This window comes from Mercenaria mercenaria, chromosome 19 (genome assembly GCF_021730395.1).
Source record: "Mercenaria mercenaria strain notata chromosome 19, MADL_Memer_1, whole genome shotgun sequence".
NCBI classification, from domain to species: domain Eukaryota; kingdom Metazoa; phylum Mollusca; class Bivalvia; order Venerida; family Veneridae; genus Mercenaria; species Mercenaria mercenaria.
The window spans coordinates 25,037,703-25,099,998 of NC_069379.1; the positions used below are offsets into that span (position 1 = coordinate 25,037,703).

General features: G+C 36.5%; 2 protein-coding genes across 2 annotated transcripts; one reads left to right on the top strand and one right to left on the bottom strand.

Moving 5' to 3' along the window:
• Positions 1–8,109: 8,109 nt before the first annotated feature.
• Positions 8,110–49,265, top strand: LOC123542115 (secretory phospholipase A2 receptor-like). The gene is made up of 13 exons (XM_045327769.2): positions 8,110–8,211; positions 11,988–12,085; positions 15,093–15,164; positions 15,937–16,054; positions 22,566–22,666; positions 22,851–22,919; positions 25,392–25,486; positions 25,607–25,779; positions 27,387–27,581; positions 38,378–38,620; positions 39,042–39,254; positions 39,743–39,991; positions 49,176–49,265. The coding sequence occupies exons 1-13, from the start codon at positions 8,160–8,162 to the stop codon at positions 49,190–49,192; spliced, it is 1,695 nt and encodes a 564-aa protein (XP_045183704.2). The 5' UTR covers positions 8,110–8,159; the 3' UTR covers positions 49,193–49,265.
• An 844-nt stretch (positions 49,266–50,109) lies between these two features.
• LOC123542116 (uncharacterized) lies at positions 50,110–54,712 on the bottom strand. Its single transcript, XM_045327771.2, has 3 exons — positions 53,587–54,712; positions 53,041–53,165; positions 50,110–51,625 (listed from the first exon to the last, which is right to left on the bottom strand). Exons 1-3 carry the CDS (start codon positions 54,606–54,608, stop codon positions 51,504–51,506), a joined length of 1,269 nt encoding a protein of 422 aa, XP_045183706.2. The 5' UTR covers positions 54,609–54,712; the 3' UTR covers positions 50,110–51,503.
• Positions 54,713–62,296: the final 7,584 nt, after the last annotated feature.

Here is a 62,296-nt window from a genome sequence, read left to right on the forward strand (position 1 = left end):
AGAAGCACATGTTACCGCACTCTATAAAAAAAGGCGATGCCTCCCTACCAAATTTCACTCCTAAATACCATTGAAAAGATCTTTGAACGCCTTATTTTCAAACACGTCGGAATCATTGATTTCAACTCATTTAGATTTCAAGATTGAATACCAAGTCTGCAATTTTCACTGTTTGCCTTGTTCTCGGTGCTTCCGAGGGATCTACTTTCCAGATTTTATTTACTTCACAGCAGTGGGTGCTGTGTGGCGGCCGTAAAAAGTCGCCCCGACTTCATCTCAGCGTGGTTATATTTTCTGATCCTTCGGGATCATTGATTTCAACTCATTTAGATTTGAAGATTGAGTACTGCTTGAGCCGGTGCTAGGGGGCGTGGGCAGTGTTGCATTTTCCACTACTGTTTATGAACAGACTCAATCAATCCGAGTCTGCAATTTTCACTGTTTGCCTTGTTCTCGGTGCTTCCGAGGCATCTTCTTTCCAGATTTTATTTAACCGTTTTCATGACTCGCGTTTCTTTACTCCTGTCCAGTCTGGCTTCATTCCGGGTGACTCTACAGTTAATCAACTTGTTTACATATACGACACCCTCTGTAGGGCGCTTGACAATGGCCTAGAAGTGCGAGTTGTCTTTTTCTATATCAGCAAGGCATTTGACAAAGTCTGGCACAAAAGTCTACTTTCTAAACTGAAATACTGTGGAATAGCCGGGTCTCTTTTCAACTGGTTTCAACATTACGTTTTGTTCTTCCGGGAGCTAAATCTTCATGGGCTCTCTTACTGACTGGTTACTTACTGACCCGGGGATCAATCCTTGGTCCCTTACTTTTCTTGTCTTTTTAAATGACATCGTCGAAGAAATCAGATCTTGTATTAATCTGTTTGCGGACAACACAAGTCTATGTAATTGTTGAGCAGCCCGACACAGCGGCATATCTTCTACAGTCTGACATTCAAACAATTTCTTCATGGGCTGAACAGTGGCTAGTGACTTTCAGTCCCTTCAAATCCGAATATCTGCTAGTCTCAAGAAAAAAACTGCCAACCTTAGCCTCCCCTCCAAATGTTCAATCGGTTAAGCCTTAGGTACTCTTGGCATCTTCCTGTCAAATGACTGCTGTTGGCACTGTCATAATGGTTTTATTGTAGAAGAAGCATGGAAGAGGGTTAATATCATGCGCAAACTAAATTTTTCTTTGGACCGTAGATCTCTTAAAACAATAAATACCTCCTTTAAAAGACCTGTCCTCGAATATGCTAACGTCGTATGGTGTAATTGTACAAAATGAATATGCACGCATCGTCTCAGGTACTAACATACTGTTTCCTTTGAAAATTTATACCGAGAATTAGCTTGGGAAACCCTCTCAGTCAGACGATACAAACAAAGACTTATGTTCTTTAAAATGAAGTCTAGTCTTACACCAGCTTACCAATCTTCTCTGGTCCCTGAGCAGGGTGGTTCACGTTACAATTTAAGAAATTCTGAACCTATTCATATCGTTCGAGCTTGATCAATCCTTTCAAACCGCTGTTCGAGAGTGGAACCTACTGACACCTGCAATACGCAACTCCAAAACGTTATAATCTTTTAAAAAGCAACCTAAATAAAAATAGTATGTACTCCGTCATATTTTTACTATGGCGGCAGGACCATTCAAGACTGCGTTATAAATGTAGTTCACTTAATTATCACCTGTTCCTAAAAAAGATTTCTCCTGCTCCAGTGTGCCGATGTGGAAGTCTCGTACTTCTTTGAGTGTTCACTTCTTTCTGCCTGTGGTAACCATCTTTTAAATTGTCTGCAGGGATTTGACATTGACTTGAACACGTGTATGTGTTACTAGGAATAAACTATGTTTAAACTAATTGTGTCACAGTGTGAGAAAAAATGTGCAGCCAGACCGGGGCTCGAACCTAGGGTCTCGGAATACCGTTCCGATGCTCTACCGACTGAGCTACCTGGCCGCCTACACTTTTCCCCAGTTTTGATATTCAAATTCTATACCGTGACATATTTCTCCATCACTTTGAAATTTGTCCTCGAATTTCAACGGGTACCTAATATATATAAGATTACAGGCGCCGGAGGCTAACCAGTGTAATACGGTCACGGCCTCACGTTGGGCGCCAAATGTCACAGGGTGGGAAAAATGTGCAGCCAGACCGGAACTCGAACCCGCGGCCTCGCAATACTGTACCGTTCAGTATTCTGGAAGGGTGATTGAATATGGTGCTCCGGAATGGGTGACTGAGCACAGTGTTCCAGAAGGTTGACTGAGCATAATGTTTCGGAAAGATGACTGAGTATGGTGTTCTTGAAGGTTGACTGAGCCTATACTGACTTGTTCCGGAAAGGGCGACCGAGCATAGTATTCCTGGCCCCGTGTTCACAAAACATTTTCAGTCTCAGCTGAGTTTGATAACGAAACTTTATTTGTTATTTATATCTAAATTGCAAGTTTAAAACTGAATTTGAAGTTATTAATTATTTCCAAGTGACTATACAGTATTGATGGTCAGTCTCAGTATGAATTTAACCTTGCTGTTTTAGTAATATTGATATCAAAATTTCAAACTCAAACCTAGCCGAGACCGAAAAATGTTTTGTGAACACGGGACCAGATGTGATGACTGAGCACAGAGTTCCGGACGTGGTTCCTTAGCACAGTGTTCCGGACCTGGTGACTGAGCATACTATTCCGGACAGGGTTGCTAAGCATAGTGTTCTAGAAAGGATAACTGAGCATAGTGTTCTGGAAAGCGTGACTAGGCACAGTTTTCCGGAAAGGTGACTGAGTATGGTGTTCTGAAAGTGTGACTGATCAAGTGTTCCTGGAAAGGGTGACTGAGCATAATGTTCCGGGCAGGGTGACTTAGCACGGTGTTTCAGAATAGTGACTGTGCATAATGCTCCAGAAGAGTGACTGGGCATGAATCTCACTGGTCAAATGAAGAGAGTATCATATGATAAGATACGTAGTGATTTTACCGTACGTGAACAGTGTGTCGTAGTGTGATCACGTGACCATTTGTATCTTCGAAATGTACAAAGCTCATACTTCGGAGGATTTTATAGAATTGATAAGTACAACATCGCACAGCAACTTCAGTCCTTGGATTTATCCGTGAACAAATAAAACTGTATAAAGACATTTTAATAAAAAAATTTATGGCTGGTATAAGAAATAAGTTCTTGAACGGTTGGATTCTGAAACTATTGAGAACACATGTGTTGACACTAGGACAACTGTGCTAAAACCCGTTCATGCAAAGTGGTCGACAGCAACTCGCCCTAACCTGGAACTTGAGGCTATGTTTTCATGTTCTTAAATGTTTTCCGCAAGTAATTTACAACTTCTCTACATTTAGTTTTATATACAAACGTATTCAATTATTTGTATATATGTCTTTCATTGATAAAATTGGAAAATAGATCTTAGTTTTGCATGCTTTGTCGGCAAATAAAACACTGTTTTGAGTTAAGATACGTAGTAATCCAATCACGAAGGCCGAAGGCATACGAACGAAAAAAACGTGTTATGCCAACAAAGCACGCAACACTAAAATCTATTTCCGTTCTAACACGTTTGAATTACACCAGGAAGGGATACTAATCTGGAATAAAATGCTGAGTAAACTGGAATAGACAAAAGTAAGTCATTTTGTGAAACGTGTTCTAATCGACAAGACAATACATGGTAAAATCCTTCTTTGTTTGAATAAAAGAAAATCTTAAAAGTGTTAGAATGATAAAAATAATTCGTATTATTTATAAGGGAATGACTGACACTAGCGTAAGTATTTGAAGTGTTCATAGCAACGTATTACAAAGATACAAGATAAAAGAGAATCTATTTAACGTCGGATAAGTACAACATATACGTTAGCTTAAAGCTATTTTCTCACAAACACAAGCTCAACATAAGTAAAACAGCTGTAAACGATTGCAGCACATTTAAAGCAACATAAAACATAGCTGACACTAAGGATATAAGAAGAAATCACATACATGTTAAAGCACATTAAAACACATTGAAGCAACATAAAACAAGGCTGACACTAAGAATATAAGAAAAAAATCACATACATGTTAAAGCACCTTGAAACAACTTATAACAGACACTAAGAAAATAAGAAAACACTAGCATTACCAGCATACAGCAGACTATATCTAGAGCTTAAAAAAAGAGAACAACTTAGGATTACACATACTGAAATAAAAATAAGTACATTTAAAAGCACTGGCATTACAACGTCAGAGGAAGCAAGGCACAGAAGAAACTGTAAACAATAAAATAAGAAACACATGAGCAGTAACTAAAACAGAAACTATAAACACATGGCACGTTTACATTTTGGGACCAGACCACAAGTCTGACAGATCAATGATCCTAATATTATTTGGCAGACTGTTCCACACCCTGACAGCCTCAAACCTAAATGAATTGATGCCATATCTGACATTCACCCTGAGTACTCCTAACGTATGTAAAACATATCTGAAGTTGTAAGAAGAGTCTTTAACTTAAGTTAGAGATCTTAAATTTTCTGGTGACCTTATTATGAGCTTTTTGAGCAATCCTAAGTGCTCTAAATTGATTTTTTTTTTCTGTATTACTTATGCTATCTGTCAAAAAGTGCCAAATTAAAGAGACAATAATTAAAGTTGGATTTAATATAAGTTTTAAAATACATGTAATTAATCTAGTATCAAAAGTTAAGAATTTACTTAATCTTTGCAAGACATATATTATTAATAGTTGTTTTGCTGTCTTTTGACCTAAATTAGTAGCCTGGCTGTCAAAATTTAACAGGTAATCAAGATTAACTCCTACATATGATCTCACTTTGGTCAATATGAAACGATTTTACCTTATTTGTTTTGCTTCCTATACATATAGACTGATTTTTATTCTCAAGGAATACCGTTAAGTAAAAAGTAAAACACTCTTTCTTCTTCACTCTTTTTCCCTCTCCTACACCCTACTACATTTTTCCCTCTCCTACACCCTACTACATTTGGATATTATCATTTATCATCCTAACCTCTTACGCCCAAACCCGATTCATGATGCGGGTCTTTATTAAGGACAGCGCAGGAAGTAGACTGTTAAGGAATCCTGGCTCTATCTAAGGACTGCGCAGGATGTAGACTGTTATGGAATCCTGGCTCTGTCTAAGGACTGCGTAGGGTGTAGACTGTTATGGAATCCTTGCTCTATCTAAGGACTGCGCAGGATGTAGACTGTTATGGAATCCTGGCTCTATCTAAGGACTGCGCAGTATGTAGACTGTTATGGAATCCTGGCTCTATCTAAGGACTGTTATGGCTCTATCTAAGGACTGCGCAGTATGTAGACTGTTATGGAATCCTGGCTCTATCTAAGGACAGCGCAGGATGTAGACTGTTATGGGATCCTGGCTCTATCTAAGGACAGCGCAGGATGTAGACTGTTATGGAATCCTGGCTCTATCTAAGGACTGCGCAGTATGTAGACTGTTATGGAATCCTGGCTCTATCTAAGGACAGCGCAGGATGTAGACTGTTATGGAATCCTGGCTCTATCTAAGGACAGCGCAGGATGTAGACTGTTATGGAATCCTGGCTCTATCTAAGGACTGCGCAGGATGTAGACTGTTAAGGAATCCTGGCTCTATCTAAGGACTGTGCAGGATGTAGACTGTTATGGAATCCTGGCTCTATCTAAGGACTGCGCAGGATGTAGACTGTTATGGAATCCTGGCTCTATCTAAGGACTGCGCAGGATGTAGACTGTTAAGGAATCCTGGCTCTATCTAAGGACTGCGCAGGATGTACTGTTAAGGAATCCTGGCTCTATCTAAGGACAGCGCAGGATGTAGACTGTTATGGAATCCTGGCTCTATCTAAGGACTGTGCAGGATGTAGACTGTTATGGAATCCTGGCTCTATCTAAGGACTGCGCAGGATGTAGACTGTTATGGAATCCTGGCTCTATCTAAGGACTGCGCAGGATGTAGACTGTTGAGGAATCCTGGCTCTATCTAAGGACTGCGCAGGATGTAGACTGTTATGAAATCCTGGCTCTATCTAAGGACAGCGCAGGATGTAGACTGTAATGGAATCCTTGCTCTATCTAAGGACTGCGCAGGATGTAGACTGTTAAGGAATCCTGGCTCTATTTAAGGACTGCGCAGGATGTAGACTGTTATGGAATCCTGGCTCTATCTAAGGACAGCGCAGGATGTAGACTGTTATGGAATCCTGGCTCTATCAAGTCAGCGTGATCTACTTTAGATTAATCCAGGAAAACGGAGGAAGACAAACATAATGTATATATTTAAACTTGTTAGTCATCTCAAAACAAACCTCGTCGTTGCATGTTAAGGCTGTGAAAAACAATAGTCAAACAGATACATAAAAACAAGAGTTTGTATTTTAGTCAGCAATGGGACCTGTTTCGTGTTCTTGGGCGCTTTATGGTATCATACATGTATTTAATGGATATTATCTCAGAACCTAACGACTCGTTAACATTGACCTGTTCTAGTAATTAATGTCTTTCTTAGGTATTTCAAATGCTTCGTATTGGAATGTGAAGCATACAGACATGGACACCTTTTCTTAGCGGGACTGCGACTTTCTTCAGCCTTGCAAGGATTAAATCTGGATATAATTGGCATTCCAATATAAAATTATATTAATCTTCTAATACACCACATATTAAACATTTTCTTTCACTGATTGGAGTACTATAATAAGTTTTGTCCATCTGCCTGTTTCAATACGCAATCGATGAGAAGAAACTCTCAATTTAGTAAACTCACTACAATGCCTTTTAATAGTAATATATTTAAGATATGGCTGAAATTTAAATTCTAATAAATGTCTAGAAATACATATATTCAGTTACATAATGTAATATTTTTCACATATTTTAATGCCTTCCCTTCAATTTTCTTTATCATTGGTTATAAATGTACCTAAATATATTAGATCGTACATAATGAATTTAAAGAGCTACAGCTTTCCCTAATATGTTATAACGTTATGTCAATTTCTGTCTTTGATGTAGCCCAGCTCAGTAAAATTAAAAGAAAATTAAAATCTTTATGCAAATTACAGCGTGGTGTTTTGCTATAATAATGTGCATTCAGATAAGTTTAGAAAGACTTATCATGGTGTTAAAAGATGATTTTTTATACAAGCAAAAATGTTTGAATGTCTAGAATTTTACGGATTCATCGGACATTTTAAACATCAAGAACTGATATACTTCAACGAATCGGAATTTTGTACAAAAAATCAAAATATATTGAGTATAAAAGGCATATTTATCTTTATGCAGGTACCTACAACGCAGAAATTTAAAAAGTGGTTTTTGAATACTAACCTATATTTTCGAGCGAAAACATAAGATAACGACCGTAAACATGCTAGTAGATAATTGCTTTGCCATGAACCATAGTTTTGGACGTGAACATATGTTTACGAGCGTGAACCTATATTTACGACCGTGAACTTTGGTTTACAAGGGTAGTTCGTTAAACTAAGTTTCTCGAGCAAAACTATGATTTTCGGTCGTTATCCTATGTTCACGAGCGTGAACCTATGTTTACGGTCGTAAACCCATATTCACGGTCGTAAACCCAAGTCACAGTTACGGTTGTTAACATAGGTTCGCGTTTGTAAACTATGGTTTACACTCGTGAACCCAGGTTTACTCCCGTAAACATAGGTTCACGCTCGTGGACTTAGAATAACGACCAAAATTCATAGTTCAGTCGAGAAACCTAGTTTAACGAACGTAAACCTGGGTTCACGAGTGTAAACTATGGTTTACGCCCGTTATCTTATGTTTTCGCACGAAAAAATAGGTTAGTATTCGAAAAACCTGGTTTTACGTTCGAAAACCCTAGTTTATCGATTGTTAATTCTAATTTTTTGACCATGAACCTAGGTTCACGTAATAACTTGACAGTTGGCGTGTCATAAACGTCGGTTAGATAATTACTTCTTTATCTAAAACGTTTATATACCTACACAAAAAAAATCCTCTCAGTTTTTTTTTTTTTTATCGTGTCTTGACCTAAATTCTTCGTATGATAACAATAGCCTGCGTCAGAGATAAGTTATCAGTCCTATTTATCACAGTCTGATGTTATTGTGAAACAAAATATGAAATGTGTAAATACAGTTATATTTATGAGCTTTCTTCTGCAATCGACAGGTATGTTATATATCATAATACATTGTATTTAATTTTAACATACGAAGAACACTCATTACACTGTCTTATACATAATTTCCCTTCTTTGCATTTGTTTCAAAGACACACCATTTGCATGTACAAGAGATGCAGGTGACATTTTTTTTATATTTCAAGAGCATTGTTTACTTTCTCCCACACGGCTGATAGTCGCGCAATTCGGGCACAATCAATGCTTCAACGGAATTCCGGCACGATTTGCGCAAAAAAGTAGACAATTTTACAGGAAGTGGTTTCTTCTTTTTTGCGTTATTCTATTTTTGAAATAGGATATCCAAAATCGGGCTCCGTAGTCCGACCTGTCTAAAAATATTGATTTTTCTTGGAAAACACCATCACCATCTTAGAGTGGAGTAATGATAATTCGTCAGGCATTTTAGCAAGAGGCACGATGTTGCACGTTACTTTTTCTTACTTACATATTCATTCCAAAAGAAGATATAGCAAACTAAAAATCATATTTTGTATTATCATACTTCGCGTAATGTTTAATTTTACTTGAAGAGCGAAGACGTTGCCAAAATGGACCAAAATATAGCTGGTGCTCAAATTGCGGCACCGGAGATAGAAATGCGCTAATAGTTTTACATGTGTTACTAAACTGTATTCGACTTTGCCTATTTCCGTTTAAATTTATGTATGATAGATGTAATAATTACATCGCACTTACCATCATTGCCTCGCCAGAACATGCGAAGAATTTATGGGGTCAAAAAGAAGAAGACATACTGGAGTGTTGTCCTGTGTAAAGCCTTTACCGAAGAGTTGTTGACCCGGTTCGGTGAGACAAGTACAGAACAGTGATGTCTTTCTAATTCTTAATTCGATACCCGCAAGACTTTGAGGTCCCACTGATGGCGATTGTTTGAAGTTTATTAAAAGGCATGTTCATGTTATCGGTACCCTCCGTGTGCGGACTGGCAATAAAGTCACTTATACACCACAATGAAAATTCTCAAAGCTTATTGAGATGTCGCGTTTTGATAGATATAGTTTTAGTACAGTATATATTATATTATTTCAAAGGGAGTATAGTAAGAACCTGAAGAAACGCCAGTATCATAAAAGGAGCGAACATAAATTAGTTATAATGAAGACTTATAAAAGTTTGAAGGCGAATCAGGAATGAAAAAAAACAACAACAAAATTTGTATCAGATAATACATATTGTAACATTTGACAAATAAACCCGTAAAGCAAGACATATGTCCCTATTATGATATTATTATTTCTTTTATGTGTATATATACATGGTGTATAACGGATAGATCGCTGACCTAATTTCTCCCACAGGCATGAGTATCAGACCTAGGACAAAAAATAATGCCTGGTGAGATAAAAACCGTTGTTTTCATATTAACTGAGTCCAAATGGAAAAAATATGTAGTGAAATACGAGCCCCCATCAAAAGATACATACTCGGACAAAAAAATGCCCAGAGTGAAAACCGTTGTTTTCATCCTGAATGAGTCCAAAATGAAAAAAATATGTAGTGAAATGTGAGCCCCCTTCAAAAGATACATATGTCTGCTGAAGGCCAAAATCTCGAGGTAAGGCTAGAGGCTTAGACTCGATCTCATTTTGTAATAAAATACAAACGTGAAATAGTGATAGATAGTTTGTTTTTCTTGAGAATTTATTTCACAGCGGTCTTGGAAGTGAACCCATTGCTCGAAGGCTCGAATCTCCAGATTTGTGCCTTCAGTAGACATATTTCACTACACATTTTTCATTTTGGACTCAGTTAGGATAAAAAAAGGTTTTTATCAGTCCGGGCATTTTTTGTCCGAGGTCTGATATTCGTGTCTGTGATTTCTCCTATGACGGAGGCAAAATAAACTGTGATAAAGGTAGACAAGATGATGTCATTGAATGTTACATGGCGTGTTCGATTAGGCGTATTAAGCCTAACATTGTCTTTATTTATTTATTTATTTATTTATTTATGATGTGATTGTACAATAAATGATGATATTAAAATTAATAATGATTGCTTTTAATACAGACTTTTAAATTTATGACTCAAGTCTAAATATCCCGTAAAATGGTGACACAACAACATTGTCAGAATAATTTGTATAATTGATGTATTGTTAACGTAACATATAAGCACGGATAGTGCTCGACTCCCTTTTCATGCTATCTTTGTTATAATTATTGTTGAATTGCTGTTAATAATAGACTTTGGGTCATTTGTGGCTGATCTGGGTTCATTATGTCGATAGCTGGATCCCAGCATCACACATTGAGTCATATATAATAGTTAAAGGGAACCGGACATTTAATAGAGCAGGTACTCGTTGTAAGACGTTATGTTTAAATTTGGACCAATCAGAAACAATTTCCAAAAATAGCACGTCTGCTGGGGTATAAATAGATGGATGACGGAGAGCTCATTTGGTATCCTCCAGCGGTCGAAGAAGACACATCGAGGATTCAACTAATAATTTATCCCAGTACCTTGATAAGGAGACTATTGCAGTTACCCTGTCGGGGCGGATAAATTATTAAAAAAGACTTTGGAAGTTCTTAGACTGAAGAAGAGTAGCAGAATTTCGATAAGGTTTCGAGCTATAGGGCCAGTGCATAGGAGTTTTACCTTAAAGGTAATTGAATGCTATAAACGATAGCATATATATGCTGAGCATCCGGAAGCTGAGACAGAGACCCAGAGTTTGGTATTCTACTGAGATAGTAAGAGAGTTCCAGCTTATAGACGGTTCAGCATTACTGGCGAAGTACAGCTAAGGCATCGGGGATATACCTATATGATAGTTGAATGCTACATATGATAGCATATAGGCGCTGAGCATCCAGTAGCCAGGGCAATCATATAAAGTTTGAGAGGACAGATGCCGAGCATCTATGCGATAGGACTCATATGTTGTTGATTCAAAGACATTGTCTGACGGGAACTTCAACAAAAAGACCAGTCAAGTATAGAGTCTCCAGCCTATAGGAGTTTGAGCTAATTAAAAATTGTTAGTTTGAAACATTTTAGTGATTTGCCTGATCCCTGAAATTGTCTAGCTCATAATTAAAATCATTTACGAATCATTGGTACACGAATCATTTTGGCAAGGTAGCCAAAGGAATATTCAATATATAAGATATTTGGTCTCACCAGCTCTACGTTTTGACAAAGGACATTCTACATCTTTTGTCAGCTAGTCTTAGACATAGTCACCTTAGCGATTGGACCCAAACCATTGTTCAAGATACTAAAGGCGTAGGCACTTCCCTGGGTCATATAACCAGTATCCTGACAAACATCACTGTTAACATTGTGATTAATGGGTATGTTTACGAATAAGAAAGCCCTGATTGTTAGCTAACACAAGACAGGTAACGCAGGACAGGTAATACCGGAGTCAAATGTTCCAACAAAGGTAATGCGCTTTTTAAACGCGTTGCTTAAATTCTTTCATAATATGCATTCTGCGTCCATGTTTGCTTCAATAGCCGAAAACTTGGAATTCTTCTTTCAAACGGATGATTTAGCTTTCAATTTATTGTCCTGTATATTACGTATGTCTATATAATATCTTTGAGGAGATTTTACGGATAATGAAGCCAGGTTTACGTTTACTGACATGTCATGAGACAGTTAATATTCGCCGTTGCACGGCTGCACAGTATCAGTTTTACGGATTGGGAAAATCTGCAAGTGTATGTGATAAAATGTTATAAAATATTTATTGAAAACAAATTAATTTTATAAGTAATTACGTTTTAAGATTATGCACGTGCAGCAACAGGACCACGATGTTTTGAGTGTACAAGGATTCCATTTGCCCGTGACTGCGACCATGTGCGAGTGTGTGGTGAACACGAGGTACTTTATATAATCTTATATTTGTTATTGTAACTTGTCAAGACATTATTCTGATAAAGATACGTCATTTCACAGTGAATGTAATAAACACTAAGCGAAAAGGCGTTTCATCAAGGGCAGTCTATGTTCAGCTTAAAAGTTACTTGGACATACTTTAAGTCACACCAATGCATGTTTCCTGGAAACAAAAGAGGCAGAATGGTTACAAATATTGTGTCTATCTGACACATGTCCTCGAACTGTATTAAGCGGTTGGCCGCTGAAACAATAGATTACATCCCTTGATGATATTTAGTAGTAAAAATGACATGCCAGAAAAATATAGTAGGATTAGGACAACAAACACTTTATTTCTTTACTGAGGAATAAGATAAGAACAAGCACATATTTTTGGTAATAAGACAATAACAAACACGTGATTGAACAATTAGACAATAGTAAACACATTATAGAAGAATAAGACAATAGCAAACACGTTATTGAACAATTAGACTAAAGAAACCCCGTATTAGCAATAACAAAAGACCAAATCTAACACGCGTAATTCTGCTAAAGACAACAGCAAACTGAGTTATACGAGCTGGACAAGAAACTAACAAACACATTATTAAACAGGTAAGGTAGACCTTCCCGAGGCAGAGAGCACAAAGTGATAGGGAAAGCCACGTTCCAACATAGAATCCACGTAGACCAGTTAAACACGTTATTTTGCAATGATACGACATTAAACACTTTTAAAGATGTACCAAATACATTGTAGTGCAATTAGACAATCAAACTAGGCAATATCAAATACGTAACTGAGTAATAAAACAATAAGTAACATGTTATTTAGTAACAATGTAATAAAGAAGTGTAACAATCCTTAGTATGGACGTGTAAAGGTAAAGGTAAGCTTTATTTAACGTTGCATATGATCAACAGGCAACATGAGTTACAAAGCTCTTGTGCAACAAACATGGTATCAAGTAATAGGAACTAACCTCCCTGGTACAACCCTATATCATTGAGCTATTGAGACGGTTATGTGTATGGTGTGATAAAGAAAAACTTTATCCATTTTGAACCAACAACGTAATAAAGAATGAAAAATTAAGGATCCCCCTTTTTGTAATAATATCTGCAGAATCCCGAGTGATTGGTTGGTCACCGAGTCTGCCACCAATGCGAAGGCATCAACGTATCCCGAGGGATTTTGTATATGCTATAATACGAAACAAACATTCTAACATAAATACTTAATTATATGAGTATTATGTAAATAAGCGTTAATCTCCTTTCAAACATGCTTTTGGTGTAATTATACCTTAGATTGAGCCTATTTTTTTATGTTATACTTTATATGACCTGGTACTTTGTCACTAATATTAGAGCCTTTCTCAGCGGTGAATGGTTTTATTTACATTGTCTTGTCTAACGTGTTGAAAATAGGATAAGTAAGAGGTTGGAATGCCCTGAACGCGTTTAAACCCCCAGTTTCCTTTTTATAGGTTGACGGTTCCAAGGCTGTGCCCCTATTTTTAACTTGTTTTCAGTCCGTCTCGTACTTTGTGTTGTTTGTTGTTAGCGCTTCTTTCCTCTTTCTCCTCACTACTCCCATCGCCCCATCCCATCCCTTTCCCTTACATTTGCTACCTCTCTCCTTTTACCAAGGGTAAGTTCTCGTGTCTACCATTATTTTGACCGCTGGTCGTCCTAAAGCGGTGCCCTGCTGTTGTTTTCCTGCTTATGTGTGTATGTATATGTATTTGTGCGTGTTTGTTATGGACGTTGTTGTTTTTTGTTGTTTTTTCTTACTTTTCTGTTTGCTTATCTGTGTATGTTAGGTGCGTATGTGCGTGCGTGTGTGTGTATGTTTTTGTTCGTTCGTATCTGCGACGTTGTAGGAATATTACGTTTAAGGAACGTGGCTTTCCCTGTTGCTCTACCTTCCCCCTACATCCGATTCTTTTGTCTACCCCTTACTACCCCACTCCCATTTTTCTGTATTTTGCATGTATAATTTGCATTTATAATGTACATATTGCTGGATTTTTGAAGCAACCTGTCTGCAATATTTTTTCGTTTTAGCTTCTTTTTCTTGTGGGCCTACTTTGCGATGCATGGCTCTATGGCTGTGTTTGGGCTGATTTGTGCTTCCGGGAGATCTACCCATACATTTTATCTTTTATTGTGCCTTGTACCGCAGAAATATGCTTGCATGAAAATTAAAATAAAAAATCTGTGAGATATGAATTTCCTATGGATTTAAAATAACTGACTGCATCATAAATTATAGCAGCTGTTTTATTTAGCTGTGAATGTTTTTGAATTAGGTTTAATCTCAAACGTTTTGCAATTAATTACTGTCTTACATTTTCATTAGCATTACAGTGGAGTATAACATGTTCCTCGTTGTCAACAACTGGGCAACTTCTATTTCCCATAATTGCCAGTTACTAGTGTGATTTGGGCCACCCCGTATCTAAATTTAGGAAACCATCATGTCTTTTAGAGGACTGCACATTACTTTTAATCAATCCTTAACTTGTTTCCTTTACTACCGTTTAAAACTACTTTTATTCGTATTCGTATAGGTTATGCCATTCAAATCTATACATTAACATGAACCTTTTTTATGCTTTGATTGTATTGTTCAATTAATCCAAACTTGTCTAAACATTTGGTAAACTTAAAAACATGCGTTATCAATACATAATACATATTTCATTTTTATAAACATATTTACAGATTTTATTACCTATTCATATAAATTATATTAATCGTTTTATATCTTTACAGACCTTATTACATGTCTTTTATTTTATAACGTTTTATAGAATGTATAACATTTCTAAAATTCACTATATATTTTTGAATTGTAAACCATCTTTACAGATATGTCACAAAATATAGAAAGTTTTAGGGTGTATAAAAGTTATAATGTAATGATATTTGGAAGAAGTTCTAGGGTGTATGCATGTAATAAGGTAATGACATTTGAAAGAAGTTTATTGCATATTTACAGGTTTGCTTTACAAAACAAATTGTTTCTGATAGTGGTCACGTGTTATACGACACCGGATGTGTAGATAAACAGGTAATCAATAATGATATTCTTCCTTTAAACAAACTGGTAATCAGTTACGATATAGTTTCCGCAAGACAAACTGGTAATCAATAATGATCATATTGTTTCCGCAAGACAAACTGGTAATCAATAACGATATTGTTTCCGCAAGACAAACTGGTAATCAATAATGTTCATATTGTTTCCGCAAGACAAACTGGTAATCAATAACGATCATATTGTTTCCGCAAGACAAACTGGTAAACAATAACGATATTGTTACTGCAAGACAAACTTGGAATCAATAATGATATTGTTTCTGCAAGACAAACTGGTAATCAATAACGATATTGTTTCCACAAGACAAACTGGTAAACAATAACGATATTGTTTCTGCAAGACAAACTGGGAATCAATAATGATTTTGTTTCTGTTCTACACCAGAACTTTAGAAATGAATCAAATTTTTGTTCTTTATCTGTTGAAACAAGTCTTGAATTTTATCATAAAGTGTAAAAGCAAACATAATGAACTGTTAAAACTTAAGTCATTTAGATATTTTGCTATCACTGATGCCGCTAAAACGAGTAAAATGAATTCTAATACCAGGAAGGATGTTGTTTAAAACTGTACTTAGGTCTTTAGACACCCGAATAAAATCGGTTATCTGGTCTGTATCTTGTGGTGTATTGCAACCTAGAAATCTTACCTTGAGTACCTCTCATGTATTATAAGATAACAGGTGTCTTATTGTGTCTCTCGATATGTCATGTTGTCTAGAGTACTATCATGTTTTTAACAGAATTGCAAGTCGAAACGGTCTCTTGATGCCGTACAAGATGACGAAACCGGAGACCTGATCACGTGCCTACATTGTTGTCATGGTGAATTCTGTAACTCTCAAGGCTGTGGATCCCAAGGTATGGAACAGTGTATTATTATTATTATTATACCACATTTATATAGCACTCTTCTCATATAAAAATATGTTCGAAAGTGCTATACATAAAAGCATCTATATAATGTTCAATAAAGTATAGTATTTGAACTATTATAGAAATAATTGACTTTTTACATTACGGTAATAAGATACATAGCGTTTTAGATTAGAGGCAAGCAGATTAAACTCCTAATTAAAACAACAACAACAAAATAGTTAAATCCCAACCTAAGCGGTCCCGAGAACATCCATGATACATCTCACAGAAAAAGATAATGTGTATATTATTTTGTCACTCTAGAGTTCTTGACTGGCCGGCCAAGTATCTGCATTATTAGTGAAATTAGTTCCCAAATAGTTGTACGAAATTATGCGTCTTTTGCGCTTTTTTGAACCTTTGCAAGGTCTTGCAGTCTCTTATGCCACATTGGAGGGCATTTCGTAACTTCGCAGCTGTTGTCTGAAAGCTCCTGTCACCAAATTGCACTGTCCGACATATTAGGCACCACTAGTGTGTAATTATTATGGAACGCCTAGACTGCCTTGGCATGATAATTATTAGTTCGTCATGTGCATTTTCCAATATATTCCGTACAAATCATAATTTTTTATGTAGATAAAGCAGTTTGTTATGTACATTAACTAGTTTGTTGTGTAATACATTCGCTAATTTGTGCTGTACAATTAATAGTTAGTTATGTGCTTTTTCCAATATGTTAGGTACAAATCATAATTATGTAGATAAAGCAGTTTGTTATGTACATTTACTAGTTTGTGCTGTCCAGTTAATATTTCGTCATGTGCACTTTCCAATATATTCGGTACAAATCATAATTAGTCATGCAGATAAAGCTGTTTGTTATGTACATTCACCAGCTTGTGCTGCACATTTCATAGTTTATGCTGTGCATTCCCCAGATTATTCTGTACAATTGATAGTTTGCCATGTGCCATTTCCAATATATTACTGTCCAATTAATAGTTCGTCATGTGCATTTTCCAATATATTCGGTACAAATTATGATTTGTTATGTAGATAAAGCAGTTTGTTATGTACATTTACCAGTTTGTCTTGCACATTTCTTAGTTTGTGCTGTGCATTCGCTAGATTATACTGTCATGTGCATTTTCCAATATATTCGGTACAAATCATAATTTGTTATGTAGATAAAGCAGTTTTGTGTGTATATTTACTAGTTTGTGCTGTACATTCACTAGTTTGTGCTGTACAATTAATAGTTCGTCATGTGCATTTTCCAATATATTTGGTACAAAGCAAAATTTGTAATGTAGACATGTAGCGTAATGGCCTCTAAAAGCCACATGGCTCCAGTGTTACCAGACTTGTAAAACCTGTTGTAGAACTTTCACACGCATATATAAGATTGAAGACACAATAGTTCGTTTCTGATGTTTATTTAATTTCAGGTAGTTAAAGAAAGTTTTTTAGTACAGTTGTCTCAATGTCCATCTTTCAAATAATATTTAGCTACTATAAAATGTTAAGAATTAATTATTTATATCCTGAAGTTGTCTTTCATGAAATCTACATAACATATTTGGAAATTAACCTAACGAGGCATAATAGTATTTTTGACTTACGTTGGCAGAACCACGGTTGGTGGCTCTGCCGCCTCGCTCCCCTGAATGTCTAGTACATAGACTATATGCACTGCCAGACTGTTGATTACAAATTAAGATGTAGTTTTCTGGTGTTATGTCTTAACTTCCCAAGAGCTACGAAACTTGTCAGTTTTATATTTCAACAATTTTAAAGGTAAAGAGTTTCGTGAACGCCTTTAACTAATTTTGAATGAGTATATATTATCCAAGACATTGAATAATTTAGTCTTTTAAAACAATAGCCTAGCACCCTTTTTGAAATTACATTACAGACAAAGCAGTTTGTTATGTACATTTACTAGTTTGCCCGGTACATATATTAGTCTGTGCTGTGTATTTCATAGTTTGTTTTTTAAAATTAATAGTTCGTCATGTGGATTTACCAATATATTCGGTACAAATCATAATTTGTTATGTAGATAAAGTCGTTTGTTATGTACATTTACTAGTTCGTCTGGAAGAACTATTAATTGTACAGAACAAACTAGTGAATGCACAGCACAAACTAAAATATGTACAGGACAAACTAGTAAATATAAATAACAAACTGCTTTATCTACATAACAAATTATGATTTGTACCGAATATATTGGAAAATGCACATGACGAACTATTAATTGTACAGCACAAACTAGTGAATGCACAGCACAAAATAAAATATGTACAGGACAAACTAGCAAATGTACATAACAAACTGCTTTATCTACATAATAAATTATGATTTGTACAGAATATATTGGAATGGCACATGACGAACTAATAAGTATCACGTATAGGCAGTTTAGGCGTTCCATACATTATTGTTCAAAACATACGCTGGTAATTGATCATCGAGTGCCTTATATGTATGTGTTAGAATTGTGCATTCTACCCTGTACTGTACAGGAAGCCAATGGAGTTCACGAAGCATCGTTTCTGGATGTTCTGGTACGATTCTAGCTGCCGTATTTTGGACAAATTGAATGTTTTGGAACCCCATATAAAAAGAATTACAATGGTCCAAGCGTGATGTTACAAAATAGTTTATTAGATATTTGATTGCGTTTGTGGTAATATATTGTCTAATGTGACTATTTTGCCACAACTCTGCATAGGAATTCCTACACACACTATTCACATGTTGCTCCATCCTCATGTTCGAGTCCAGGAAAGAACCGAGGTTCCTGACACTGCCTGATTGTTTGATTACTCGTTGTAGCCACGAGTTCGCTAATGCACGCTTTGTCAACAGAACTACCGAGCCATGTTTCAGTTATGGCACAAATGTCAAATTCAGTTGTAAGAATGAAGTCACAGATGGAGAGTGTTATTTTATTTTCACTGGTCGTGTATTGATTGAACAAATCTTGATGTTTTTCTGCCCCTTAACTAATTATTCTAATGTACAATTACCAGGTTTTATCCGTATCAAGTTGTTACCATTTACCCCATTGTTAGTGTCCCATGCTCGTCTAACCTCTAATCCCTATATGTTGCATTAATCGGAACTCTTTCAATGTTTTGATAATAATGATAATAATGGGATCAGACCTCTTTTGTGCATTTGCTAATTGTCCAATATTGTGCAACTCTGATCTTTTATAAATAATCCTCGGTGACATTCGCTCACTGAAACACATTATTGCTACAGGCTATGCTGATATACGAAAGTTTTGAAATAATATATTATCATTTGAAACTTGAAACTGTTTTATTTGATTAAACGCCTATTTTTACGTATAACATATTCAATGGCGTTTTAAAAACACATAAAACATTTACGTCTAAAAATTAAGACATTTGAAAGATGTAAGAAATAGTTGAGCATAAATATCATTGTGAATAAACTATTTAGTAAGTATTGAACAAAAGATCAGGCATCAGGTAAGATTAATAAAATATTAGAATATTAAGATACAGTAAGATAGCTGTTTTGTTTGTAAGTAAGTAAAAGTGAGTTATTGTGACATGTCCATAAGTTATTACAAACAACTATACTTTTGTATTAAACAGTGATAAAGAGTGCAAAGTATTTTCTAAAATAATGAGTTTTCAACTTCTTTTTGAAAACATCTAATGTGTCTGAGTTCCTTATTTCGAGAGGCAATTTGTTCCAGAGTTTAGGTCCAACAGTACTAAAACCTTAGTCACTGAACGTTTTGCGCTTGTTGAAAGGAACAACGAAGCACCCAGTAACGGAATTTCCCTGTCTGAGTTTGTTTTATGAGAAGTTCTGAAAGATTTTCCGACTGGACAATTATACATATACATGTAGGTGAGCATCTTGAATGTAATTCTGGCTTTGACGGGTAGCTAGTGAAGATCATAGGGCGATTGTTTGGAACTGTCATAATTTATTTTCTTCGATTTAGGACATGTTTTGCACAGATATTTTGAATTAGTTGCATTTTATTTACCTCGCTTTGAACAATACTATAAAAATGACATTGCAATAATCTAAATCTAAATATCACAATTGGTTAGTTATGTCGTAGTTGAGCATCGCTGTTCTACACTTTCGTTTTACATGCTCTTTTAGATTCAAGTTTCGTCCAAGTATGCACCTAGATATCGAAAGCTCACTGATTTCATTTCATCACCTACAATTCATATTTTGTCAGTTGCACACTGATGAACTCGGTTTTGGAAGTGTTCATTCTGAGATTATTTTCGTTCATCCAGTTGTTGATTGTTATAGCACATTGTTCTAGTTCTTATATTGCCTGGGATTCCACTGTTGAAGATAATGGTTTAAAGCGTTTTAGCAGTGTGGTCATTCGCAAAGCCGTAAACTGAAATCGATGGCCTAATAACATCAAACAGTGTCCCAGCATATGTCATATAACGCCACGGTCCTAAGCAACTTCTTTGTGGAACGCTACAATGTAACTGGCGCGGAAAGGTCATGGTTGTATTGACACATACACGGCAAATTCTGGGCCGCAGATAGGAATCAACCCAACTCGGAGCTGTGCCACAAACACCATACTGCTTGTTCAACATATCAACGAGAATATCATGGTCTACAGTATCAAAGGCGGCACTGAGGATGATGGCAAAATGCGCCGTAACTTCTTTCTTTTTCATAGCATCCAGTAAATCATTTATTAGACGTAACAATGCTGATTAACAAGAATGGATTACCTGTAAGCAGATTGGTTTTTGGGTAGAAGATTGTGTTCAGAGGTTTCTAACAGGCCTGTAGTCTGCAAATGCAAGTTCGAGACCAACTTTCTTCAACAAAGTTTTACAATTTCCATTTTTTTGGAAAAAATGCCGTCACGAATCGACAAATTTACTAGTTTGGTAATGACAGGTAATAGTTCATCTAAGTACGGTTTTAGCACTTTTGTTGGCAGAATATCAAGTTCACATGATTTCGTCTGTAGTTGGTTTATAAGTTTTCTAACTTCTTGCGTGCCGCTCTTTTAAGATGAAAGAGCTTTTCTGTGAATCATGGGGTTTGAAGCGCGACGGATGATTGTTTTTTTTTTCTATAATTGGTGCGTGTGAGTAATCTTTTCTACGGCTGTCTGAAACGCATCAACAAAAGAGCCCACACTGTCACTTTCGATGGCCATTTCTCTTAGATCATTTGAAAATGTGTCCGTATCCATGTCTTTTCTAAAAACACCACCTCACTGGTTACATTTTCGTTTTTAACAATTGTCACAATTTTAACTGAACAGTGATTGGAAATATATGGACCTTGTTCGCAAGAATTTACTTCAACACCATTCACCACTTTCGTAAGGACAAATCAAGAATGTTACCCGCAGTGTGTGTACTGAATTGTACATGCTGTTTCAAACCCATGGCATACAAGGCATTGTTGAATTCTGTTACGGCCTTTGTGTCATCGGGGATGTGAAGATTAAAGTCACCCATGACCATTACATTTGAATACGGTGGTACTACTCCCTCCATGTATTGAAAGAAGTCTGTGACAGACTGGGAACTAGTGGACAAAGATGGAGGTCTGTATATCCCAACTACATGCATGGTAATGTTGCAAATCAACTGCCAAACACCATATTCAAAACTTTGAGAATTTCCAGCTGATAGTTTGCACATATTTACAGAAATCTACATGTCAGTGCAACACCACCCACCCTATTGATGTTGTATGTCGTCGGAATACCAAGTCTCTGTAAGAAGCGCAAAATCGTTTCCTTATGTAATAATTGACCGGTAAGGACATATTTGTTTACTGCAGAGCGACACTTCAGCGTCAGGCATGTAAACTGTTCATTTTGTCTATTCAATTCCTTTTAGGATATACAAGATTGTTAAAGTTCACATCTCGAAAAACCACTGGTTTACGGTAACCATTTTTGCTATTGTTCAAGGTTTGTGCCTTCAGGCGACTAGCTCTTTTTTCCTCTTTACTGAGTAAAGATTCTCAAATCTTTTAATCTTGATAACACAATAGGATTAGGTCTACATTTGTCGAGTGTCGAATTTGGTGTAGAAAATTACTGTGATACATTTTAAAATCCATTATTGAAAAATAACAATGGTGAACGAAAGTTCCCAACGTGTTTATCAACAATAAATATATCCCACTTTATTGTATCTGATTGTTTCTAGCGCTTATTCTGGATCAACACATGCAGCAATCCAAAAAATGACACAAACGCATCCAGCACACATTCACACAACCGAACTCCAAAAATCACGTCTCCACTCCCACTATTAACGACAACAAAATTAAATCAAATCAGAGCTCAAAAAGTGCAGCCTAACACTATGGCACATACAATATACTTATAATTATTTGGCACCTAAGTACAATATTATGCACTGTGATGATGAGAATGCCATAAACTATCTTATCTAGGCGTATCTATGAAGTAAATGTACATCTTTGGTTTTTATTTTGATGCAAGCGTTACCCACAACCAATAGAGGACCAGTGTGTTTTTCATGTCCCAAAGGAAGTGCATCACCGGAGAAATGTGATAAAGTTACTGCTTGTGGCCGCGACCAGGTAAGTATGACAATTATCATTTAAAAATGTTCCTTTTCTTTAATTTGTAAAAATACGTTACGAAAAATTCAATACTGATAAAAACCTTGTGGTTTTGTGCTGTAACATCATACTTCATGATTTTTTTTTATAAAAAGCAATAAACTTAACATCTGGAGAGAAACTACATGCCTATATATTTCAGCGTTGTTTCATTCATCCATTGAATGGTATTGGGGGTGACCTGTTGTATAAAGCCGGATGTACAAACTCGGTAAGATCCATTGCAACCACCTTATCAGATATGTTCTTGTGATAATAGTAGTAGGGGTAGTTACTGCAGTAGTTGTTGCAGAAATCATTAGCAGTAGATGTGATGGTGGTAGTACTGTTGGTGGTAGAAGTGGCAGCGGTGGTAGCGTTTGTCTTTGTTGTAGTCGTAGTCTTAGTGATTAACGCTTTAGTCGTAGTAGTGATCGTAGTTGTAACAATAGTCGTAGTTACAGCCGCGGAAGTTGTTGTCATCGCAGTAGTCTTAGTCGTAGAATTCGTAGTCATAGAAGTAGTAGTGACAGTAGGAGTTTTTGGTAGCCGCAGTGACCGTAGTCGTTGCTGCCGTAAAAGTCGTCGTGATTGTAGTCGTCTTCGTCAGTGTCATTGTAGTCGTAGTCGTCATAGCTTTAGTCGTCGTCGTAGCTGTCCTAGTCGTAGCCGTCCTAGTCGTAGCCTTTGTAGTCGTAGTAGTAGAAGTCGTAGCAGTACTTTTATTGTTGTTGTTGTTGTTGTAGTAGTTATGTTGCATTGCTCTATGTGTCGTTCTCCATGTTTAAAGTTGCTTTATAGAGCAAGTTTATCGAGTTTTTACTATAATAGTTATGATATTCTTGCCTACCTAGTGGGGAAAGTATACATTTATCCGAGCACGCGCCGTGGATAGATATTCCTGTCTTTCTCTAGGGAAAAACCTTGTCTAAAATAGCGTGCACTAAGGTGACGTCATAAACTTTATAAATAATGTCAGGAAATACCCAAACCTATTTGTCTCCACGATCTATTTTGAACATGATAGGCAAGAAAAATGATCTAACATGTCTGCCTGTGCAAGACAGCTGTTTTCCCTACCCTTGGGACAGCATGGATAAAAAACCTCGCTAACGCTCGGTTTTCCATTCCACACTGTCCCTCGGGTAGGGAAAACCCCGTCTTACACAGGCAGGCATGTAAGATCCTTATAATCTTAAACAGGTTGTAACGTCAAAATATCATAAATTAATCTGAATTTAAATTATTCAACGAGTTCAATTTAAAGATCCACCACAACCTACTGACCTAATGTTTCCTCCAACATGAACTTTGTGCGAATCATTCTTATAATACTGGTATAATACGGTTATTCTACAACATGATAGGTAGCTACAACATGATAGGTAGAATTTTTAGGCTCTCCCTGGATAAATGTGTTTTCACAACTTCATCTGCAAACTTCCATTTATTCTCTTTTCAGCATATTTTTTAAAAACTCAGAATAATAACTATCTTATAAGTGTTGCCTAATCTTACTTAAATACATTAAGGATTGTGCATATTATTATATTGATTCATTAATACATTAAGACATTAAACACATTGTCTTGGCCTTGTATACCGGTATGTTATTGTCAATTTGTAACTAGATACGTGTTATTTCAAAAAAAAAGATATGCAAACCCTGTATAATTACCATCATGGAAATAGAAAAGAATACAGTTATTTTGTGGCGCGTCTTTTAATTTTTTTCTATTTATCATAATATTTAACTGCGTCGCTATTGCAGCAGAGAGCTAGCTTGGCTAGTGTACTGTCTCAATATCTTGGTAGCGGGATACAATATTCCGGTGCAGCAGAGAGCTAGCTCGGCTAGTGTACTGTCTCAATATCTTGGTAGCGGGCTACAATATTCCGGTGCAGCAGAGAGCTAGCTAGGCTAGTGTACTGTCTCAATATCTTGGTAGCGGGCTACAATATTCCGGTGCAGCAGAGAGCTAGCTGGGCTAGTGTACTGTCTCAATATCTTGGTAGCGGGCTACAATATTCCGGTGCAGCAGAGAGCTAGCTCGGCTAGTGTACTGTCTCAATATCTTGGTAGCGGGCTACAATATTCCGGTGCAGCAGAGAGCTAGCTCGGCTAGTGTACTGTGTCAATATCATGGTAGCGGGCTACAATATTCCGGTGCAGCAGAGAGCTAGCTCGGCTAGTGTACTGTCTCAATATCTTGGTAGCGGGCTACAATATTCCAGTGCAGCAGAGAGCTAGCTCGGCTAGTGTACTGTCTCAATATCTTGGTAGCGGGCTACAATATTCCAGTGCAGCAGAGAGCTAGCTCGGCTAGTGTACTGTGTCAATATCATGGTAGCGGGCTACAATATTCCGGTGCAGCAGAGAGCTAGCTCGGCTAGTGTACTGTCTCAATATCTTGGTAGCGGGCTACAATATTCCGGTGCAGCAGAGAGCTAGCTGGGCTAGTGTATTGCCTCAATATCTTGGTAGCGGGCTACAATATTCCAGTGTAGCCTAAAATCACATAGTAACAAATGTTACATGTATCTAGAGGCGTGTGTTTAATTTAAACTGACTTATATATTAAATTTTTGAAGCTTTTACGAAATAGGTGAATAAATGTTTTCTATGTCATTTGAATGCATATATTAATTATGTTTCGTAATATTAAAAATGAAAATAAGAATAACTTCCATCTCTTTTCTCCAGTGTTCATTTCATGATCAAAGTATTGTGAATACAATTGTCGGAAAAAGAGATTTGACCTCTTGTCTTGGTTGTTGTGAAACAGATTTCTGTAACAGGTAAGTGATTAAACTTCAAACTTCTAGTGATATTACCATACAAGTTTAAACATGCATTTATTAAATGATATAATATCACTTCACAACTTAACCGAATTCTTCTTTCTCATCATATTTCAGTAACTGTTCAGCACTAAATCATTCTGTTATTGTAACACCAACCAAGGTTACTGGAATGGAGAACTCGACAAGGAAATCGACAAAACATACTACTACAACAACCCGCTATTCCTCGACATCAGATAAAAGCATTTCCACAATACCTCCATCTACCTCCAAACCCATAGATAGATGTATGTAGTTCATGTCAAATCTATATGTATCATACAATCCACTGATAATTGCTTAAGTTTGCAAAACGTCTGTTAAGTTGGATAAGAACATAACATCACCTTAACCAGCCTGTCTGTATTCCGTACCACGTACCAGCAATAACTTTCCCCCATGAGTATTTAGAAATTTCCTAACCTGTGGTAAAACAGGAGTGACGTCAGATTCTACGAAAGACCCGTGGTGACATTTCAACTTCATTATTTCACGATTTCTGCTTCCTGATTTCACAATTTCCACTTCATGAATTCACGATTTCACGATTTCCACTTCATGAATTCACGATTTCACGAATTCACGATTTCACGAAAAAACTTCACGATTTCTTGATTTCACGATTTCATGATTTCACGATTTCTTGATTTCATGATTTCCACTTCATGAATTCACGATTTCACGATTTCTGCTTCCTGAATTCACGATTTCCACTTCACGAATTCACGATTTCACGATTTCAACTTCATGAATTCACGATTTCCACTTCACGAATTCACGATTTCCACTTCATGAATTCACGATTTCACGATTTCAACTTCACGAATTCACGATTTCCACTTCACGAATTCACGATTTCACGATTTCAACTTCATGAATTCACGATTTCCACTTCACGAATTCACGATTTCCACTTCATGAATTCACGATTTCACGATTTCAACTTCACGAATTCACGATTTCCACTTCACGAATTCACGATTTCACGATTTCCACTTCACGAATTCACGATTTCACGATTTCAACTTCACGAATTCACGATTTCCACTTCAGGAATTCACGATTTCCACTTCACGAATTCACGATTTCACGATTTCAACTTCACGAATTCACGATTTCCACTTCACGAATTCACGATTTCACGGTTTCCACTTCATGAATTCACGATTTCACGATTTCAACTTCATGAATTCACGATTTCCACTTCACGAATTCACGATTTCAACTTCATGAATTCACGATTTCACGATTTCCACTTCACGAATTCACGATTGCACGATTTCAACTTCACGAATTCACGATTTCCACTTCACGAATTCACGATTTCACGATTTCAACTTCATGAATTCACGATTTCACCATCGTGAAATCGTGAATTCGTGAAGTGGAAATCGTGAATTCATGAAGTGGAAATCGTGAAATCGTGAATTCATGAAGTGGAAATCGTGAAATCATGAAGCAGAAATCGTGAAATAATGAAGTTGAAATGTCACCATGGGTCTTTCGTAAGATTCAGATGTTTTTGTGAAGTCGTCACAGTGAATTTTTACACTGCCTAGGAACCTAACTTACGTTTGTCTTGCTTTTGCAAAACCTAAAATTTGTTTTCCCCGATACTTGCCGAATAATATTCTAATTATAAAGGAAATCGTACACAATTCTTATACTTATCGTTGATGGTTAAAATTGCTATTTTGTCATGGTTTGGTGTCTTCTATGTGTGTGTATTTTGGGGGTTGGTTATATTTTAGTTCCACACATATTAATATATTTCATATTCACTAATACAATAGTATCATTTACATCATTCAAAATTGCATGTACAAATTGCTCATACATCCCCTTTGTATAACAGCGGCACTTTGCAAACATCTTCACAACGGGTATACCTATCTTAAAGAATACGACCACTGTGTAAAAATATACAATGATCTGAAGTTGACCTGGGAGCAGTCACGTGATCAGTGTATCTCTGATGGCGGTAACTTGATGATCTTCCACAACAAACAGGAAGAAGGTTACTTTGAAACATTGACGGAACAACCTACAAGTACGTAAGCATTTGATATGATACAGTTATTGATATTTCCATTTTTCTGTCTGTAATTTGGCTTTCTTTTTTCTTTTTTCGCTTTTTATCGTTTCTTTTTTAAGGAGTTCTTAAAATCTGTTACGGGTTCAAAAGTTGTCACTGTGCAGACTTTAGCACAGTTGCCAGCCTGTTATTTACTGAGTCTCCATAGGTGTTAAGTATGAATGGGAATAATTGTGGACGGTATCAGACACGTGTTGTTAATAAAAAAACATGTGTTAAATGTTTCATTTGGTAAAAAAGCGAAATGGTCAGTTTTTATCTACAGAAAAGGCAAATGCAGTGAAGACAGATGTCAGTTTATAAGTAAGATGACGGAAAGTAATGAAAATGCAGTCTTTGATCGTAACTTTTCTTCTTCTTTTTTTCGGAGGACGTCATGGTATTTTGACAGTACATATATCAGTGTGTACATACCACGTGGTTTGTGACGTCATTTTCGGGTATTACGGCAAGAAAATTAATAAACAAATCCGTCGATTCAGAACTTAAAAACACTGTAAGTACTTCATTTTCTCACCGATTTGAATAATTCTTTTACGAGGCTCAAGCAAAAATAGTGAGCTATGAACGTAAGGCAATGATTTTCTGAAATTCTAAGCAGTTTTTGCAAAGGTCCGTTCCAACCCTGAAATACTGCATATTCTTGGAGGGTAATACAGCAAGAAAATCCTGTGTTTTACAAAAATGTAGGATTGATTTGCTTTACATTGCTGTGCCTTTCACCGCTGTTTATTTCGGTCCCAAGAAGACCAGCGAACGGCTTTACTAGAAATGAAGTGGTAGGTTTCTCAGTGAAAACATATGTCTTGGGAAAATGCTATTACGGCAAGAATAATATGACGGCAAGCAGATTCATTTATACACCTATTGTCCCTAACAGCAGTTGAAACTTGGTTCTCTAAAACTACTTACTTCCGTCAGCAGGTAAGTAAATAGGGCCTACCTACTTAGTGCATGGTATGCTAAACTAGACGGAACCGTTTATAAACATTAAAGCCCTTTTTCTTTTTTGAAGTGTTGACAAAACATTTTCTTTATGGCTGAGATTTATTAGAAAGATTAATTCAGAGGTCTGTTTTCAAAAGTATTATTACCTTTTCATGCACTGTCCGTCCATAGGAAGGATGGTGGCTTTGCTGTACAAACAGTTGTACTATGTCAGCGACATAGGACTGTCATAGTCGTCTTGGAATTACTTTTTAAAGTCTGTTTAACACAACTTGAAAATACTTTTTACGTATATTGTTGGCAAGTTAAGTGATTGTCTATATATTGTCTATGCATAGTCTTACATTCCATTTTACGACCATGGACATGATTCTGAAACGATATTTTGAACGATTGTAGATTTTCTAATATTGTTCATAAAAGATACTTATTGTTCGTAAAGAATAATTTTATACTTTTTTTATACTACGGCAACATACTTATAGGGGTCTGAAGAATGCATGTATTACTGTAAACTTTTGACAACAGATAATGCAAAATCTTAAATGTTACGTTTATCAAACAGGATAAACCTTTTCTTTTCATACTTTTACTTATATGCTCCCTTTCTATGGCATAAAGTTTTGCCACTTTATGGTTTTATCTTTATATGATTGGACATAATATTTTTTTTTATGATTCTTAATTAAGTTTCATGATAAGCCGAAGTTATCTTCAGTAATGGTTCTGCGATCCTTACCATAACTTGGATCGTAACTTGGTAAACAACAGTTTCATTACATGACCTGTATTTGGAAGATATTACACCGACCCTTGATTCCGTCTGTGACAACTATGTTTTATTAACCAACAGGAGCAGATCAATATCGCACTTAAATGTGCTCTTTGTCTTATCATTAACGCTTTATTCAAAGCAATAGTTCTTTGTCTCAAGTTCGGTGTGGTTTTTATGAGATACAAAGATGTTTTACTCAAACTAGAATTTACTATATTCTTCTAGTCGTTGTTTTACGCGATGGAAGTGTCCAATTTTAGAAAATATTCTAACACATTACTGTAATATACGTTTTTATATTATTTTTATTTTTAAAGGTGCATCTGCATTTTACACTCTAGTATGACATACAGGAAATACTGCATACATATGCATATTTTTGTTATTTACAATTATATGGTTTACATTGTTTAAACTGCGATTAATGGACGATACGGCAGATGCAAAGTCGAAATGGAAATGCTTTGCTCTTACAATAATATATCATATACGTTCATCATAGTTTCCCCATCGTCAGTAAAATTCTTTGTTTAAATAAAAGATAATTTTGAAATACAAATTTATCACAAAAGGATGCTGCACAGTCTTCATTTATGAGTTTCAATGTGCGTTATATATCGTTGCGTGTATGGAAACTACAAATCTGGCTTGGTGGCCTTTTGTTGATTTTACATTTGTTGTATTGCCATTGCTTTGTTGGGTCTGATAAAATGAATATTTTCAATTTTACATTTGACGTTCATTTCGTATGAAAAGCAAAAGGAAAGGCGCGAAAGTTACATCATCGCTGCTTAGTGATAACCTACCGCTGTTTCTACGACGTCTGCGTATAGTCAAAAAGAACGTTCCTTAGATGACATCGCAGTTGTTCCGTCTGGTGAACAAAATGGCCGGGAAGTTGATTTTAATGCTCAATGCTACAAATCATATGCAATTCAAAATGTTATATAGCTTACAAATGAAAAGGAAATGTAATGTAATTATAAGAAATCAAACTTGCCGATTCTATTAAACTTGCCGATCCTATCCTATTGCCGATCCTATTACATTGCCGATTGTATTCTGTCGTTCATTTCGCATAAACACCGAAAAACTCATTTCATTTCTTAATTAAATTTAACTGTTATGTTTTACATTTCAAAATGTTTAATCAATTTTTAAAAGTGTGTAATTACCTGCTTATACTATCATAATTTAATGTGTTATTTTTTTATAATAAAAAAAAAACCTTATTGAAAACTTCTCTATGTATCAGTGATGTAATAAACTTTAGAACTCGCTTGTTTGTTTCTGTGTCTGAACTCTGACGTCTGTTAAGTTTAGTCTTTGTTCGCGTCATTACTTAAAAAGTTAAAATACGTCGTCCGAGTATTCGTCTTCAACATCAAGTTTTTTCTTATCAATGTTTGTAGATCTGTCACCGTTATCTCGAAATCTCAAAGACTTATCCTATATGAAGTTTCGTTACATTATCAGGCATTGATCAGAGGCCCAACTTTCAATAATGCTTGATAAGAAAACATATAATGTGAACATTTAGGATATATTTTTCAATTTTAAATACTGTTTGTTCACTTTTTGGCAATCTAGTTAATTGTTAGCATTCGCGGATGCAACAGTATAGGTACATAGGGACTCATCTTTAAGATACCTCTTGAGATTATAAATAAAGTAAAAATTAGGAAACTTCTCCTGAAAGCCCGAAATTATTAGATAACAAGTAATGAAACAGAAAAAAATAATAGAGCTACTAAACGATCTTTAAGAAGCATTGCAAAAAACCGTTCCTTCATATCACATCATACCAGGAAGGTCTAATACGGGGAGTAGACACTCCGTATAAATCAATACATCTATTTGTATTATGCTGTCGTCCATACCTGTAAATATCGACCAGCCGTTAGCGATCGATATTTTGTTTTCGCCACTATCGATTAGCGTGTAATAAGCATATTACCTCATATTAATCATGGAGCTATAACACTTTTTGTTCAAAGGGTTTGCCAGTCACATGTTAAGTGGCGATAATTAGATGATTAGAGATTGATCTAAAGGGATTCTGAAGGAAAAACAACATGCGACTGTTAATTACTCGAGCTCACTTCCCTGTAGAAATATTTTACCACGTAACTTCAAACCTTTATCAAAGGACCGATTTTTGTTGGATTTGAATAAATTAAATGGAAAAAAACCCAGAAAGTTGACACTTTTCTTAACCTTGTAGAGCCATAATTATAATTATTGTTTATAATGTCAGATTTCTATATACAGAAACAAACTTTCTTCTTGAACGCGAGAATGTTTCAAACGAAATTGTTGTTTAAACTCCAAAAATTAGTTTAATTAATTTAATCTTAAAATTGATGTGTGAAAAATACAATGTATTTTAATTAAAATAATAATGAAATTAAAAAAAAAGGCCAACAACGAAGTTACATTTAGTATTCCGAACTTTTAGGTAAAACTTCAGAAAATCATCTTGGTTTAACACGCATTTAAATGGTGAAGAACAAAGCAGTATCATAAACGAATATTTTCAGGCAACAGTTTACAGTTTCGACTTGCTATTTTGATTAAAATATAACCTAACTTTATTGTTCTAAATACTCTGAATCAACAAGGCAAATATCATGTAAAAAACGACATCTTTCTTTCTTGGTAAGACAAGCTAGATTTAGCCATTTTCACAGGGCGAAAAGTTAAACATTAATGTAGATATTGTCCATTTAAAAACAGATGCAGGCAATAATTTAATGGCAGAACTTTTGTTTTCAACAAAAAATTCCAACAAATGCTTTCCCAGATTTTCACTGAAAGGACGAGTTAAACTGTAAGGCGTAAGTGTGTGAGTAATAGACAGTGTCGGCTTAAATTGATGTGGACAGTGAACTGTGAATGTGCTGTAAATCCTGGGGGTCTTCTCAAGACATACTTGTATTTCATGCACTGTTACAGTAGCTGACTTTGTTCATGACAGAACGTCATTCAAGTATTATATAAACAGACTGAATGAAACATTGTCTTGGTTATGTTCTATGCTTCTACAGGAAGTAAAAATTTGGGACAATTTAAATGAATGTTAGTATAGGAGTGTTCTCATAAGACATTAGAAGAGTAACTTTAACCAAGCGTGAGTAAAGTGTTTGTATACATGTACTTAGAATAAGATTTCTTTTTTAAAAAGGATAGTAATTCTACAAAAGCTCCATACTATGTTTCCCATTTCATTTGATACATTTTGTTTCTGCCTTCGTCATATGTACGTCCGTCTGGCCGTCTTCATATAGCCTGATCTAGCTTCTCAAAATGCTCTGCTAGGATTTAAACGGAACTTCACAGAAAAGATATTATAATGCCTTGTTGTGCGTATCCTCTGTTGTTTGTTTTTTTGTGGAGTTAATGTCCCTTAAAAGTAGTTTTTGCATGAAATTTGTCCAAACTTCTTTATAATTAGCATTTTTTTGAAAATAATTTCATAGGAATGATCCGTACAAATTCTAGCTGAGCATGTATAAAGAGGTTCTTATTTAATTGATCTTGTATTGATTAATGGCCCCTTGATTATCATACATAAAGTCTATGAAGAGATTTCTTCTGTATTTCATCTCCAAATTTCATTGAATCCTAAGGGATTTATTGAAATAAGATGTGCATATCGTTCGTACATACTGCTCGAAATATTTTTCCGGAGTTATGTCCATTATTCATTTTACTGAAAAAAAAATGTTCTGACTACTTCTAGTATACTGTGTGATTTGACTGAAACGTCTTAGGAATGATAGTTGCAGGTCTATATTATTCATAAATTATGGTTTGTACGCTGAATGATTTGACGAGTTAATTATTAGAGACAGAAATTATGTAGACATGTCCTTTTCATCATTTTGGGAACGCCATCAATACCAGTGGAATTAGGAAAATGTTCTTGAAATTTGTTTAATTTGAGAAAATTTGCAAATAAACAAACTCTATGTAAAGATATTTTTATGTAGACCATTAATGGACTGAATTTCAGTAATTGTTCAACAGTGTAACTATTGTTTTAATGACCAAAATATACATACAATTAGGCAAAACTATTTTAAACCGGCAAAATTCCTAAAAGGTATCACTAATTTGGGACTGTTATATTTAGAATTGGGAAAAAATATTTTCTTTGCTTTGGGATTACCTTCTTACTGGAGAAATCTTTGTCAACGCTTCATTTCAAACTTCTAGTCCAGATTTCAATGATAGTAGGAAGTGCTTGGTATAAAAGCCTTGTTGAGCATATCATTGGCACGTCCGATCGAAATATTGTTTGCGGAGTTATTACTCTTAAAACTATATCTGAATAAAATGAGTTGCAATCTAGGTACGGGTCCTGCCGCTAAACATTTTTTCACTGATATATGATCCTTGATATTTACACTAAAGTTCACATAATACCGTTAAAATTTTCACATAACATCGTTAATAAATTTCATAATATTCAGTTACAAAGTTTACATTATATATTTTGCATCATGTTTTAGAAATTCAATGTGTATGTAAACTGTCATATTTATACATTTCATTCCGCAATTGTGAAAAGGTAAACAGTTATACCTAATCAGTTTCGCATAAAAGTAATGCTCTGGTTTTTAATAAAAATCATATTCTTTAATATAATGAATAATCATCAGATTATATATAAAGGTTACAGCGTCAATAATAGTAAATATATACAAGTTGGTGAGCGTAGCGAGCCGAAGAAAAAAGAATGAACATTCAAGGGTATTTTGATACAATGAAAAATGGAAGCTTTAACAAAAAGGGAGTGCGATCGCACCCGTCGCACCCCCCCCCCCCCCTCCCTCTGGCTACGCCCTTGCAGTATATGTTTTCTCTTTTTTTGTAAGTTAACATTAACATCCCCGTTTTGTTTTCTTAGCAAGGGAGAAAAATCGCTTTCGAAATATCTCTCAATCATGAGTATAGATTGATGAGCACTTTAATGTATAAGAGACTGTCGAGAAAATAATGTAAAAAAGAGGACAATGTGTTTAGGCTTGCGCACTTTAAGTACATAATTGTAGTCACTGAAATGAAATGCACGGCTTCTACCAGTTTCATCCACTAGGGATACACATTTTGACAGTTTAAAAATCTCTACACTAGCTTAAAGTGAACTTCAGATGATAACCAAACTGTAATTACATGGTCTCCGATCAGTCTAATTTCAGTATGCGCAGTTAATGGGTGTGACTTGTCACTCTGTTACAGTAACTTAAAATAGTTTGCTCGTTACATTTTAACATTTTCCATGAAAAAAAAAACAGCAACAGTTACTTGCTGAGAACAGGTTAACTTCTACCGGTAAACAATCCAGGAACCCTGGTTAGGCCAACTGCCTGCCGTTACATAACAGAAATACTGTTAAAACGGCGTTTACTAAAACAAACTAATAAATGATTAAATGTGTTTTGAAACCCTCCCTAGACAGTCCGCATTCTATGTTCACAGTCAGACTTCACATAAACCGACACTGTGTAATAGCAGAATAACCTACGGCATACGCTTCGAGGCTATATACCAATAAAAGAAATTGTTCTTTGTTTCATATAAAATTCAGCTACTTAATTCAGACCAATTTTGTTACAGTTTCTAGATTTTCACTCCGTCGTAGACCTATTTTCCACAAGATATCCATATATTTGCTTCAAGAAAACGAAAAGAAAAAGGGGTGTTGAATAGTATGCAGTGAAATGCAAGTCAACTGAAGTCAGGTACCCTTATATTGCGCATTTCAGAAAGCGGTCCCCAGAGTAAACACGCTACTTTCGTTTTCAAGTAAACAACTCGAAAACATGCGAGTATTAGCATGAAACGTGTCCTATTTCATGCAAAATTCATTCCACGAGTGAAATAATGCCCATTCGGCCCCCGATTTACGCGCAAATGTGTGAAAAATGGAAAAATTAGGTTCTATTTATTAGGAACTTCTTTCGACTACACCACGGAAGCACATTTGGACCGAATTACAGCATTATAACCTCGATTGGACGACAGCATAAGATAAGATAAATGCCGCATTCCAGTCCCCGTATCAGTTGTTCCAGATCATACCGAAATAAATCTTAAAAGCTAAAGAAATCTGCAAACAGGTATTTTTTCAAGACGAAATGAGCCTCAAACACAATAATCTGCGAGACTGTTCGTAAAGGAACAATGGATGTATTCATGAATCTGCTTGCCGTCACATCATTCTTGCCGTATTAGCATTTTTCCGAAGACACATTTTTTTCACAGATACCTACTATTTCATTTTAAGTAAAGTGGTTCGTGAGTCTTCTTGGAACTGAAATAAACAGCGGTGAAAGGCACAACAATGTAAAGGAAAGCAATCCTGCATTATTTTGTAAAACACATGATTTTCTTGCCGTAATACCCTCCAAGAATTTGCAGCATTTCAGGGTTGGAACGGACCTTGACAAAAACTGCTAAGAATTTCAGAAAGTTATTGCCTTACGTTTATAGCCCACTATTTTTGCTTGAGCCTCGTAAAAACTTTATTAAAATCGGTGAAAAAATGAAATACTTACGGTGTTTTTAAGTTCTAAATCGACGGATTTGTTTATTAGTTTTCTTGCCGTAATACCCGAAAATGACGTCACAAACCACGTGGTATGTACACACTGTATATGTTATTATTAAATATTCTTGCATAAATTCAATAGTTCTACTCCAATAAGTCACCTGTCTATTTCGTTTCATTTTGTTTAAAGTGACATAAAACCGGAAATTGGTAGGGTAGATCTAGTACCAATCATACATTCTTAATAAGAGATTGTCTTAAACTTTATTTAACCTTCTCGATTGAGGTAAACTAAGATATACAGTGGAACCCCCAAAAACAGAACAATTTGTTTAGGAGAAGGACTTGCGAAATCGTTCATAATCATTTAAATAAAACGAAATTTTATCGATTTCTAAGTATCGGCTACAAACAAAAATACAACTTATTTGGTTAGTCTACTTCTCCACCCAGGGCTCCTTCCACACCTAATGTAATAGGTATGGTCAAACTCCCACAACGCGTTAATCTTAACACTAACGAAATAATAACTGCCATTAATATTAATTGAATATTCGATCACGAATAATATAAATTTCCAAACATACATCAATTTATTAAGCAGGTCAAACCCAATATCATATTTTGTATGGAAACTTGGGTTAAACCCTGTCGTTTTCAGGTAGTCCGGGATAATAGACTGAACAGTTAAGGTGGTCGGGTTCTCACTGAATTTTCAGGAATTTCTTTTGTCAAGAACAGCAAGATCTCAAGGCTATCTGTAATCTCCCTGAAGGTAGTCCAAGATATCCATTTAGGTATCTGCTACAAACCCGGTGAAAATAAATCCGTCACAGAGTTATGGTCATCCTGTCTAAAATACCAAAAACAAAAATATATGATTATTAGGAGATGTCAGTCTTCAATATATAGATTGGACATCGGAGTTCCTGAAGTTCAAATCAAAATGAAAGAATCTTGACAGGATAAGCTCTTTCAGTTTTCAAAATATGACCAGAAATGAAAATCTTGGATCTCTTACTGATAAATTCTCATGCTTAAGTCCACAACACTAATTCCGTGGAATTTAACCCTGATAAGTGTTAAAAGATTTGAAATGGTCAGCCCATATCTTACATTTAAAGCAAAACAAACGTTCTGCTTTCATTAAATATGACAAGAAACAACAACGACTTATAACACCTGTGTTCGCCCCCGACTAGAATATTATTCAACAGTTTAGCTCCACTGACTCCTGCAACATTGGAATGATTGACATGCCTGCAGCACGATACGTCTGTAACAACTAGGACTACACACTACACAAGAAGTGTTGACTAAAGCCGTCATGAAACTTTTCTGATCGTATTTTACACAATCAAATATAACTTGGTGCGGGTAAACCATCATCCCTACTACTAACTTATTCCACATTCACCCCACCTAACTACCTAATATCACATTTACGCACCCCTAAACTTAACCTAAAATATTCTTACACGCAATATTATATTCACACACGCAGTATTATATTACCCAGTCTCAAATTTCAAAGAACAATCTTATTGTAGTATACTCTTCCAAGTAGTGTACAGTCCAGCCCAACTTTTGTCTGTTTGCTGAACGGCTGGCTACTATACCATATATTTAAGGGGTATCATTTTTTTGTAACCCTAGCAATATACATTTTTTTATTCGTTTAACCTTGCATTTCTTGAGATTTTTCTAAGAAATAGATAAAGCGAAGAACTAACTCCAGAAATATACTTTATACTTCAAAACTAACATGTTTCGTCTATTGGACTTCATCAGAGTATAATAACAAAATAGTATGACGTCACAAGAAAGTACGACGTCAATGACGACGTCAAAAGACGTTACCCATTTTGGCGTAATATTCACATATAGTATAGGATCAAAAAAAGATACTTATTCCCTGCAAAAATTGCAAAGCAAAAATAATATTAATACAGGCAAGGAAAACTAACTTATATGCAAAAATACATTAGGAAGAATCTGTGTGAAAAAAATGAAAGACTAGATTTTTCTGACATTTGACAATTATTTCCGCAATATAATCCTTAATTGTTGTGTTGAGTAATATGTAGATATAGATCTATTATTACATTACATTTTAACATCAGCCGTTGCTTCTTGTTACGTTACCTCAGACGTAACATACGTTAAGACATGTTTCTAACAGTTTTTTAAAACCATTTGTTACTTAAAGAACTCTACCTGGTGATGAATTGCATAACTTTCATAAAATAGGGATCTTAACATGCGCCCTTATGGATGTATTACCATTTCCGGTCCAGGTGTGTATAAACAAAAGAGCGTGACGACCTACCATTTGGCGCCATACATGCGACAAAGAATAGTTTTATCATATTTTATCAAAGTTTTACAGTAAGAATTATATAAGAACCGAACAAAATAGCAAAAGCGTGTTTGAACATTATATATAAATTATTTCTTAAATATAAACCTCAGATGAATGGGATTCTAAGCGATATTGGGTAGGAGCGTCTGACTTGTCACGTGAAGGACAATGGTTATGGTCTGACAATACCCCAGTGAACAAGATATACTTCTACCCTAATGAACCCAACAACGGCGGTCCACACTCCGGGACTGAGAACTGTGGAGCAACGGCCTTTATAAATAGAACATTCCTGCTGAATGATGATGACTGCAGCCACCAGTATCATTTCATCTGTGAAATTGATACGGGAGGTAAATAATTTACTTTTTTGGGAAAAAGAAACATTTCTTTACATAGAACTGTATTTATCCACTGTTATATCAATACATATAAACTGTTTAGATATTTTCCAATTTACGGTATAGTAGAACCTGATGTGAACTGATTCTAACTTTATGGTTTGATCTCTGCTTTACATATAAAATGTAGCAGTGCAAGATTTTTCAACACGACATAATATTAGCTTAATTGAAAACTCACGTCACGTGATTTAATTTCATGACCCAAATGAGTTCTGTTAGCATATATATGTGGTTCATTTTCAAACAGACTTATTAAGACTTTTATTTTGGAGAAATATTGCCGTCAGTTTTAAAATTTGTTAGCAAACTTACCACACAAAATGCGTGATTGAAATCTTTTTATTTTACGGATAATAAAATTATTTTTAAGCTGCGACAAACAAAACAAACACATTGGATGTCTCCCAGTGTCGGAATAGCCATTACACTTTAAATGCTCTACAAGGTACATGTTTCAATGTATATGATGTCATGAAACTATCAATGGAAGCTGCACGAAAAGCCTGTCAGAATGAAGGTGCAGACCTTCTACAACTTAAGGACCGAAATGCCGAACAATTCTTTCTAGATTTTGGATTTAAAGGTAGGTATTATACAAACGTTATTTTATAGAATAAGAAGTTGTACAGCTGATAAACACAATTCATTAAATTTATTTCTGAAACATACACTTTTTCTAGAAGAAAAGATGTCATAAAATAGATATAGTTTAAATATATTACAAACATGTACTTAAAACGAACAGCCAGACTCGGACAGGATCCCGAGGTATCGGAATACTTCGCTGATGCTCTACTGTTGCCACGTGGTTCAGCTAGCTGATCTTCATCAATTGCAGTTTAGATACTCCGCCTATGATAAGATTGTTCATGTTTAGAAGTTGAGTTGGCTGGAAACAATTGTTTGCCCGTGCCTTATCTGGAGGTCTAGCTGAAGTCTTCCTCATACATTTAATCTAGAAAATATCCAACCTGTGCCAAACAGACAAATAAACAAAACAATAAATCAATTCTCTGCTAACATCGCTACATTGACAACTGCATAAACACCGTTTATTCAAATTCAAAACAGATAAGGAAAATAACAGTCGGCGGTACTGGCTGGGTGCACGAAGACATCATGGCGGTGATTTTTACTGGCTAGACGGACGTAAATTTGATAACAGCTACATTTGGGCACCGGGTGAACCTAATTTTTACAAAAACAGCGAGGAATGTGTGGATTTAACTTGGTTTGCCGCTAATGAGGAATTACATGCACCTGATGCGTTTGCTCTCAACGATGACAACTGTGGCACTAGTTATTTCTTTATTTGCGAAGGTAAGGTAGATTTGGGTGAGTATGTTTCTGTGATAAATCTATTTCTTCATTTGCAAAGGTAAGGTAAATCTGGGTGAACATTTTTCTGTGACACAATCCATTGGTTCATCTGCGGAGGTAAGGTAGGTCTGGAAGAGTATGTTTCTGTGACACAATCTATTGGTAAGGTAGATCTGGGTGAGTATGTTTCTTTGACACAATCTATTTCTTCACTTGCAAAGGTAAGGTAGATCTGGGTGAGTATTGCTTCTGTGACACAATCTATTTCTTCATTTCCGAAGGTAAGGAAAGTCCGGGTGAGTATGTTTCTGTGACACAATCTATTTCTTCATTTCCGAAGGTAAGGAAAGTCCGGGTGAGTATGTTTCTGTGACACAATCTATTTCTTCATTTGCGAAGGTAAGGAAAGTCCGGGTGAGTATGTTTCTGTGACACTATCTATTTCTTCATTTGCGAAGGTAAGGTAGATCTGGGAGAGCCTTTTTCGAAGGTAAGGTAAATATGTGTGAGCATTTTTCTGTGACACAATCTATTTCTTCATCCGCGGAGGTAATGTAGATCTGGGTGAGTATGTTTCTGTGACACAATCTATTTCTTCATTTCCGAAGGTAAGGAAAGTCCGGGTGAGTATGTTTCTGTGACACAATCATTCTTCATTTCCGAAGGTAAGGAAAGTCCAGGTGAGTATGTTTCTGTGACACAATCTATTTCTTCATTTCCGAAGGTAAGGAAAGTCCGGGTGAGTATGTTTCTGTGACACAATCTATTTCTTCATTTGCGAAGGTAAGGTAGATCTGGGAGAGCATTTTTCTATGACACAGTCTGTTTCTTCATTTTCGAAGGTAAGGTTAATATGTGTGAGCATTTTTCTGTGACACAATCTATTTCTTCATCCGCGGAGGTAAGGTAGATCTGGGTGAGTATGTTACTGTGACACAATCTATTGGTAAGGTACATATATGTAGATCTGGGTGCGTATGTTTCTGTGACACAATCCATTTCTTCATTTCCGAAGATAAGATATTTTTTGTGAGCATTTTTCTGTGACACAATCTATTTCTTCATTTCCGAAGGTATGGTATAACGTATGGTTCTAAATTTCACTTGATACTAGCACATACAATATTATTTAAAGCACATACAAAATTATATAAAAAATAAGAACATAAGCTGCAAGTCCATTCACTTTTATCGATGTCAAAAAATTAGAGGGTGATCTTATGTTACTCTAAACAATTATAATTATTTTTGTGTTACTAAGCCCGCCCACTTAGCTCAGTAGGTAAGAGCGTAGGTCTACGGATGTCGGGGTCGCGAGTTCGATCCTCGGGCGGGGCGTATGTTCTCCGTGACTATTTGATAAACGACATTGTGTCTGAAATCATTAGTCCTCCACCTCTGATTCATGTGGGGAAGTTGGCAGTTACTTGCGGAGAACAGGTTTGTACTGCTACAGAATCCAGGAATACTGGTTAGGTTAACTGCCCACCGTTACATGACTGAAATACTGTTGAAAAACGGCGTTAAACCCAAAACAAACAAACAAACAAAATTTACTAATAGTATATTTAGAAATACTTCATAGAAATTTGAACATGCTATAAATCCGTCCTATGCTGGAGTTGGATATTATAGATACAATATCTAAGAGACATGACATAAAAATATAAAATAGAAATTACTCAAACCACCTTTCAGGTGCGACAGAAAGGCGGCGGAGGGGTCTCCATTTTTTGTCCGTGACACGATACACGCTGTTGAACGTAAAGACCTACACATGAATAACCTTGATGCCCTTTGGATTGAAGTCCATGTTAACCAGCGAAAACTCATCATAGGTGGAATTTACCGTCCTCTTGATTCTAATAATACTCAGTGGCTTAACGTGGAACACAGTCTTGACCAAACGTTCACTGGTAATTTCGATGACATATTAGTTACAGGCGTCTTCAACGTTAATTTTTTGTCCTCTCCTTCTAATAGAATGAGTAGACTTATTGACTCTTATAACGCCGAGCAGTTGGTTTCGATCCCTACATACTTTACTGAACACTCCTCATCTCTTCTCGACCTTATGTTTCTCAATAACCCTGGCTGCATTCTTTCTAGTTTTGTCGCTGATCCCTTTATTCCGGATCTATCTCGCTTTCACTGTCCTATTGTTACTGTTTTCAAATTCCACAAACCCAAACAGTCAACATATAAACGTCACATATGGTTATGTGATAAAGGGGACTGTCCTACATATAGAAACAATCTAAACACAACGGGCTGGAACTCCATCTTAAATTGCGATAATCTTCATGTAACTGCCGATAAGATAACTGATGCTGTTCTAGCATTCCGAAACAAGTCGATCACAGTTAGACATGAAGATGTCCCATGGATCAATAAAGATGTTCGTATGATGATACGTAAGAGAAATCAGGGTCACCAACAATCAAAGACTTCTAATAATGTAAAAGCATGGGCAGACTTTCGCAGAATTAGAAATGATACTACCAACCTTATCCGAAAAACAAAGAAGGAATACACAGAAAAATTAATAGATGGGCCGGTAGTCTAGTGGTAAAACGCTTGACTGTCAATCCAGTGGTCCGGGGGTCGAATCCCGGTCCAGGCACCGGAAATTTCTGAGATGCTCTTGAGTGTCTTCCACCTGACTAAGAGGCCTGTACTGGTTCTTTCCAGGAATGAAGGCTTCGCGTGTATCGGTCTATACACCGGGCACGTTAAAGAACCAGACTGTCTTTTCGCAAAGAGCTAGGCTAAGTTAGCCGAACAGACCTGTATCTAAATGATTTCTGTCCATCTGTTCTGGGGGCTTTATCTCACTCTGTCCCTCTGGTCAGATCGCTCTGTGTCTGTACTAGTAAAGGATGAATTTCGCGCCCTGTGTGGCTGCGTTTGCTGTATGTAAAGCGCCTTTGAACGTGTTTATCATGAAAAGGGCACTACATGTATATAATCTGGTATAATAAATAAAATGAATAAATAAATAGATAAAATTAATTCCGAAAATACTAATGTTAAAAAAAAATGGTATAAACTTGCTTAAAAGTTCTCAAACAAAAAATCTCCCCCGATTCCTACATTAATAGACAACGGTACTGAAATATCTTTAGACAAAGGTAAAGCTGAATTATTTAACACTTTCTTTTGCAACCTGTCTACTTTAGATGACAGCAATCACACACCTCCTATTATACTTAATTCTACCCATTCCTTCTTGTCAAGTATTTCTGTAACTGCCCAAGATATTCGAGAGGCAGCTTCAATAATTGATCCTTCTAAAGCAAGTGGCCCAGACCTTCTCAGTCCAAGAATGATCAAAGAAGGCATCCAGGAACTAGCCGTTCCACTGTCGTCCTTTTTCAACACATTTATCTCTAACTCAGTTTTTCCATCTTGTTGGAAATGTGCAAACGTTTCTCCAATATTCAAAATGTCTGACCCATCAAAACCAGCAAACTATCGACCAATATCTCTTCTTAGCTGCCTAGGAAAACTGATAGAGTGTAATATCCATAAATATTTCTACAACTACCTTAATTATTTTCTATAACTTCATCACACCATTCCACTCTGGATTCGTTAAAAGTGAATCTACAACAAATTAATTATCGTATCTCTACAATGATATTATAAAAGCTTTAGACGAGGGCAAAGAAGTCCGTGCAGTCTTCTGCGACATCTCTAAAGCGTTTGATCGGGTGTGGCATCGGGGACTCTTACCTAAACTATCATCGAATGGAGTACAAAGCAATCTCTTGAACTGGTTTGAATCTTATTTATCAGATAGAAAGCAACGAGTAGTTCTTGCTAATGCTTCATCTAACTGGTTTTCATAAATGTCGGTGTCCCACAAGGATCTATCTTAGGCCCTCTTCTCTTCTTGCTCTACATAAACGGCATTGTTGTTGACATAAAATCTAATATTCGCCTATTTGCCGACGACACAAGTCTTTACATTGTCGTGGAAGATGCTTTCACCTCTGCTTCTGCTCTAAATGAAGACTTGTTACGAATCACCTCTTGGTCAAAATTATGGCTTGTTTCTTTTAATCTAGCCAAAACAGAATCTTTTGTTTTCTCATGGAAACGAAACAAATCTTTCCATCCAGGATTTTTACGATAACGATTTTTTATGGACCAAATCCCAGTAAACATGGTAAAATCACACAAACATCTTGCTCTCATTGTCGGGAATTGGCGCGCTTTAACGTAACGTAAACGTCAACGTCACATCCTTGCAATGTTTTGTATGTAACGTCATTATTAAGAAGGTATCGAACCTGGAACAGCGTCGTTATTGCTATATTCCACTATATCTAAGATATTTGGTGCCGTGACCAAAGAAAATCAACAAAAATAAAGCAGAAAATACTCCAGATACGAGAGGCACAGAAAGCCGTTATTACTGCCCAGCTGAAAAAGATTTAAGATGTAAAAAGTAGCGATGTCGACATGGTGGAATTCGACACGATTCTTGAGGCAGTAGAGGCCAAGTTCAAGTCACTGGAAGGTACTAATGAAAAGATACTAGCGCAAACTGATGGCGAAGATGTACTAACTGAGATGACGGAGAGCGATGATTACATGCTGAGCGTAAAAATTCAGATCAGAAGTCTTCAAGCTTTTAAAAACAACCGCAAATCTTCCACACCATCTATCCAAGCCGCAACTACCGCCAGTATTGATGTCCAGCCTACCAGGTCCAGTATACAACCTACAGGGTCCAGTTTCCATCCTTCAGAGTTTCGTGTCCAGTCTGCGGAGGGTATCCGGTCTACAGAGTTGTATCCCACCGAAATCTGCCCTGGAGAACCATTCAGCAACGCAAGCGCCCAGTCACAGAGTATAGCCACAGACAGAGTACAGTATAAATGCCAACCTGTAAGTAATGCTTCTATTAATTCTACAAACTCGTCCATTTTCCATAGACTGCCGAAAATTACGCTTCCTACTTTCAACGGGGATATTTTACGTTGGCAAACGTTCTGGGACTCATTCGAATCCACCGTACATCTGAATTATAATCTAACTGATGTGCAAAAGTTCAGCTACTTGCAATCTCAACTTGAATCTGAAGCAGCCAATACTATGGAAGGTTTTACGCTGACCAATGCCAATTATGCTCGAGCGATAGATTTACTGAAAGAAAGGTATGGTCGCCGACAAAAAATTACCCACGCCACTATGCAAGCCCTTCTTCAGCTTCCAGCCCCGACAAATAGTATCCATAGCTTGCGCAGTTTCTACGATAAGATGGAATCGTATATCCGTAGTCTAGAGTTCAATGGTCAGTATCAGGACACGTACGGCAACTTACTAGTTCCCATAATATTAGATAGGTTACCAGGAGAAGTACGACGTAACCTAGCCCGAGAGCACAGCGACGGTGACTGGCAGTTACTAGATCTACGCAAGGCAATATCCAGGGAAATAAATATATTAGATGCAGGCGATCCTATAAGTCATCAACCGGAAGTAGACATGTATGGGTCAACAGCTTCGTTTTATACTGGTACAAAGACGAAGACGAAACGAACTGCGCCAGTTTCTTCCAGCCCCATGATTCCCCCTAAAAGATCACACAGAAACCCAGTAAAGTGTGCCTTCTGTCAGGAATCACACAGTTCCATAGATTGTACCAAGTACCTTGACGTCGCATCCAGACTAGCCGCCGTAAAAATGAATCGACTATGCTTCAACTGCCTTGGTTCACACATGATGTCCAGATGCAAGTCACGTCGTACATGTCAGAAGTGCCACAAGAAGCATCACACAAATATTTGCCAGCCAGAAAACGCCCCGCAACCTAGTAGACCTAGTAGACCTACACAGACTCACAGTGACCCAAAGGCGCCAGCTCAAGCGTCCTATCCCCAACCGGAAGTTACGATGCACACATCATCAACCCAAAAATTACTATCCGGAGTTTTACTGAAGACAGCCATCGCCCCTATATGTTCCAGAGAAAACCATTCTTTAGACGCTACTATCCTATTTGATGAAGGATCACAACGATCGTACATAACACAGTCGTTAGCGCAAGAATTACAACTGCAAAGGGAGGCATTTGTCGGCATTTGGAGGGAGGAGTGACGGAGTTCAGCACCTTGATACCACTAAGGTCTACCTGATAACTTAAGTTAGCCCATCCAGTGAGCAGTGACAGTTGTTTTAACATATCCCTACTCATCGGCGCTTATTTCTACTGGGATATTGTTGAAGATGGGGTACGACGTGGAGATTGGCTACCTATGGACGGGTTAACACGAGCAGTCAAACTTAGAACTCCTACAGGTGTGACGTCACAACCAATCATGAAGCTATACCCACTAGAAGTAGGAAGTGTACCCACCACAGACGACATCACTGACGATGTGTGAACTATAAACTAATGAACTTTCATATGTGATAGCAATATTCATGAACTTTTAAGTATTAATTCTGATATACGCGATTTATTGTGATTAAGTAATTTTCTTTAATGTGTAAAGTATCATTTCGTGGCCCCGAGTATGTCGGGAATTGGCGCGCTTTAACGTAACGTAAACGTCAACGGCACATCCTTGCAATGTTTTGTATATAACGTCATTATTAAAAGGGTATCGAACCTGGAACAGCGTCGTTATTGCTATATTCCACTATATCTAAGATACTCATTTTGTCTGACGACGCAAAATGGTCTTCCCACCTTTCACCGTGTCTTAACAAGGCATAGCAGAGAATCGGAGTACTCAAATCGCTTAAATCGTACTTGTCAAGAACTAATCTTGGGAAAATGCATATATATCATTCATAAGACCACTCTTGGAATCTTTGGGATAACTGCACGAACGAGCTTAAAAACGATCTAGAAGCGGTACAGATAGAAGCGGTACAGATAGAAGCGGTACAGATAGAAGCAGGAAGAATTGTAACATGGGCAACGCAATATTGTGACTCAGATCGTCTCTTGAAAGAATTAAACTTGGAAACTTTGTCTGAACGGTGGAGAAAACATCTGCTTATACAGTTTTATAAGATAAAAACAACCTTACTCCTACGTATCTACGAAATCTCATTCCTTGCCATAATATTGAACCTTATCATCTCCGTTCTATTCACAGTATACATTTTATCTATACAAACACCCAGTCTTATGCAAGTTCTTATTTGCCCATAACAGTCCGACGGTGGAACTCGCTCTCTCCAAATGTTCAAAACGCGTCATCGCTTTCCGATTTTAAAAAACTTTCCATTTGTAGGAATAGCTCCAAACCACTCTGGATATCAAAGAACCAAATTCAACATACCCGCTTACGACTCGGATGCAGTTCTCAAAATTTCACCGTAGAATCTCCTCTCTGCAAATGTGGTGCAGTCGAAACTCCGCTTCATATTCTACTTCAGTGTCCGAGGTTTCACCTCGCACGTCAACGCTACCTATTTGATCTCCCATGTGGTATCACACTTAATAATCTTCTTAATGGAGATGAGATTCTTTCATATGAAAACAACAAAATAATCTAACTAAGAGATTTGACACATGACGGGTACATTTTTGGTGACATTCTGCATTCCTTTCATCCCTTGCGTGACATCATAACCCATACCAAATCACAATTTGTTTGTTGTTATTGTTGTTGTTGTTATTTCTTTTTTATTTCACATTCACCTCAATTCTAAGACTGTTTGCTATTACATACTTTACACACTTGAATACCAGTGATAACTATGATTAAGTTATCACAATAACTTTTACGGCAAAATGTCTAAATTTCGAAAAAGTTTTAATTAATAACTACTGTTACTTATATACACTTACTTTCCGGTCGAATAAGCGCAATGATAATTAGGCCAACTCCATCATGGAAAGGAATTAATAAAAGTATTTACTTGCTTGTTTTCTGATCCAACATTGCATAAATGTATATGGCACAAATGTATATTGCAACTATGTTACTTGATCTAATGAAATAAAATGTTTAAACTAAACCTTATCAAGACCATTATTCTGATAAATGTCTGATTAGGAATTGAATGTAGGATGTATATGATATTTTAATATCAAATGACATCGCAACTTTGTTATTTACGCTGAGCGATTTACATAACGCCCAGACTAGTTATTATTGTGTAAACGGTAATTATTGCAACGCACGAACAAAATATTTAGATCTGCTTACGTTTCCAATAATATTAGTAACTAATCTATATATGATTGAGAAATGCATGTTTTAGAGTTTATGGGAAAAGAAAACGCTCATCAAAGCTATATCTTTCTGGTGCATTCCTCAAACTGAAAACAAAGGATTTTTTTCCACGTTATGTCCGACAAAAATTGCTTTCTTTCTGCCCTTTGATTTCTTTCCTGCCTCTTTTCTTCTGCTGAAACTTATTTTTCTCGTTTGTGTTTTTACATCTTTTGCCATTATTATGGACCAATAAATAAATAAAAATAAAAATAAAAAATCGAAAGGAAAAAATCGTCATTTACAATTTACACTGCTTTGTTTTGCAATCTAGGGACTATATCAAAGACTGCATTTAGCAAAACATGAGCAGTTCGAAGAAAACCGAAAACATTGCGTGAAATCACTTGTTCTATTTATAGTCCGAATGAGAGTATTCCTTTCTTGCTATTCAAAACACCCTCGAATTAATAACAGATTGTCCTAAAGCGCAAACATGCGTTTGACCGAAGCATGTAGGTAAGACCAATCGGTAGACCCCTTATACCCTGCCGCTTGAATATATTCTGCTTCTCGGCTTCTTGCAGTAGACACGACTACATTTGGGGAGGCAAAATAACAATATATAGGCTTGGAGCTCCAAGCCAAAAGATGGATGTATATAATAAAAAGGCTATTACGACAGTAGCTAGATTTGGGATTTTGTATTCGGCTCTCGTGGATTTTGCAAGAACGGATCCGATTTGTCAAAATCCACTCGAGCCGAATACAGCATTCCAGATTGAGCAAAATTATAATAACCCTATTATATTGTTGTTTATTGCATGGCTTCCTGGTAACTCTCGCCGATTACCATTTTCACCGAATCCTTTCTGAAACTTCTATAGGACCTATTATATTTCATATATTGACTCAAAATTTGCGTTGCAAGTTACTTGGATTTTTACTGCAATAACGTTCTTTTTTACCAATCATTTTACTCATATTTTCTTTCGTTTCAGAAACGAGAGGACACTGATGAAACAGTTTATGTATTTGATGATATGGCAATGTTCATCAGTAAATCTTCATGAATAAAAATTAGCGTATTATTGATTTTATTTTCCATAACTTGTTCAAAGTCTAATGCGATATTGTTCAATATAACAAAGTGTTATAAATCCATGACGATTGACGTTTGATATAGTATAAGGCGATAGGTGATAATTAACGGTCATTTTCAAGTCGTTAGTTCATATGGAGGCATTGAGAAGAGTGTCTACCATAGGAGGCTCGTACCGGCATTTACAATGTATGTGAATCTTATTATCAGAATTAAGGTTTTAGTGCGCAAGGTGGGCAATTCGTGGTAGAACATCATTTCACAAACTTTTAGCTCACATGTATGACAGTTCTAAATATCCAGTTATTGTTTTTGATTGACCATATGACTATTGACTATTAACTGCTCATATAACTGTAAAATGGAACATAACATGTGTCAACATATTCAGCATTGCTACTAAATGGTTAAACTGAACAGAAAAAAAATCTGTTTCTTTTCTTTCTGTTCTAGTATAGATCGTTTTTAATGAATTTCATGTATAATAGGGATACTTTGAAAAAGAATATAATTTTCCATTTTATTGTTTTATATTTTATTTATTATTTCCGCCGAATACATGAAATAATTATATTTCTATGGAAGGATTATTAGATTGGATACTTGTTACGTATTTCGCAATGTTGCGAGATATTTTAATATATCCTCAGATATTATGAGGCAGTGGTTTTTAAGACAAGGCCTGTTTCTGTTCCTTTTTTTTAGAATCATGGATATATTGCATAGCAAAATATCTCTTTAAGCTTTGTAATAGTCAGGTATTGCGTCTTTGGAACGTGGCACTCCCTGTTGAATATTTCTCTTCTATATAACAATAATGACGACAGGTGAAATATTTCAACAACAGTACTTTATTTAGTTATCCAAACTCTAAATACAACTTCAGTGCAGCTTTTAACTCGTATTGAAAATTTGTACAAAATTATGTAATTTGTAAATACTGTACTTTTATAACTTTTTGTGGCATTAATCGTACCTTATAACCCTATAAGAAGTGGCACGTTGTCAAGTACAACTGTCAATATAGCATACTGATAGAATATGTACATTGATGTGGCACTAATAAACTGTACAATACAATGCTGCTGAAGTTGAAGTGTACTTTTCAAAATAAAATTTCCTTATTTACAGTTATATGAATGGAAACGTGACTTTGAATCCCACTATAATTGATTGCAAATAAACATATTTTACCTATAGTTTGAATACATATTATACATGTATTATACGTGTTATACATATATATAATGTACTTTATACATGCAAGGATGTAAGCACATGTTTATCTCGCTTGCATTAAAGATGAACATATGTTACAGTTCAATCATGCGGCAATGAATTGGAAAATGCATTAACATCTGCTTGCCTTAATCATCCGTGTTTCATGAGTATGACATCTGCAAGATGTGTTCTTATTATGGCATGTAACATACGCCGTTTGTAACAGAACTGTAATGCGTGTTCTGACAAAACTCTGAATTCTTATCTAAGCTTAAGTTTGGACAATGCAAAGAAATCGGGGACAGAAACGTTTGAACAACTGAAATAAAGAAGTGTTTTTGTAGAACTTTCACGAATGTAAATTAATCATATATGAGTCAGAATCTTAGCTTGTTTATAATTTCCAAAGAATTAAATATGAAGGTCCTTTTATAGTCAAATATACTTCTATGTGAATAAACTTCAAAAGGCATTCTGATCTTAGTATATTTTAAACTGACCATGGAAAATATTGTAAATAAAGTTGACGTCGTAAAGACGTCGCTTTCCTGTCCCGATATGCTTTCCCCTTGAGTGACAAAAAAAAATACTATAATTATAATGCAAAGTGACAGTTTCCAAGTTGATGCATTTGTACTCGTATCAAACAGATTTTGCAAAATAAAACTTTAATTAGTTGACGTTTGAAATCATGGTAGAAATTTATGTATTTTTATGTTCTATGCTGGTACTATCATACCAACTATTACAAGCTTCCGCTATGTCGATACTGATTTCTGAGCTGACTCTACTGAATGAATATGGACGCATTAAGATTTTATTTTTTTCTGTTAATGTTTTTTTTTCCTATGTTTATTTAGATAAGTCACTACATATTTAAAATTATCTCGCTTTAAATGATAATGCATTTTCTGTTATCCTAGCAACTGTTGAAATGTTAAGGCGTGATAAAAATATACTTCAACGTATATTAATCGACCCTCGTTATATTGCCAAAGTTAATGTCTTACACTTTAATAATAGGTACCACCGGTATCATTTGTTTAATGCGATTCTCATAACATGTCCCATTATTTAGTGTAAACCAGTGCTGCCACTGCATAGCCCGATCTATTCTGCTCGCAAATCCTGAAAAAAAGAAGATAATAGTGTATTCATTATGTGCTGTAACATCGTCGTACACCCATGACTTATCAATACCGTTACCTCTCGGTTATTTAGTTAACATTCTCTTTAGTAAGAGTTTGACAAATATATCCATTTCATTGGTCGATTCATTATTATTTGACGATGAAAGTTTAACCAGTATCAACGTTCATTATTGGAAGACATACCTATACCCATGTTTTTTATTATACCCATGAATAAACTGAATACAGTGCAAATTCTGAGGCCTTACATGGCAGTTTTTATAACATACTCAAATATAAACTCCGTTAAGTTACACGGGAACCTCAAACGTCAATTTCCATACTGACGTTCAAATTTCATATCAGGTGCGTGACATTATTTGTGACGTCAGTTTCTTACCTCTCATCACGTTTACAAATTTCACCTTGATACTTTAGGTTTTGCTCAGGCTAAATAACAAATTTATATCATTCAGTAAAATAATAAGTGTAATATGTGCGTGTCATAATAAAGAGTATTAGATTTCCATCGAATAATATGCAATCGTTCTTTCGCGGAATAATTTAGCGCACCTAAAGTCGCGAAATATTTCCGCTGCAGAACTTACACGATACAAATCTAATAACTATTACTTGCTGTATTAGTAATGATGACCGGCGCATTTTTAATTATATATGTTGGTGAACATTGAAGCATAATTAGAGGGTCGCAACGGGGTTTGTTCTCATATATTGACCATGACTTCGAAGGTAACGACGTATGTTAACCTTTGTGACAAATAAGATTTTTGGCATGGTTCATTATAGCAACTTTTCCATCCTCGGGTTTAGTAATATGTAATCCGCGGAACGCGTTCAGTCAGAGTCGCCTCAATTAGGAAAGAATAATTTTAACGTCAGAAGTTATTTCTAAGGTCACGGAGTTTGATTGGCCAGCTTGTAATGACAACAGTTTTCGAGGTAATTTGCTCAGTCAAGTGTGACTTACCGACCCTAAGTGTTCCTTTTGAAGAAAATATTATCATGTTTGATATTTCGTATGACTATTGGCCGTGTTTTCTGTCTTTCCTCAGCTATGCACTTACCTGATATATAGTTATTTCGTATGACTATTGGCCGTGTTTTCTTTCTTTCCTCAGCTATGCTCTTACCTGATATATAGTTATTTCGTATGACTATTGGCCGTGTTTTCTTTCTTTCCTCAGCTATGCACTTACCTGATATATAGTTATTTCGTATGACTATTGGCCGTGTTTTCTTTCTTTCCTCAGCTATGCACTTACCTGACATATAACTATTTCATATGACTATTGACAGTGTTTTCTTTCTTTCCTCAGCTATACACTTACCTGGCATAATTATTTCGTATGACTCTTAGCCGTGTTTTCTTCCTTTAATAAACTATGCACTTACCTGACATATAATTATTTCTTATGACTATTGGTCGTGTTTTCTTTCTTTCCTCAGGTGAGAGCATGTACCACATGCCTTCAGAGTATGAAGCTATTGGCAGCTCACGAATTGACACTCCTCCAAACCTACAAATAGTCCTTTGAAAAATAAGGTTGAAGATAAAACAGAAAAAAATATAGAAATTCTACTCAAGTAAATAGTTCTTATTTCTACGTCATAATGGAATGACAAAGCTCTATGAACAATGTCAGATTCAATATCTGTTCCGCGTACTTTTGATATTAATCATCTGGTGCATCCAGATCTGTAATAATTAAATCGGTTTGTACCAAAACATGTTGTTAAAGTATGATATTTCTTGTGTTTTCTTAAGAACTTCAGCCTTTATTAAGAAACTGTTGCACATAATTTCGTTCTCAGCATATTACTGCAGCAATAAGAATTTACTCCTTGAATAATATTTCGATGTTTGTTTCAGCTTCGTCTTTTATTATGTATAATAAAACGAAAATTGAAACTACTGCAACACACTGTAAAGTGGTTTACCTAGATGACAACATACTGTGCAGCATGTCTTCAAAACGTGTTTCCAGTCCGATGCTGTGTTCGCTTGAAGTGTTTGCCAGGCTTCTCAACTTTCCATATAGAGTCGCCCAGAAAGACTTTGTTTTTTCCGTTGCAAATAAGACAAGAAATCCTGTATTTACACGTGACTTTGGTGCAAAGTTAACAAGCATATCACTACCCTCATCAGCCTTGAAACTTGGTAAAGGATTCGCAAACCAGACTGACTCAACATCAAGAAGTAGCACGTTAATACCTGCATGAACTATAGCGTTAATAATTTGCAATTTCCTAGGTGTTAATTGCACGCTTCTTAGGTCTTGTTCAGAAACATTTGGTTCTAGTGTATATTTTCTAATTCCAGGCCAATTTTTGTCCATGAATTCTTTTGATTCTCTTCCGTAAGTAACCAGAATCAATGAAGAATGCAGATCCAGGTATTTTGTATTGCACAACCAACTATTTGCAAATGCTGTATTATCTTCATCTACAAAAGTAAGTAAGACGATTTTCCACTTTTTGTTTGAATTTAAGATGGTCTCTGCTAATTTAACGATATCTGCAAACTTTTTCTTTGTGTCCTGCAAATGTTGGTTAAATTCGATTTCCTTTTTGTAATTATTTAACTTTTGTTCCCGTAACGTCTCTAGACTAATTACTGCTGTTCCTTTTGGTTTATTCACCTTCTCATTTACTGTGACTTGCTTTTTAGCAGTTTCATCTTCGTTTGTTTTGACTTCAACCTTATCACCTGTTTTAATTTTGTCTGGTGAATCCTTGTCGCCCGTGCCTTTATCTTCCCTAGGTATTTCAAACTGTTGTATACCTTTCTGACGGTCAGTACGCATCGGCAATGGTTCCTCCTCATTTTGACTTTCCTTGTCACCTGCTCTATTTATGACCGTAAGTAAAATGAAAAATAATACCAAAAGAATCGGCGTCAGTTTGTGAAATACTCTCATTTTCAAGCTCCGAACAGTTCGCATCATTATATTCTTTATCATACGTAATTTCACATTGGGAATATTTAGTAACTTCTTCGCAAAGAATGTATTTTAATCAATTTGCTTTCTTCATTTGCATGTAACTGAATAGAAACTTGTCATTATATTTGATTTCTTATACACAGATGTTCACACAACAATTGATCCCACATTTTAAAGGTATTCAAACTTTAAAACAATCCACGTTTCTTTTACTTTCAGAATCAATACGAGCTGTTCAAACCTTGATGTTTTTAACATTTATGTTACAATGAATATACAGAAAGTCCATAGATTTATGAGTATACCCGGATACTGATTTCCAGATTTCAACAAAAAATCTGCATTGTGTTTAATATCAAACCGACACAATTATAGGTCAAATGGCAACTTTCTCGTGTTTCATTGAGGAGGAAGATCCCAGGTGCCCCATGACAAATTTCTCGTATTTCACGGAGGAGGAAGATCCCTGGTGCCCCATGGCAACTTTCTCGTATTTCACTGAGGAGGAAGATCCCAGTTGCCCCATGACAACTTTCTCGTATTTCACTGAGGAGGAAGATCCCTGGTACCCCATGGCAACTTTCACGTGTTTCATTGAGGAGGAAGATCCCAGGTGCCCCATGACAAATTTCTCGTATTTCACTGAGCAGGAAGATCCCTGGTGCCCCATGGCAACTTTCTCGTTTTTCACTGAGGAGAAGGTCCCAGTTGCCCCATGACGACTTTCTTGTATTTCACTGAGGAGGAAGATCCCTGGTGCCCCATGGCAACTTTCTCGTATTTCACTGAGGAGGAAGATCCCAGGTGCCCCATGACAACTGTCTCGTATTTCACTGAGGAGGAAGATCCCAGGTGCCCCATGACAACTTTCTCGTATTTCACTGAGGAGGAAGATCCCAGGTCCCCCATGACAACTTTCTCGTATTTCACTGAGGAGGAAGATCCCAGGTACCCTTTCTCGCATTGTTTCAGGCATCGGCGGGCACCTTGGAAGAACCATCGATCTTGCATAAGCCATCTGGATTGCTTCCTTACTTGAAAGAATCCTACACCCTAAACGACGTTTCGAACAGCCAGCGACGGGTGGGAAATGATTTGAAGACATAGACTTTCACCACAAGGCCATGGCGATATTCTCTAGAACATGGTCTGTTCCATATTTTACACATATTGTTGTTCTAGTTCTAACACGTGAATTATATATTTTTATAATTACATATTTTACGAATATTATATCTTACCAACTAATTTTAGTTCTAGATGTAACACGTGAATTATATATTTTATGGCTACAAATATTCAAACTTTAAAACAATCCACGTTTCTTTTACTTTCAGAATCAATACGAGCTGTTCAAACCTTGATGTTTTTAACATTTATGTTACAATGAATATACAGAAAGTCCATAGATTTATAAGTATACCCGGGTACTGATTCCCAGATTTCAACGAAAAATCTGCATTGTGTTTAATATCAAACCGACACAATTATGGGTCAAATGACAACTTTCTCGTGTTTCATTGAGGAGGAAGATCCCAGGTGCCCCATGACAAATTTCTCGTATTTCACTGAGGAGGAAGATCCCTGGTGCCCCATGGCAACTTTCTCGTATTTCACTGAGGAGGAAGATCCCAGTTGCCCCATGACAACTTTCTCGTATTTCACTGAGGAGGAAGATCCCTGGTGCCCCATGGCAACTTTCTCGTATTTCATTGAGGAGGAAGATCCCAGGTGCCCCATGACAACTGTCTCGTATTTCACTGAGGACGAAGATCCCAGGTGCCCCATGACAACTTTCTCGTATTTCACTGAGGAGGAGGATCCCAGGTGCCCCATGACAACTTTCTCGTATTTCACTGAGGAGGAAGATCCCAGGTGCCCTATGACAACTTTCTCGTATTTCACTGAGGAGGAAGATCCCAGGTACCCTTTCTCGCATTGTTTCAGGCATCGGCGGGCACCTTGGAAGAACCATCGATCTTGCATAAGCCATCTGGATTGCTTCCTTACATGAAAGAATCCTACACCCTTAACGACGTTTCGAACAGCCAGCGACGGGTGGGAAATGATTTGAAGACATCGACTTTCACCACAAGGCCATGGCGATATTCCCTAGAACATGGTCTGTTCCATATTTTACGCATATTGTTGTTCTAGTTCTAACACGTGAATTATATATTTTTATAATTACATATTTTACGAATATTATATCTTACCAATTAATTTTAGTTCTAGATGTAACACGTGAATTATATATTTTATGGCTACAAATATTCAAACTTTAAAACAATCCACGTTTCTTTTACTTTCAGAATCAATAAGAGCTGTTCAAACCTTGATGTTTTTAACATTTATGTTACAATGAATATACAGAAAGTCCATAGATTTATAAGTATACCCGGGTACTGATTCCCAGATTTCAACGAAAAATCTGCATTGTGTTTAATATCAAACCGACACAATTATGGGTCAAATGGCAACTTTCTCGTGTTTCATTGAGGAGGAAGATCCCAGGTGCCCCATGACAAATTTCTCGTATTTCACTGAGGAGGAAGATCCCTGGTGCCCCATGGCAACTTTCTCGTATTTCACTGAGGAGGAAGATCCCAGTTGCCCCATGACAACTTTCTCGTATTTCACTGAGGAGGAAGATCCCTGGTGCCCCATGGCAACTTTCTCGTATTTCATTGAGGAGGAAGATCCCATGGTGCCCCATGACAACTGTCTCGTATTTCACTGAGAAGAGGATCCCAGGTCCCCATGACAACTTTCTCGTATTTCACTGAGGAGGAGGAATGCCATCCCATGAGGTCCTCCCCATGACAACTTTCTCGTATTTCACTGAGGAGGAAGATCCCAGGTACCCTTTCTGCATTGTTTCAGGCATCGGGGGCACCTTGGAAGAACCATCGATCTTGCATAAGCCATCTGGATTGCTTCCTTACATGAAAGAATCCTACACCCTTAACGACGTTTCGAACAGCCAGCGACGGGTGGGAAATGATTTGAAGACATAGACTTTCACCACAATGCCATGGCGATATTCCCTAGAACATGGTCTGTTCCATATTTTACGCATATTGTTGTTCTAGTTCTAACACGTGAATTATATATTTTTATAATAACATATTTTACGAATATTATATCTTACCAATTAATTTTAGTTCTAGATGTAACACGTGAATTATATATTTTATGGCTACAAATATTCAAACTTTAAAACAATCCACGTTTCTTTTACTTTCAGAATCAATCTGTTCAAACCTTGATGTTTTTAACATTTATGTTACAATGAATATACAGAAAGTCCATAGATTTATAAGTATACCCGGGTACTGATTCCCAGATTTCAACGAAAAATCTGCATTGTGTTTAATATCAAACCGACACAATTATGGGTCAAATGGCAACTTTCTCGTGTTTCATTGAGGAGGAAGATCCCAGGTGCCCCATGACAAATTTCTCGTATTTCACTGAGGAGGAAGATCCCTGGTCCCCATGGCAACTTTCTCGTATTTCACTGAGGAGTAAGATCCCACTTGCCCCATGACAACTTTCTCGTATTTCACTGAGGAGGAAGATCCCTGGTGCCCCATGGCAACTTTCTCGTATTTCATTGAGGAGGAAGATCCCAGGTGCCCCATGACAACTCGTCTGCGTCTAGTCATTCAACTTGATACGAGGAGAGTCCCAGTTGCCCCATAGACATCTTTCACAGTATTTCACTGGTGCGAACTGATGAGAGGGATCCCAGGTGCCCCATGACAACTGTCTCGTATTTCACTGAGGAGGAAGATCCCAGGTGCCCCATGACAACTTTCTCGTATTTCACTAGAGAGAGGCATGAAATCTCCGCGAGTGTACCCTTTCTTGCATTGTTTCAGGCATCGGCGGGCACCTTGGAAGAACCATCGATCTTGCATAAGCCATCTGGATTGCTTCCTTACATTGAAAGAATCCTACACCCTAACGACGTTTCGAACAGCCAGCGACGGGTGGGAAATGATTTGAAGACATAGACTTTCACCACAAGGCCATGGTGATATTCCTAGAACATGGTCTGTTCCATATTTTACCATATTGTTGTTTCTAGTTCTAACACGTGAATTATATATTTTTATAATTAACATATTTTACGAATATTATATCTTACCAATTAATTTTAGTTCTAGATGTAACACGTGAATTATATATTTTATGGCTACAAATATTCAAAACTTTAAAACAATCCACGTTTCTTTTACTTTCAGAATCAATAAGAGCTGTTCAAACCTTGATGTTTTTCGGCGAACGCCGTTTAATCGTTTCATTAACTATGCACTGAACTTCAGTTTGCAAATCAAACTACTGATACGCATTTCAAATAAATTCTCAAATGGAAATTTATGCAACACCCCATGATTGGACAGAGAGTGTCAATTCTTTCCTCGTTGTTTGCACGCTGAGGATGAAATCGTCATGACAAATCGTTATTTCCTAAAACGACCTGTTCCACAGTTTTAAGCAACTTTGGCTCGTATTTTACAAGGATATGATATTTCACAATGAAAATAAGTTTATGAGAAGATCTTGATACCCATGTTCAATTACCACATATTCAAATTAGAAGGAGAATGAATACGGTCTGCTATCACATGAATAAGGTGTGATAAGTTTTATGTAGAGAATGCCTTTAAAGATTTCCATGTACAATTGTCGTCTGTATTATGAAAAGGATTTCCATTGCCCTTGTGACTATCATTCGCGATATTAAATGAGTATGTGCTTGATACAGTTGTTATAAATTATTCGTAACTATCATAGGATAATCCATGTATTTTTCTTTAGTATTGGTATGCAGCAACATTGCACTCATTGAAGAATCTCGATTTGCATTATATATCTGATGCTTCCTTAATGACTGAATCTCATTACATTTGAAAAGACGGTTCGCGGCAACATTATCTTGTGAAGACACGGCAACTTTGCTATGAACCACGAAGCATTGAGATATTACAATGTATGTTGCCTTGCTTCACTTTTTTAATAGTGTGAGTTGTCCAAAGTTCTAATACGAATTATATATTTAAAGAGGACATATTTAACAAATAATCCTTTACAATTATATTTTTAGTTCTAGATCAAACTGAATTGTAATTTTCATGGCTACAATTTTTCAACTAAAACATTCCACTTTCTTTACTTTCAGAATCAATAAGAGCTGTTCAAACCTTGATGTTTTTAACTTATGTTACAATGAATATACAGAAAGTCCATAGATTTATAAATATACCCGGGTACTGATTGCCAGATTTCAACGAAAAATCTGCATTGTGTTTAATATCAAACCGACACAATTATAGGTCAAATGACAACTTTCTCGTGTTTCATTGAGGAGGAAGATCCCAGGTGCCCCATGACAAATTTCTCGTATTTCACTGAGGAGGAAGATCCCTGGTGCCCCATGGCAACTTTCTCGTATTTCACCGAGGAGGAAGATCCCAGTTGCCCCATGACAACTTTCTCGTATTTCACTGAGGAGGAAGATCCCTGGTGCCCCATGGCAACTTTCTCGTATTTCATTGAGGAGGAAGATCCCAGGTGCCCCATGACAACTGTCTCGTATTTCACTGAGGAGGAAGATCCCAGGTGCCCCATGACAGCTTTCTCGTATTTCACTGAGGAGGAAGATCCCAGGTCCCCCATGACAACTTTCTCGTATTTCACTGAGGAGGAAGATCCCAGGTACCCTTTCTCGCATTGTTTCAGGCATCGGCGGGCACCTTGGAAGAACCATCGATCTTGCATAAGCCATCTGGATTGCTTCCTTACTTGAAAGAATCCTACACCCTAAACGACGTTTCGAACAGCCAGCGACGGGTGGGAAATGATTTGAAGACATAGACTTTCACCACAAGGCCATGGCGATATTCCCTAGAACATGGTCTGTTCCATATTTTACGCATATTGTTGTTCTAGTTCTAACACGTGAATTATATATTTTTATAATAACATATTTTACGAATATTATATCTTACCAATTAATTTTAGTTCTAGATGTAACACGTGAATTATATATTTTATGGCTTCAAATATTCAAACTTTAAAACAATCCACGTTTCTTTTACTTTCAGAATCAATCTGTTCAAACCTTGATGGTTTTAACATTTATGTTACAATGAATATATAGAAAGTCCATAGATTTATAAGTATACCCGGGTACTGATTCCCAGATTTCAACGAAAAATCTGCATTGTGTTTAATATCAGACCGACACAATTATGGGTCAAATGGCAACTTTCTCGTGTTTCATTGAGGAGGAAGATCCCAGGTGCCCCATGACAAATTTCTCGTATTTCACTGAGGAGGAAGATCCCTGGTGCCCCATGGCAACTTTCTCGTATTTCACTGAGGAGTAAGATCCCAGTTGCCCCATGACAACTTTCTCGTATTTCACTGAGGAGGAAGATCCCTGGTGCCCCATGGCAACTTTCTCGTATTTCATTGAGGAGGAATATCCCAGGTGCCCCATGACAACTGTCTCGTATTTCACTGAGGAGGAAGATCCCAGGTGCCCCATGACATCTTTCTCGTATTTCACTGAGGAGGAGGATCCCAGGTGCCCCATGACAACTTTCTCGTATTTCACTGAGAAGGAAGATCCCAGGTGCTCCATGACAACTTTCTCGTATTTCACTGAGGAGGAAGATCCCAGGTACCCTTTCTTGCATTTTTTCAGGCATCGGCGGGCACCTTGGAAGAACCATCGATCTTGCATAAGCCATCTGGATTGCTTCCTTACATGAAAGAATCCTACACCCTTAACGACGTTTCGAACAGCCAGCGACGGGTGGGAAATGATTTGAAGACATAGACTTTCACCACAAGGCCATGGCGATATTCCCTAGAACATGGTCTGTTCCATATTTTACGCATATTGTTGTTTTAGTTCTAACACGTGAATTATATATTTTTATAATAACATATTTTACGAATATTATATCTTACCAATTAATTTTAGTTCTAGATGTAACATGTGAATTATATATTTTATGGCTACAAATATTCAAACCAAACTTTAAAACAATCCACGTTTCTTTTACTTTCAGAATCAATAAGAGCTGTTCAAACCTTGATGTTTTTCGGCGACGCCGTCTAAATTCGTTTTCGTTACCTATGCCACGTGACTTCAGTTTGCAAATCAAACTACTTGATAACGCATTATAGATAATTTATCAAAATGGAAGATTTATGCAACACCCTGCCTGATTGGACGAGAGTGTCAATTTCTTTCACTCTGTTGATTGTGCTACGCTGAGTGAAATGTAGACAAAGCGTTTATCCTAAACGACCCTGTTCACAGTTTTAAAGCTAACTTTGGCTCAGTATGTTTAGCAAGGATATTTGTTTGTTTGTTTGTTTTGGGTTTAACGCCGTTTTTCAACAGTATTTCAGTCATTTAACGGCGGGCAGTTAACCTAACCAGTGTTCCTGGATTCTGTACCAGTACAAACCTGTTCTCCGCAAGTAACTGCCAACTTCTCCACATGAATTATCAGAGGTGGAGGACTAATGATTTCAGACACAATGTCGTTTATCAGATAGTCAAGGATATTGATATATCTCAAAATGATAAGTAAGTTTAATAAATATGATAAAAACCTGTTCAAATACCAACATATATCAAATTAAAGAAAGAGCTGAATACGGTCTGCGTATCACATGAA

Excerpts from the sequence above, each read along its gene's own strand:
- LOC123542116 (XM_045327771.2), bottom strand. The coding sequence starts at position 54,608 with ATGATAAAGAATATAATGATGCGAACTGTTCGGAGCTTGAAAATGAGA. Across the intron at positions 53,166-53,586 it reads CACAGTATGTTGTCATCTAG|GTTTGGAGGAGTGTCAATTC; the intron begins GTAAACCACTTT and ends GACTATTTGTAG. Across the intron at positions 51,626-53,040 it reads AAGAAATAATTATATGTCAG|GATTTGCGAGCAGAATAGAT; the intron begins GTAAGTGCATAG and ends TCTTTTTTTCAG.
- LOC123542115 (XM_045327769.2), top strand. The coding sequence starts at position 8,160 with ATGAAATGTGTAAATACAGTTATATTTATGAGCTTTCTTCTGCAATCG. Across the intron at positions 15,165-15,936 it reads CCGGATGTGTAGATAAACAG|AATTGCAAGTCGAAACGGTC; the intron begins GTAATCAATAAT and ends TGTTTTTAACAG. Across the intron at positions 38,621-39,041 it reads CTGTGAAATTGATACGGGAG|CTGCGACAAACAAAACAAAC; the intron begins GTAAATAATTTA and ends ATTATTTTTAAG.